This window comes from Hylobates moloch, unplaced genomic scaffold (genome assembly GCF_009828535.3).
Source record: "Hylobates moloch isolate HMO894 unplaced genomic scaffold, HMol_V3 SCAFFOLD_11, whole genome shotgun sequence".
In the NCBI taxonomy this organism is placed as follows: Eukaryota; Metazoa; Chordata; class Mammalia; order Primates; family Hylobatidae; genus Hylobates; species Hylobates moloch.
This window is the reverse complement of record NW_026652286.1, coordinates 43,388,523-43,459,520: the sequence shown is the minus strand read 5'-3', so window position 1 is coordinate 43,459,520 and position 70,998 is coordinate 43,388,523. Positions and strand designations below refer to the sequence as shown.

The window sequence follows — 70,998 nt, the reverse complement described above, 5'->3', positions numbered from 1 at the left end:
GGGTTCTGTTTCTTTCCTAATGTTCAGCTCCTGACAGTGTCCTCAGGCTTCTGGAGGAGGGAATGAGGGTGTAGGGGCATTCCTGCCTGTCTTCTGGGAAAGATGAAACAAATGGAGGCAGGCAGAGGGAAAGCTCTGCCAGCCCCAGGCTGCCATGGGGACAGAGGTCCTCCTGGGGCAAAAGGGCTTTCAGGGACCCCTTTGCTTCTCCCGTTGCTTTCTCTATTTTGTCCCCCTCCTTTTTCTTCTACCTTGCCTGCCTTTCTCTTTTTCCTCTTTCTCTTCCCTTTCCTTGTACAGCCTAAGTTGTGCTAGGAGGAGTGGGCCCCAGCCATAGAGGAAGGCCTTTCTCATTTCTTCCAATCTCGAATCCCTGCTCTTTTTGAGCTGGGGGCCTCATCTTTGCAGGCTGAGAAGATAAAAAAGAAGAGAAACACACTCTTTGGCACCTTCCACGTGGCCCACAGCTCTTCCCTGGATGATGTAGATCATAAAATTCTAACAGCTAAGTAAGTAACACCAGTTATCTACTCTGGCAATGTCCATATCATCCTCAGAATTTGAGGGCATACAGGGCCTCCAACACCAATTCCATTTCCTCATTGGTGGAGGGACAGCTCTGGTCTCCTGCCTCAGCCTTTATTTATCTCCCGCCTTGCTCTTAAGTTTATGAGTTTATTGTGTGTTTTATTCACACATATTCTCAAAACTTGTTCCTCTGAGAAGAGGCTTCATTCCTATTGGGGCTTACACCAAGTCCATGCCTGCAGTTCTCTTTCCTTTGTCTTCAGGCAAGCACTGAGCGAGGTGACAGCAGCATTGCGGGAGCGCCTGCACCGCTGGCAACAGATCGAGATCCTCTGTGGCTTCCAGATTGTCAATAACCCTGGCATCCACTCACTGGTGGCTGCCCTCAACATAGACCCCAGCTGGATGGGCAGTACACGCCCCAGCCCTGCCCACTTCATCATGACTGACGACGTGGATGACATGGATGAGGAGATTGTGTCTCCCTTGTCCATGCAGTGTAGGTGACCTCTTTGGGGGGATGAAGGAAGGAGCCTTTGATGCACAGGTTGAGAAGTCTGTGTCCTCTGTTGTGCTTAAACAGCAGATGGGGCAGATACCCAGGAAGATAGTTCAACTCATGACCTTGGTCAATAAAGCACAATTTGCTCAGGTTATTTCTTTATAATTGTCCTTTTGGTGTTCCTTCCTTGTTGTATGCTCTGTGTGCACCTTTGGGTCTATTGTGCTAAGTGTGTCTCCCTTCATTCTTTTTCACTTTATTGTCCCTAACTACCACTCTATCTACCTTTATAAAAAATATGTCCTTTAGTGAATTTCAACGTAAAAATGGCGTTTATTATGACTGTTTATTGAACTTATTTATTTTGATTTTTTCCTTATTCTTATTGCTAAAGTAGATGAATGGGATGGTGTTTCTCTTTGTCTTTTTGTGAGAGGCCCTATAAAGAAATAGTCCCTTAAAGTGATATAGTCCTAAATCCTCTAAGCTGGAAAGGCATTCTTGCCCAGGAGGGATCTCCTGCACAAGCATGTCTGGCTTTCCACCTGGACTCTTGGATCCCACCCCCTCTTCCTCTGTCCTGGGTCTTCCCTTTCCCTTTTCTCCCCTGCAAGTGATGAGAGTTGAGTAGAGCAGAGCCAAAAGGAACAACACTGGAATTCTTCAGTGAATGACGGGAGTTTTCCCTTACTGGCCCACAGTTGAATTTTTCTTTGGATCAGAAGCTATTTTAAGTAAGTAGAATAGCCCTTATGGTAAAGCTATTGTCCTAGGCCCATATTCTGCCAGTACAGGGGGAAGGCAGAAGGCCGGGGCTGGGTTAGGGGCTTACTTTCAGATTCTTTAATCAGGCTGGATTCCCACTCGAGACAGAATTTATTTGTAATTTTATCAATAATACCTTGCCCCTGGCCAAGCCTCTTTGTTCTTCTAATCTGATAACTCGTTAGGCCTTTAATCAAAGGCTTAACAAGGACAGGATCACTGACAGGCAGAGCTTGATCCTGACTTGTTGATCTGAAGGCTTCTGTGTTCTCCAGGCTGGGAGGGACCTTAATTAGCTCCGAGCTACCCAATCCCTGCCCCCAGCCCTTCCTTTATTACATTGATGGCAGGCCCAAGCCCTCCATAAATCAGATTCTCTTCTCCTTTTGGCCTGGCTGTTGACCCTAGATGCTGCCTGGCTGATGGGGCGTAGGTTCAGTGACCGCTCTCTCTGCTCTACATCCGCCGGCTCGGATGATCAGTCCCTCTGGAAATACCCCGGTTTGAGGAGCCCCTTTGGGGCATTTTGTTTTTCCGACTTTGGGGACTAAATCAACACTCCTACCCCATGGGTCCCTTCTCCTGCCTGCTTCACGCCCCTGCCTGCTCCCTCTATCCCCTCAGCACTGTCCCTACTAACTACAGGGAGGGGTTCGGGGGTGAGAAGAATCAGCTTGCTTGGCAAGAGCTGGATAGAGAACACCCATGGTAATGGAAGGCTTAGGCTTCTCCCTTTAGCCCAGCTATGCAGATAACCTGGTAGCCCTTCTTCCAGCTGGGCTGGGAGGAAAAGAGGGAAGGAAAAATCACCTCTTTCTTTTCTCTTTTTCTTGTTTCTCCCTTTTCTTCCCAGTTTCCCCCTTCTTTCTCCCCCTTCCCCTCCCTATTCCAGACTTCCTCATCCTCTTCAGCCTCTCTTTCATACCTTGAAAGCTACCAGCATAGAAGCCCTACCTCCTGAACTCTCCATCACTATGGAACTATGCTGTCTCCCTGGTGGCCCTTCCAAGGCTTCTCTCACCCTTGTAACCTGGCCCTTTCTCTCATCTTTAGGGAGAATGCAGGGAAGCTTATCTATCAGGGTAGAGGAGAAAGAATAAAGGTCTGCACTCTCTTTTAGTTGGGAGTGAGCCCAAGAGGGAATGCACTAGCATATTCCTAAGTTACTTGGTGCCCATGTATCCCTTCACTGGGCATAGTGGCCATTATCTCCAGGACCCCGATTTGCAGCCTGATCCAAGAGCTGGTTCTTTGTTGTTTATGTGCTTATTGGAAAGTGAAAAAGAGTGAACATTAGCATAAAAAGCATCCATAGTCCCACCATATTTGAGCACCTTCTCTATCACCCTTTTGTCTGTGAAATTTTTTATGTGGTTAAGATAATGATAGCCACTACCACTTATTGAGTGCCATGACCTGTTTCAGGTGCCTTAAAGACATTATTGTGAAGTCTCAGAAGAACCCTGCAGGATTTTAGAAATTAGGAATTAAAATGGGGAAGTCAGCTGCTCAAGGTCACAGCTAGCAGTTAAAGTCCTGGTTTCAAACTCTAGTGTTTGGTATTCCAAAGCTCAAGGCTAGTACATATAATTCTGTATCCTTTTTCCCCTCTGAACATTTTAATAAGCATTTTTCCATTTTCTTCAAGTCTTTTTATAAGCATCATTTTTAATAGCTCTATAGTCTCCCAGAAACTGGACATATTATCACTTTCCCATTGTTCATTCTTTATGTTTACTTTCATACAGCTATTAATAAAAAGTAAATGATTATGTTTACTTCTGATTCAATTATTAATAATGATGAACATGTTTATGTATAAGTCCTTGTCTATGCTGTGAATTATTTCCTGAGGTTGGCTTTCTGAAAAGGCTGGTTCTTAGCGCTCTCCCGGACCTTGTCCCAAGCCCCTATCCTACCCTTCCTTGCTTGTGTCTACCCACTAACTGCCTTGCCACTTCCCTTTATAGTGATATTTCCCATAGGCCTCCTTCTATTGGAATTGCCACTAAAACTGACCTGGGCACCTCATCTTCAATTTCCCATCCTTTTAGGACCCCTGGTGGGAGGTTTCTGGGAGGAGGTGCCCCATTCTCCAAATTGGCAATCGAGGCGCAGGGTGGTCTCCAGCAAGCATTTATTCATGGGCACCTCCTTACCTGCCAGCCCAAAGTGGGCTGGCCCCTCCTGACACTTTCTTTATTCTCCTTGCAGCCCCTAGCCTGCAGAGCAGTGTTCGGCAGCGCCTGACGGAGCCACAGCATGGCCTGGGATCTCAGAGGTTGGTAGAGGGCGAGGCTGGCCACTTCTTGACAAGCCGGGTATCTCTGCGGCGAATGCGCAGCCTTTCATCTGGACAGTCTTTCAGTTCTGAAGGCTACGGGACCAGCTCTCCATCTGCCTCTGCTGCTGCTTCTTGCTCCTCTTCCATCACCACCATCACAACTACCACCACCACCACCACCACCACCTTCACCACCGTCCATGTCCACCCTGTTTATTACCACCACAGCACTTCCTATTTCCTCCAGATGGAGCCCTACCCTGACACACCCCCTTCTGACAGCACCGCTGTGATGCCTGGGCATTCAGAGAGCTTGGGGTATCAGCTGTCTCTCTTTTCTTTCTTCCCTTCCGTCCCTTTCTGCTGCTTTTACCTTGGTTTCTGCCTGCCAGCTGCTGCTTGATCAACTCTGGGGGTGTGTGCAGTGGGGAATCTTCTTATCCTGTTTGTTCCCAGCTCTGGGATTCCTTTTTAAGGTCAGCCTACTTTCTCCCCTTCTGTGTTTGGGGTTTGCTGACTCTAAAAATGAGTAACGACTTTCTTCCCTCATGACCCTATAGCACTTTTGCCTAAACTATGCACTTTCACATTAATTATCTCACTTGGGCCCTCACTTCCTTTACTCCTTCAACAAACATTTACTAATGCCTACTCTGTGCCAGGCTCTGCTGGGCATAGGGGTTCACTGGTGATAAGACATAATCCCAGCCATCAAGAACTATAATCTTGTCTGAGAGAGATACATAAATAATTATGGAAAAATTTATTAAGTGCTATGGGGGTGTTGAGGAAGGAGTGACTAACAGTGTGTACCTGGGTGGAATGCTTCACCAAAGAGATGAATTTGTGCTAACATCCTGTGTGAAGGGAAAGAGAAAGAGTATTCTAGGCAGAGAAAACACTGTGTGCAGAGACGTGGAGATTCCAGAGAATACGATATATTTGTGGTTAGAACACTGGATATGTGTTGGTGGGAAGGAGAAACAGGTGAGGCTAGAATGATGAAGGCTCTGAAAGGGAAGGGTTTTGGCCTTTACCTGTCAGGAGATGGAGAACTACAAAAGAGTTTCTAAGAGAAAGTGAATCAGTCACATTTGCATTTTAGAAATAACATTTTAGAAATAACAGTGGCTGTGTGAAGGAAGGAAGCGGAATACTACAGGAATTTGGAAAACATTCCAGTAGACCACTAGGGGAGGTAATGAGGCCTTGGGATAAAAAGACATGACCGGGCGCGGTGGCTCACGCTTGTAATCCCAGCACTTTGGGAGGCCGAGGTGGGCGGATCACGAGGTCAGGAGATCGAGACCACGGTGAAACCCTGTCTCTACTAAAAATACAAAAAATTAGCCGGGCGTTGTGGCGGGCGCCTGTAGTCCCAGCTACTCGGAGAGGCTGAGGCAGGAGAGTGGCGTGAACCCGGGAGGCGGAGCTTGCAGTGAGCCGAGATTGCGCCACTGCACTCCAGCCTGGGCGACAGAAAAAAAAAAAAAAAAAAAAAAAGAACATGATAAATTTGGTAACTGGCTACAGTGGTGAAGGAAAGGGAGGATCTAGTATGACACTCAGGTTTATAGCTTGAGTGACTGAATGGACATAGCATCCTTCATGGAATTCGGGAACCAAGATAGGGGACATAGGTTTTGGGGTTTTGGACAAGAAGAGTTTATAGGTGGGGCAGGAATTAAAACACACATTTTAAGAATAGTAAGTTAAGGTTCTAAAAGGGTAAGTAATTCCCTCCAGGTCTCACAGCTAGTTGAGAGCAGAGCACAGATTAGAACTTGGCTTTCCATTCCAGAATACTCCGTTGGATATTTTTGTCTTTTCACAAGGTCTCAAAAAGCGTACTAGAAAAATAATTGGTGAAAGGTTTTTCTTCCACAGCTTTGTCTGACAGCTGCAGAGACTTTTCTTGCTAATACCCAAGATGGTAGCCTAGGATCAGAGGTAGTAGCCTTGACCTTGCCTGGAACAAGCTTAGGAGACCTTCAGAAAGTCCTTCCCCTCTGGGAGTACTTCTCATCTCTGAAATGGTGACCACAGCCCAGTCCTGGCCTCTGGGCTGCAGTCTGCTTACTCTGTTGCTTTTTTTTAGTTCTATCTCACTCTGGATACCCATTTATTCAGCTCTACCCCTTAAATCTCTGGATAGTTATGCTTGAGGGCTGTTCCTTTCTCTTGCACAAAGGGATTGCCCTTACTAGGATTATTACTCAGCAGAGCCACTCATATCCATTCTCATTCTCATTTTCATCCAAAAGCCTAGGAAGGGAGACTGCTCCTTCTAATACAGATGGAGAGGATCAAATTGGGTTGGGGACACTAGGGGATGCTGTGAATTCCATGCTCCAAGGTTTAAGCTGAGGGCAGTGGGGAGGAAGGGCGGAGAGGTACCTGTATCCACCTGGCCTGTTCACTACTTAATTTTCTTTTGCACCATGCACCAGAGGATCATCTCTAAAGGCAAGCAGGCTCTCTAGTAAGGTCAGTAGCTTGGGATGGGAGTCCGAGGCAGCCCAGCCTTTGGGGAGGGACCTCTGGCCTGATTGTTCTCAGTGATTCAGGGAGGGAAGGTGAGCCTGCCTCACTGGGCCTTTTCCCTCCTATATCTCCCTAGGCTTCCTCCAAGGTTCTTATCTTGCTTTGGCAGTCCCAACTTTTAGTTGATGAGGGAGGCATAGAAGGACAGGAATCAGGCTGGGTGCAGTGGCTCACACCTGTAATCCTAGCACTCTGGGAGGCCGAGAGGGGAGGACTGCTTAAGCCCAGGAGTTTGAGACCAGCCTGGGAAACAAAGTGAGACCCTGTCTCTACAAAAAAAATCCAAAAATTTAGTTGGGCATGGTGGCACATGCCTGTGGTCCCAGCTACATAGGAGGATCACTTGAGCCTGGGAGGTCAAGGCTGCAGTGAGCCGAGATCGCGCCATTGCACTCCAGCCTGGGCAACAGAGCGAGACCCTGTCAATAAATAAATAAATAAAAAGATGGATAGGAATCAAGATGAAATAGGGGTCTGGTCCAGGAGAAGTGAGGCTGGGAGGGCCCTAACCTCCTGATTTCTCCTCCTTGGTGTTAGAGAGGGTAGGATCCCAGAATCTTCACTTCCTCAGCTTAGAGGACCCTTTTTCTCAGCGTGATTGCTTCCCAGAACTTCATTGGCACCTTGCTCATTGGTTTATAATAGTGTTTGGAGAAGGCAAGATATGGAGAGGATCATCTGGGGCTTAGAGAAACAAGGACAAGTTCAGAAGCAAGGACAGTGTCAGATATATGAAACCAAATATGAGACTGAGTATTTGTAAATACTAGAATATGTGGCTAAAACCGTATTTGTAGAATGGAAGCTGAGTTGGAATTGTTCTCTGCTGCCTGCTGAGTCCAGGAAGGTACTGGCCCATGGGATGGCTACTTAGTTATTTGCTTCCTACTGAGAATTAAATCTACAATAGCTATGAGCCAACCTCCTGCTTTTGCCTGTTTCAGGGGCCTGGTACCCTTCCTAACTTCTGACCCTCAGCCTCTTTCTTTCTAGGTCCTATGGTGGTCTCCTTTTCCACTCATGACTCTTACCCTTTGGCTAGCAGATGTTTAAACATTTCCCTTAGCTCTCTCTTCTGCTTTTGCTGAGGTTCTCAGGCCTCTAGGAAGGCAGAAGGAGGATTCAGGATTGGCGGAGAGAGCACCTCCATATCTACCTTTTTGTCTGTAGAGCAGGAAGAGTGGCATCTGGAATTGATTCATGGTCTTAGCAACCACCAGCTCCTTAAAGGGTCTCAAGTTCCTAGACTAGCCTGTGTGTGTGCATGTCCAGTGTGTGGTGGCATGTCTCCATAACTCAGCCTTGCAAAGAAGCCTCTTGCGACCGGCCCTTACATAGGCCTTTCAGCTTGGCAGGCCTCATCATCTTCATTCCCACAATAATTTCTACATTTCCAAGTGCTTTGCCAGCATATTTGATCCTCCAAACAGTCTTGTAAGATAAATTGAATTGGTATTATCTTCATTGGGCCAAAGTTAAGGACTAGCAAGTTTAGATGACTTGTCTAAGATCACACAGGAGTCCAGACCTCTTCTGAACCATTGCTCTTTAAAGGCCAACATCCTGTCTTTCTATGCCTCCCTACATTCTCCGTCAGCAGAGTTCTGAAAGAGACCCCACCCTTCCTGCCGCACCACAGACTTTGGTTTGAACTCTGCAATACCTATCTATGACCTCCTTTGAATCCTGTGAGATGGTTAGAAGAGGCAGCATCCTGGCCTTTTGGGGTGGGTGAAGGATTGTTTGCAAGGCTGTTCTAACGTTCTCATCTCCAGCCTGGGTCAGGTCCACTGACTGCATGTGCCCTGTTCCTTGGGGCCTGACCCAGACTCGATAATATCCTAAGGTGTGACAGGAGAAAGTGGGGGAGGAAGGCATGGAAAATGGTGACTCGGAGCAGTCTGTAGGTTCTGTGTTAGCTTAAGATTGAGTCCCAGGAAATACAGCCAGCTATGAGAAGGCAGAGATTTTATTGAGGAGGATGCCTGTGGAATTTAAGGCTATGGTTGCACCAGTTCAGAGCCAGAGCATTCACCACTGGTGGGGCCCAGGTATTGGAAAACCATTTGCCAGACAGATGATGGTATGATGACATTTGTTTTTGTTTCTTGTCTGTTTCTTCCCTCCCTATCACTTTTCCCTTTCTTGTCTCTCTTGGCCCTTCTACCTGCTTATCCTTTTGCTTTTCTTCCTCTACAATTCTACTATCCTTTTCCTGTCTCTTTTCCAATCTATCCTCATTCCCTCCTCCTGCCTCCTCTCTTATCCTATACTTATGGCTGCTCAACTTCTGTCTATTCCTCTTTGCTCTCTCCGTCCCACCTTCCTATTCATCCTATTTCTCTCTCCTGCTGCTTTATCCCCATTTTCCTACCCTGTCCTTGTCTTCTCGTGTTGTCCCTCTCTCCTCTTCACCTTTCCCCCATCACCTCATCCAATATATGTCCCTTTCTTCCTCTCTGCCCCATGTCTTGCAGGGATTTGACCCATTCCGATTCGGAGTCCTCCCTCCACATGAGTGACCGCCAGCGTGTGGCCCCCAAACCTCCTCAGATGAGCCGTGCCGCAGACGAGGCTCTCAATGCCATGACTTCCAATGGCAGCCACCGGCTGATCGAGGGGGTCCACCCAGGGTCTCTGGTGGAGAAACTGCCTGACAGCCCTGCCCTGGCCAAGAAGGCATTACTGGCGCTGAACCATGGGCTGGACAAGGCCCACAGCCTGATGGAGCTGAGCCCCTCAGCCCCACCTGGTGGCTCTCCACATTTGGATTCTTCCCATTCTCACAGCCCCAGTTCCCCAGACCCAGACACGCCATCTCCAGTTGGGGACAGCCGAGCCCTGCAAGCCAGCCGAAACACACGCATTCCCCACCTGGCTGGCAAGAAGGCTGTGGCTGAGGAGGATAATGGCTCTATTGGCGAGGAGACAGACTCCAGCCCAGGCCGGAAGAAGTTTCCCCTAAAAATCTTTAAGAAGCCTCTTAAGAAGTAGGCAGGATGGGGGTGGCAGTAAAGGGACAGCTTGTCCTTCCCTGGGTCTTCTGCCTCTCCTTCCCTCCCTTCCTTCAAGATAACTGGCCCCAAGAGTGGGGCATGGGAAGGGCTGGTCCAGGGGTCTGGGCACTGTACATACCTGCCCCCTCATTCTTGGGTCCTTCATTATTATTTATTAACTGACCACCATGGCCTGCCCGCCCTGCCTCCCTCCCAACCATGGGCTGCTGCTGTCACTTCCTCTCCACTTCAGTGCATGTCTTAGTTGCTGTTCCCTCAGCTCCCAGCTCCACCTCTGGGGTTCAGCTTCTGTCTCTGCTGTCCCAGTTTTGAGGTTTGGTTTCTTGTTTCTGTCTCTTGCTTTCAGGCTCCTCCCTCCCACCACTCCCCAACTTCCCCTAGCAGTTGCAGGGAAGATAGGATGAGTAACTTCTGACATGTGTGCCTCAGATCCGTTCCACCCCACTCACAGTGGTTCTGTTTGCTCCAGACTGGGGCTAGGGCCTAATCTTTGGAGTTTGTTCTTTGGTATTGTTGTGGGTCAGAAGGAGCCTCATCCTAGATCTCTCAGGCCTCCAGGGGTCCATGGGGGAGTGAAACCAATTCTCAGAGAACAACCCACCAGAGACTTTTAAAGAGAGGCTAGGCTTGGGGATGGGTTGGAAGAGGCCTCTGTTCATTGGAGCAAGAGTGGATGCCAGAACTGTAGGTTATAAGGCAGTCACTTTTTCTCTCTTCTCCCACCCACACCTGCCTCCCTCTTACCCCTGCTCCCCCACACTGCAGGAGGGTTTGTCTCTAAGAGGTGCTGCCCCAAAGCTCCCCAAGCATCAATACTCCTGGGGCTCAGGACAAGTGGCTCCCCTGGCCAGGAGAGCCACAGCCATGATACAGGGCTCTTATGGAGCCCTGGAGTTGTTGGGCAAGGATGCTGTCATTTTTTGAACCAAAAGACAAACAGGTTAAAAGGAAGAAACGTAATCTGAATTTCCCAAGTGCCTATGCTGCATATTCCCCTTGTTAGATCCCATTTTCATGTTACTTTGTAGCCTTGGCCAGAGGCTCGAAAAGGACACAACCAGTTTGGGGAAGGCATGGCTAAGGAAGATGGTATAGGTGAAGGCGGCTGTGTGACCACTTCCCCCCACCCTTCCCACCCTCTAGACAACTCAATCCCTTACCTGTTTTTGCTATGGCTGTAAAGGTATTTTCCCTCTGCCCCACTCCCTGCCATGCCTTTATCCTGGGATCCTATTTTGGGCCTGGGGTGGGTGCACCTGGGGCTGGTCTTAGGAGGGTGCTAGGCTGCAGACTGCCTTGTACCCCCTGGACACCCTCAAATGGGGTTTTCTGTGTTATTTCATAAGACTCTTTGAAAGTCCAATAAAGCATGTAGAAGATTTTAACCCCTGCTGGCTTTGACTCTCATTGTGTTCTCTGTGCTGTGGCATGACGGGATGAACAGACAATCTTTCCTTTGCCCAGGGAAAATAAAACTTGAATGCACATACCCAGAAGCTCTGTGGGCAGGGTTACCAGATAAATGCAGGATGACCAGTTAAATTTGAATTTCAGATAAACAGTTTTTAAAGTATAATTTTCTCCCATGCAGTATCTGGGACACATTTCTATTTGCTAAATTGGGAAACCCTATGTCTGGGTAAACTTGACCCTATCTATCCTATAACTTCACTTACGACTTTTAAAAAACATATCTATTTAATTTTTCTTTCTTGTTTTTTTTGTTTTTTTGAGACGGCGTCTCGCTCTCTTGCCCAGGCTAGGGGTGCAATGGCGTGATCTTGGCTCACTGCAACCTCTGCCTCCCGGGTTCAAGCGATTCTCCTGCCTCAGCCTCCTGAGTAGCTGGGATTATAGGCGCGTGCCACCATGCCTGGCTACTTTTTGTAGTTTTAGCGGGGGGGGGGGGGGGTTTCACCACGTTGGTTAGGCTGGTCTCGAACTCCTGACCTCGTGATCTGCCCACCTTGGCCTCCCATAGTGCTGGGATTACAGGAGTGAGGCACCGCGCTGACCTAATTTTTCCATTTTTTGTAGAAATGGGGTCTCACTATGTTGCCCAGGCTTATCTCAACACCTGGCCTCACACGATGCTCCCGCCTTAGCCTCCCAAAATGCTGCGATTACAGGCTCACTTATGACTTTCCATGATTTTTGAAATTACTTCACAGGGAGCCTGGGCAGCTTCTGGAGGGCAGTGAGAAATCAACGAAAAGGCTTTAGGGAAAAGATGCCACAGATGAAATTTAATAAAGATCGCTTTGGGTAGCCCAAATCAGAAGCTTCTACACCAGCCTTACATATTAGGGTTCTCATCTATTCTTATTCTCCACTTTAAGTCACCAAGTCCATCCTACCTCCACAAGGCAAATACCCTGTCTCTGCCACCATCCACTGAAGAACCCTAAAAGCAAATGGGTACTGACCCTGCCCTGCTTAAAATTCTCTCAGGGCTCTGATTTGCGTCAGGATAAAAATCCAAACGCCATTGGCCTTGCGCGGTTTTCTTCCAGTTCCAGAGTGTCAGTCCTCTGGCCGATCTAAAAGCCCTGGGGCTCCAAACTGCCCACGGCTGTGGAGCCTTGGTTGGAGCCCACAGCGGACGGCAGTGTTAGGATTATTATAATAAATGTCAGAGCAAGAAAAACGTTCCGGCCGGTTAGGTTTTGTTATTTCAAAAATAACAAATTAACCGCCTTTCCTCCGGCGGAGACGCGCAGGCGAGAAGGGCGGTGCCTGACCCAGCGGGCTCTGGGGCTACGCCAGGGGCCCAAGGGTCCCGAACTCGGCTTGCCCACACAAAACATGGCGGCAGGAGAGCAGCATTTCCGCCGGACCTGTCCATATCCAATGGGGCCCATGGGAGAGGCGTAGTCTTCTGGGTCTTGCCCAGACTCAACATGGCGGCTACAAGGCGCCTGTCTTAGTCTGTGAAGCCTACCCTGGGCGTGGGCCGTAGCGTCGAGTAACGTCACTCGAACCCCGTCGCGCCCCTTTGTGCGTCACGGGTGGCGGGCGCGGGAAGGGGATTTGGATTGTTGCGCCTCTGCTCTGAAGAAAGTGCTGTCTGGCTCCAACTCCAGTTCTTGCCCCTGAGCAGCGCCTGGAACCTAGCCCTTCCCACTCTGTCACCTTCTCGATCCCGCCGGCGCTTTAGAGCCGCAGTCCAGTCTTGGATCCTTCAGAGCCTCAGCCACTAGCTGCGATGCATGTGATCAAGCGAGGTGAGGGGGCGACGAGGTGGGCGAGAAGGAAGGTGAGGGGATGCGGGCTGCCGCCGCCGGAGCTGATGGCCAGCCCGCCCGCCCGCCTTCGCTGCTTCCCGCCTTTCCCGCCTTTCCCGCCGCGGCCTTCCGCCCTGTAAGCCCGCTAGGCCTTCTGTCTTTCGTCAGCCTGCCCCGAACCTCCTTCGGGCCTTCAGGCTGCGCCCCCTCGGCTTTGTCATCCTGCCGCCTTTCAAAAGGATAACACTTACCCTGTATCGAGTAGTGACTGCGTACGCCGTGCACTTTCCAGGCACTATTTTATTCCTCTCTACAAGCCTCTGAGAGAGATCATTAGCTTATTACAGATGGGGAAACTGACGCTCAGAGCGAGGTTTCGGCGACTGACCCAAAGTCACCCATAGGTGACAACACAGTTTGATTTGAAAACCGTAGGGTTGGTGAGCCGTCTTAGGCACAGCGTCGGGGGGCAGCTAGGAAAGAAGGAGGGGGCCTCTTTACCTTACATAGGCACTTGTCAGTTTACTGATCTCTTTTGTGGGGTGAGGATAGGAGTGTGGGGTGGAAAAAACAGATCCCAGACAGACAGCACCCTCGAGTTCCTCTCCCTTCATGGGAAGAGATACTGAATCGGAGAAGAGTGGCTGAGACATCTTCTGACAAGATGGGGACTGGGAAGAGTCAGGAACTTGTATTCTTTCTCAACAGTTCTTTTTCATTAGACTTGCCGAGTCCCTGCTTTGTGCCCAGCCCTTTGCTTGGCTTTGTGAGATTGTAAGAGGAGACAGTCCCTGCCTTGGGAATAGGCTTAATCGGGTTGGAAAAACAAGAGCAACATACTTTTAATAACCACATGAGATATGTATGAACAAGTTTTGAGTTGAACCTACTCGCCTTTGTTAAAGCAATACAATTATTTCAAAATTGTAGGCACTTAGTAAATACTGGTTAATCGACTCGTTGTTTCTGTTTTGTCCTCTAGGCTGTGAACATTTCAAAGATGGAGACTTGTTTGAGACGGAGTCTTGCTCTGTCACCCAGGATGGAGTGCAGTGGTGTAATCATAGCTCACTGTAACCTTGAAGTCCTGGGCTCAAGCGATGCTCTTGCCTCAGCCTCTCAAGTAGCTAGGACTGTAGGCATGCACCACCATGGGTGGCTAATTTTTAAAAATTTCTGGTAGTAAAGGAGTCTTGCTGTGTTTCCCAGTCTGGCCTTGAACTCCTGGCCTCAAGCCATCCTCCCTTTCTTGGCTTCCCAAAGTGCTGGGAATACAAGCAAGATGGAGACTTTTCTGTTCACATTTAGCACAGGACCTGACATGAATAGATTCTTAAAGAATGAATGAAAATAGACCTGACATGAATAGATTCTTAAAGAATGAATGAAAATAATTGTTTCAAAATGTAGGACATGATGAATGCTGTGAATAAGCAGGTAGTTGATTTGGTTTAACTACAGCCAATGTCCAGATTGGTTTAACTACAGACAAGGGTTGGAAAGGTGGACAGTAGTGGCCCTTCTTGTTTTTGGTATCTTGAGAACATCATTCTGTGAATTTTCCTAGCTCACATTTTAGCTGACCAAAGAGCAAAATACATAGTGCACTTTTATTGATCCATTCATAAGAGTGAGAGGTCAGCATCTGTTTTTGTATTTTTATTTTTTTACATTATTATTTATTTGTATTTTTTTAGAGAAGGAGTCTCGCTTTGTTGCCCAGGCTGGTCTTGAACTCCTGGGCTCAAGCAATCCTCCCACTTCAGCCTCCCAAAGTGCTTGGATTACAGTGCCGGGAGCCACCGCACCTGGCTTGAGCATCTATTTTTTAATTCTTTAGATATGGGAGAGATGTTTAGGGTGGTCTATGATAAGTCAGTAACAAAGATGAATTGAAAATGTATGGACTTAGATGACCAGAATGGGTAAAATTCAACTCTGTGTTGAATTTTTAACCTTTTGAGTCTACTTCTAAATACTTCTGTTTAAAAAGTGCTACCTTGGCTGGGCGTGGCCGGGCATGGTGGCTCACGCCTGTAATCCCAGCACTTTGGGAGGCTGAGGCGGGTGGATCATTGGAGGTGTGGAGTTTGAGACCAGCCTGGCCAACATGGTGGAACCCTGTCACTACTAAAAACACAAAAGTTAGCCGGACGGTAGAGGTTTGTGCCTGTAATCCCAGCTACTCAGGAGGCTGAGGCAGGAGAATTGCTTGAGCCTGGGAGGCAGAGATTGCTGAAATCATGCCATTGCACTCCAGCCTAGGCGACAGAGTGACACTCTGTCTCAAAAAAAAAACAAAAACAAAAAACCACAAAGTGCTAGCTATAACTAGCTCTAAAAAGCAGAGCTTATTTTGTTTCTCATTCCTTCATAGAGCACAGTTTGATCCAGATGGTTCATGCTGTAGATTCTGCCATTGTAGCATTCAGCAAGACTTAATATACAACATGTACTTAGATTTGTTTCTTTCTTTATGTTTTTTTATATTTCTATGTTTCTATATTTTAATGTTTTTTAATATGCATAGGGTTTTTGGTTTTCTGGACTTTTTTTGTCCCCCCTTATTTTTGGCATGTCAGTGGAATAGCAGACTAACTCCTATAGTTTTTGTTAATTTTTTTTTTTTTGAGATGGGGTCTTGCTCTGTTGCCCAGGCTGGAGTGCAGTGGTGAGATGTCAGCTCACTGCAGTCTCTGCCTCCTGGGTTCAAGAGATTCTCCTGCCTTAGCCTCCTCAGTAGCTGGGACTACAGATGTGCGCCACCACGCCAGCTAGTTTTTGTTATTTTTAACAACAAGGGCAACTGGAAGTTGACTTTGAAGTACCTACTGAATGTGCTAATGTCTTGCTAAACACTGTGAGGGCAGTAATGGAGAAGGCAGCAGCTCTATCTTCAAAGAACTTAAAATTGTTAGGGATTTAGGAACAATCCATGTGAAAATTATTAGAAGAGAATAGTAGATGAGTTTTTTTCATCTGCTTTCTTGAGCTATTTTTCCTAATGGGAGAGTATTATTCCTCAAGGAGATTATGGGTAAAAAAATAAACATTGAGAACCATTGCAGTAAATGACAAAGTAGCTGACTGAGTTGTAAACTGTTTTGGAATTTAGTGTAGTATTTTCAAAACTTTGGATTGTAACTCACAGTAAAAAACAAAACATTTTACAGACATACGTGTATATATGTGGATACACATAAAATGATACAAAAGTTTATGAAATAATGTCTTTGAAAGCATCCATTTGCGCTCTAATCTTTCTTTTATTCCAGATTCTTTCCCTATCCCTCCCTGCCTCCCTTCCTTCCTCCCTTTCTCCCTCCCTCCCTTCCCTCCCTGCCTGCTTCCTTCCTTCTTTTCTCCCTCCCTTCCTTCCCTCCTCCCTCCTCTCCCCCTTCCCCCTCCCTCCCTTCCTCCCTCCCTCCCTCCCTCCTTTCTTTCTTCCTTCCTTCCTTCCTATTCCATTCACAGCCTGCTATATTATTTTACAACTCTGTGTGGATACCATGCTGTGCACTGGGATTGCAGTGATGAGTAGGCAGACATGGTTCCAGCTTCCAAAGATCCTACAATCAATTGAGAAAGATAGACAAATAAAGAAGTAATATGATAAAATATGATAAATACTCTGATAGGTAAAGTATAGGCAGTAGAGGCCATTCAGTTATTCATAAAGCATTTATTCAGCACCTCTTTGTGCTAGGAACTGTTGTAGGCATTAGAGATTCTGCAGTGAACAAAGCTAAATTACATTTCTCATTGAGTTGACATCTTGGTATGGGTGGGAGTGGTAAGTGTATATAAGAAATCAGAAGTAAACATAATAATCAGTTAATTTCAGATACTGATTAATGAGATGATAGTAAAACAGGATCATGTGATAAAGATGAATGAGAAAATAACCTTGGATTAGGTAGCCAGGAAAGGCTTCTCTGAGCAGCCAACATTTGAGCTGAACCCTAAATAGTATTAAGAGCTAGTAATGTGAGATCTGTGGCCTGAACATTCTCCGCAGAGGGAATTAGAAAGTTTGTATCTTGTGGAAAAGGCATGCATCCTTGGTCTTACAGGATTAGGGAAGTCTTCCTGAAGAGAGAAGAATGAAAGCCAGTTTATAGCCAAGAGGAAATCACCCTAGTATGCTAGAGGATTTTTTATTTTATTTTTTATTTTTTGAGACGGAGTCTCGCTCTGTCGCCCAGGCTGGAGTGCAGTGGTGTGATCTCGGCTTACTGCAACCTCTGCTTCCCGGGTTCGGGCAATTCTCCTGCCTCAGCCTTCCAAGTAGCTGGGATTACAGGCGCCTGCCAGCATACCCAGCTAATTTTTTTTATTTTTTATTTTTAGTAGAGATGGGGTTTCACCACGTTGGCTAGACTGGTCTCGAACTCCTGACCTCAGGTGATCCGCCTGCTTCGGCCTCCCAAAGTGCTAGGAATACAGGCATGAGCCACCATGCCCGGCTGGCTAGAGGATTTTGAAAGAGGAAGAGGTCAGTGTGAGTTAAAAGTGGTTGAGACAGGTTTTATGGAGGTGTGAGATTTGGAGGATGAGTAGGAGTTAGATGTATGGAAAGGTGGAAGGGGAACCTTTAGGCAGAGTAAGGTATAAGCAATGATGTGGATATGGGAATGGGAGACCCTCTTGGGACTTATATTTCACAGGGAACAGTTGAAGAGATCTGGGGCCAAACTAAGAAAGGCTTTGCTTGAGAGAAGAGGATAATGTAGGCAGTGAGAAACAGGGATTAGTGATGTGATAAAATCAACATCTGGCTTGAAAAACTAACCAAGTGGAATGACAGAATAGAGAACCGTGTGTCACTGGACCTTTAGATCTTTAGTCTGCCTCCTGTTCTCAAGTGTGAGTTAAGATTAGTTACCAATGCACTTTTTTTTTGTCAGTTTCCTGATTGACTTCAGAACTTTTGGCAGTTGTAGAATTTTCTTTTTGCTAAGTTGCTTTCCCCCCCACTGCATGTATAATTGCAGAACGCTAATGTTGCTTTGTGGTTACCTGCTTGCTTAGTTATCCAATTGCTAGAGCACTGAGGTTTCAGTCCCAGTGCCAGCCAGTTAATTTATTCCGTTCCAGAGTTAAATGCTGCAGATGTGAGCCTGATCAGAAAATTATCACAATGGTGATCAGAAAGAGAGGGGCTAACATATCAGTGTAGAAGAAAAAGCAACTTGTTCTAGTGATAATGGGTTAATAGTGATTGTCTTACTGTTCATTTATTCTTCATCAAATGTTTGAGAACTTGCCTTGTTCTAGGCACTAAATTTGAGAATACAGATGTGAATGAGAGGGCCAAATGTAAACATATTTAACATGTTTCTTATTGGTTACTTCAGGTTGAGTATCCCTTATCCAAAGTGCTTGGGCCCAGAAGTGTTTTTTAGTATTTGGATTTGTTTCAGATTTTGGAATATTCGCATTATACTTACTGGTTGGGCATCCCTAATCAGAAAATCCAAAATCTGAAATGGTCCAAGGAGCATTTTCTTTGAACATTGTGTTGGCATTGAAAAAGTTTTGGATTTTGGAGTGTTTTGGATTTTGGAATTTTGGATTAAGGATACTCAGCCTATAGTTACAATGGATTGTAGGTGCACAAAGGAGACAAAAACTAAATCAGTGTGAGACACTAACATTTATTGAGTGCCTATTGTGTATCACATACTGTGATTTTTTTTCCCCATAGAAGCAGCTTTATTTTATAATGAGGTATAGTTGTAACTATGCCAAAGTTGTTACAACAAAAGCACTTTTTACCTTATCTAGTTTTATTGTCACAGCAAACTGATGAGGCAAGTAAAATAGATATAATAATTAACCCCTTTCTACAAATGAAGATCTATGAAATGACTGATGGTGTTTTGTGGCTTGTCTAAGGTTAAGGCTGTTTGGTGGTTGGATATATTCACTCTTCCGGGTAAGAATAAATAAAGGTCGGATGAGCTACTATTTGAGGTTAAACTAAGAGTAGTAAGACTTTTTTGTCTAGAAGGACAAAGATAAATCTAAGTCCAAAATCATGAAAAATATTAGGTAAAATATATAGTATGTCAGATGGGGTAAGTGCTATGGAGAAAAAGCACAGAAGGGGAAGGGGGATAAGAAGAGCAAGGTTCCTATTTGGGCCATTGCAATTTAAAATGGAATCATCAGGGAAAGCCTCATTGAGAAGGTGATGACATTGAGCAAAAGACCTAAAGGAGATATATAGCAAGAAGGCCAGGTTGTCAAGGTAGAATAGGAAGGAAGGTGGGAGAGTTGGAGGTGAAATTGGGAAGTGGGTGCACAGGACAGGTTGTATAGGATTCTGTGGATTTTTTTTTTTTTTTTTTGAGATGGAGTTTCACTCTTGTTGTCCAGGCTGGAATGCAATGGCATGATCTCAGCTCACTGCAACCTCCGCCTCCTGGGTTCAAGCAATTCTCCTGCCTTAGCCTCCTGAATAGCTGGGATTATAGGCCCCCACCGCCACGCCCAGCTAATTTTTTGTATTTTTAGTAGAGACGGCATTTCACCATATTGGTCAGGCTGATCTCAAACTCCTGACCTCAGGTGATCCACCTCCCTTGGCCTCCCAAAGTGCTGGGATTACAGGCGTGAGCCACCAGGCCCGGCCTGTGGATTGTTTTAACGATTTTGACTTTCATTCTGGAGATCATAAGCCACTACTATTAGGAGTTTTGAAGGAGGTAATGATAAGATTCTGAGTTTAACTTTTAAAGGGTAATTTTGGCTGCCATGTGGGATAGGGGGAAAAATTTAAGAAGTTATCTGTAAATGTCTGTCTGTATAGAATTCATACTCTTTGAAGGTGACATCAGAGAAGACAATCTCTTCATGAATCTTTTGAGGGGGCCGGAATCTTTTCTGTGAAATAGCATTTCATGTTGGTCAATTTACATGTTAATTACATTTGATTCTTTGACACTGTAGTCTTAATAATTGCTAACATGAATTTAATAATTGCTAATGTGATTTGATTCTTTAGATGGCCGCCAAGAGCGAGTCATGTTTGACAAAATTACATCTCGAATCCAGAAGCTTTGTTATGGACTCAATATGGATTTTGTTGATCCTGTAAGTAAATATGGTTTTTATGTTGGGTTCCTTGTTTCATGTGTTTCTTTCCATTTGTCTCTTATCCCTGGACCTTCACTCACCTGATATACTTTGGTATTCTGGCTATGCCCTTCGATATAAAATTTGGATTCATTGCTTAAAACATTTTTTTTTTTTCCTTAATTTTGGTTCTGTCCTGTGAGTTCTCACTTTTCAGAGAACCATGAATGTGAGTAAAGAGGAAAATTTGATATTAACATTTAATATCAGATATTTCCTTGAGTAAATTGTTTTATTCATTAGTGGAAAAGCCTAGGCCAGGCACGGCGGCTCACGCCTGTAATCCCAGCACTTTGGGAGGCTGAGGTGGGCGGATCACCTGAGGTCAGGAGTTCAAGACCAGCCTGGCCAACATGGTGAAACCCCGTCTCTACTAAAAATGCAAAAATTAGCCGGGCCTGGTGGCGGGCGCCTGTAATCCCAGCTACTTGGGAGGCTGAGGCAGGAGAATCACTTGAACCTGGGAGGCAGAGGTTGCAGTGAGCTGAGATTGTGCCATCGCACTCCAGCCTGGGCGACAGAGCGAGACTCCCTCTCAAAAAAAAAAAAAAGGAAAGCCTAGAGTAAAGCTTGTTTTGGAATTGTTGTTATTTAGGTAGGGACTGGTTTAAAATTTGTTTTCTGTTGTTTATGTAAAAAGATTTAAGTAATATAAAGTAGATTTCATGGAAAACATTTAAGTCAAGAACAAACTGTTCGTAAACGAGTTGCTCTGCTTTTCTCCTTATCCTTTATAACTCCTATATTCTAGACTCTCATCATCAGTTATCTGGACTGTTTTCTGTGGTCTCTGCAGTGTCCTGGACTTCCTCTAATCTTACCCTCTTCAAACTCATCTTCCACCTGACTTCTAAAATGATCTTCCTTAAATGAGAATCTCTAAGAACTCTTTTTTTTCAAATCCACCCATATTTCCATCTCCTTATTTAGGTATCTTATCTGTACTGCTGTAAAACCTGTGCTCATCTCATAGCTTTAATCATATAGTATGGAAATTAATTATAGATCTTTCTCCTCCCCTAGAATTGAGGATGGGCTGTGTATCTTATTCTTGTGATATCCTCAGTGCTTGACATGTATCTAATTAGCCACTTGACCAAAGTAAATTTGGTCAAGAGAAAATGATTTTATGTATCTTGAAAATATGTTTATTGTAAATTCTCTTTTATATCGAGGACTTAGGCAATAATTAGAATAGTAGAATGTTAGAGTTGGAATGAACCTAAGAGTCCATCCCATTTCATCCTTGGTTTATAGATAAGAAAGTTCCAAAGAGAGAGAGGAGTGACTTAAGTTAGTGGGAGTGTAGGGAGAAGCACCTAGGTCTCTTGACTCCTATATGTTCTATTGCCTCATGCAGTAGTACATTTTAGAGCACAGGAGTGTTGCAGCATCCTCAAACTTCCTAGGGTAGATTCTGTTGAAAAACTGCTGGTGCACATCTGTAATACCAGCACTTAGGGAGACTGAGGTAGGCGGATTGCTTGGGCTCAGGAGTTTGAGACCAGCCTGGGCAACATGGTGAAACTGCCCAGGTGCAGTGGCGCAATCTTGGCCCACTGCAGCCTCCACCCCTGGGGTTCAAATGATTCTTGTGCCTCAGCTGGGATTACAGGCATGTGACACCACGCTATATATATATATATATTTTTTGTATTTTTAGTAGAGACAGGGTTTTGCCATGTTGGCCAGGCTGGTCTTGAACTCCTGACCTCAAGTAATCTGCCTGCCTTGGCCTCCCAAAGTGCTGGGATTACAGGTGTGAGCCACACTGTGCCTGCCCTCAACCCTGTTTCTACAAAAAAAAAAAAAAAAAAAAAAAAAATTAGTTGGGTGTGGTGGTGCATACCAGTAGTCCCAGCTACTTGGTAGTGGGAGGATCGCTTGAGCCCTGGAGGTTGAGGTTGCTGTGAGCTGAGATTGTGCCACTGTACTACTCCAGCACAGGCCACAGAATGAGACCCTGTCTCAAAAAGAAAAAAAGAAAAACTGTATGCTGTTAGATCTGGCACAGTTAGCACACAGATGGTATTTCATTCTGAGTTCTAATTGTTTGCCATATTGCTCTAGAAACTATTTAGAAGACTTCACTGCTCTTATACTGAACATACCTTATCTGCTGGATCTGGGAAGAAAGTGTTCAGGAGCAACTTGGGCTTAGCTATATTATAATTAGAATAGATTGCAGACTGTTAAAATAGTTACACACGTATGTGTCTTTTTTTGAGGGGGGTACGCATTGTTCAGCTGGGAAATACATTTATTTTCTGTTGGATTAAGCGGTTTCTTAAAGATTCAATAAACAGACCACTCACAACTTAGAATTTGTTTTTCTTAAAAATATATGCTAATACCTTGTGCATTACCTGTCTTAAAAACTGGAACTTATAATGTGGCCTTGAAAACAGTGAAATGCAGTGAGGTTTAATGGGATTGGGGCCAGAAGACTTGTATAATAATATAACCTTGGGCAAGTCCCAGTAACCTGAGCCTCAGGTTCTTCATGTAAAATAGGTATAGTAATAATCATCTCACAAAGTGATTGTGAAATGTCAGAGATTATCAAAGTTGATAATTACTTATCAACTTTGGTTGAGAATCATTTGAACCTCGGGGGTGGAGGTTGCACTTTGTAATTTGTGAAGTGCTAAAGAAATTTGTCATTAAATTATCATGACTCAGCCCGAAACCTGATTTATACTTTTGTCTCCTTTAATTGGCCTGATTAAAGTTTGATTCATTTGCTTTTCTGTACTTATCCTTATATGGAATTTGGGAAAAGTAAGTGTGGAGCTGGAGCCCTGATCACTTAGGGAGGATCTGAATGAAAAATGGGGAAACCCTCATATAGAATCAGTCCGTTGGGAGAATTTGAATGAAAAATAGGGAAATATAGAATCATTAGTATGTTTTCAGCTATTTCCCTGTGAGACTAATCGATTTAAAGGCTATACTTAGATTTTTTTTAATGACACCTTCATTTTATATGTAGTATACATTTTCTGATAGTTCTGCTGGGTTATGCATTCTCATTACTAAGTTTCCCACTGCCCACCATTCTGAAAGATAAATTTTCAGAGAAGTAAGTTGTCTTATTCTTTGTTTGAGACCGGGTCTCACTGTGTTGCCCAGGCTGGAATGCAGTGCCATGATCATAGGTAGCTCAGTGCAGTCTTGACTTCCTCAGCACAAGCAATCCTCCCACCTCAGCTTACCCTGTAGCTGCAACCACGGGCACTTACCACCATGACTGGCTAATTTTTTTATTTTTAGTAGGGATGGGGTCTCATTATATTGCTCGGGTTTGTCCCAAACTCCTGGGCTCAAGCGAGCCTCCTACCTTGGCCTCCCAAAGTGTTGGGATTACAGGTGTGAGCCACTGTGCCCAACCTGTCGTTTTTTTTGAGACGGAGTCTCGCTCTGTCGCCCAGGCTGGAGTGCAGTGGCACAATCTCGGCTCACTGCAAGCTCCGCCTCCCGGGTTCACACCATTCTCCTGCCTCAGCCTCTCTGAGTAGCTGGGGCTACAGACGCCCGCCACCGTGCCCGGCTAATTTTTTGTATTTTTAGTAGAGACGGGGTTTCACCGTGGTCTCGACCTCCTGACCTCGTGATCCGCCCGCCTCGGCCTCCCAAAGTGCCAACCTGTCGTTTTTATTGTGATGCTAATTTGATTGTTTTCTTTTTTCTTTCCTTTTTTTTTTTTTTGAGACAGGGTCTCACTCTGTCACCCAGGCTGGAGTGCAGTGGCATAATCACAGCTCATTGCAGCCTCAGCTTTCCGAGTAGCTGGGATCACAGGTGTGTACCACCACACCCAGCTAATTTTTTTATTATTTGTGGAGATGGGGGGTGGGGTGGTGGAGGGGGGGGTCTTCCTAGCTTGCCCAGGCTGGTCTCGAACTCCTGGACTCAAGCCATTCTCCCACATTGGCTTCCCAAAGTGCTGTGATTCTGGGTGTGAGCCACAATGTCTGGCTTTTTTTTTTTTTTTTTAATAGGGTCATGAACTGCTAAGCTTAAGTGATCCCCTCACCTCAGCCGCTGAGTAGCTGGGACTATAGGCATGTACTACCACACCTGGCCATGATGGTTTTCTTAATTACTCTTTTAAGGAAGCTATTGTTTCTTGGGAAAGCTCAAGTAATTCTTGGTTTTATTTTTGTAGGCTCAGATCACCATGAAAGTAATCCAAGGCTTGTACAGTGGGGTCACCACAGTGGAACTAGATACTTTGGCTGCTGAAACAGCTGCAACCTTGACTACTAAGCACCCTGACTATGCTATCCTGGCAGCCAGGATCGCTGTCTCTAACTTGCACAAAGAAACAAAGAAAGTGTTCAGTGGTAAGTCTGGGGTGAAAAGTAAAAATTTAGTACTCTCAGAAAAGTAATAAGGGTACTAGAAATAAATCTTGACTGTTTAAAGAAGCAAATATGGCTAGATGGGGTGGCTTACACCTCGAATCCCAGCAATTTGGGAGGCCAAGGCAGGCAAATCGCTTGAGTCCAGGAGTTTGAAACCAGCCTGGGCAATGTGGTGAAACCCCATCTCTACGTTTTAAGAAAAATCTAAAATTATAAAATAGACCGGGTGCAGTGGCTCACGCCTGTAATCCCAGTGCTTTGGGAGGCCGAGACAGGTGGATCGCTGAGGTCAGAAGTTTGAGACCAGCCTGGCCAACATGGTGAAACCCTGTCTCTACTAAAAATACAAAAAATTAGCTGGGCGTGGTGGTGGGGGCCTGTAATCCCAGCTAGTCGGGAGGCTGAGGCAAGAGAATTGCTTGAACCCGGGAGGCGGAGGTTGCAGTGAACTGAGACTGTGCCACTGCACTCCTGCCTGGGCAACAGAGTGAGACTCCGTCTCATAAGTAAATAAATAAATAGCAAATATGTAAATTAGTGGGAAAGAGCAGACTACAATTTCCTATTTCTCCATGCTGCCTATCTGCTGCATAAAAAGGTTGATGGATCTTTGTTTTTTAAGTTTTTTATTCTCTCTTTTTAAATTTTTTTTTTTTTTTTTTGAGATAAAGTTTTGCTCTTATCGCCTAGGCTGGAGTGCAATGGTGTGATTTGGGCTCACTGCAACCTCCGCCTCCCGGGTTCAAGTGATTCTCCTGCCTCAGCCTCCCAAGTAGTTGGGACTACAGGCGCCCATCACCACGCCCAGCTAATTTTTTGTATTTTTAGTAGAGACAGTTTCACTGTGTTAGCCAGGATGGTCTCAATCTCCTGACCTCGTGATCCACCCACCTCGGCCTCCCAAAGTGCTGGGATTACAGGTGTGAGCCACCGCGCCCGGCCCAGGAATCTATTTTAAACTACCAGAGCTTATAATCACTTTAACTCTAGAAGATTGTTTCCTTAAATGAGGCATTACATATTTCTTCAACATATATGTGTTTATTGAGCACTTTATATGCTAGGCATTGAGTTGGGTTGAGATAACAAAAAGGGTTGGGAACCACTGTTTTCAACTATTACCTAAAGATTGAATTAGCTGTTAAGTGGTCTTGATATCTTTTCATTTTTTGTTATATTTTTTAGATGTGATGGAAGACCTCTATAACTACATAAATCCGCATAATGGCAAACACTCTCCCATGGTGGCCAAGTCAACGTTGGATATTGTTCTGGCCAATAAAGATGTATGTATAACACTTTTCTGGTGGAAATTTTTTGAGAGTCTTTTTTAATAATGCACACATTTTAGAAAATTTAAACACTACAAAAGATACAGGTAAATACTAATTCTGTTTCCTGCCCTGATTCCTGATTTTCCTCTCTAGAAACAACTTTATCATTTTAAAATGTATTTTTCCAGAGCTATTTTGTATGTACATGTGTGTGCATACATGTGTATGTGTGTACCTACATATTTTTCTTTTAGGGGTACTGTACTGTGCATACTGTTTTCATTGATACTTTTTTCACTTGTAAGTATATCTTGTTTGTTTTATATCAGGCTTTATGAATTTATCCATTTTTTATAACAGTTGTATAATGTTCCATTTTGTAGATATATTGTCACTGTATGTATGTGTAAGAATTCCTTTAGTGATCATTATTTGTTTTTTGTCTTTTCACTGCAGTGAATATTCTTGTATGGTAGGTGTTTTGCTCATAGATGAATATATCTGTAAGATAAATCCCTTCAGTAGAATTACTGAGCCCATGTGTATGTGAATTCAAAATTTTCATAGGCATTGCCAAACTGACTGCCAAAAAGTTTGCTCAGGTAAAATTTTACAAGCTCATGCTCAGCAACTTAAAAATTATCCACTTGTGTTTGAACCTGTTTCTTAACTAGATGCCAGAGGACAGAAGGGAAAAGATGTAGCCTAGCCAGCCCTTTTACACACAGGATTTATTTACCATGTATATCTGGACAGATTAGAGACCAGTTTTAACTTTAGGTAATACAGTGATTAGGCCGGGCACGGTGGCTGACGCCTGTAATCCCAGCACTTTGGGAGGCCGAGGCGGGTGGATCACGAGGTCAGGAGATCCAGACCATCCTGGCTAACACGGTGAAACCCCGTCTCTACCAAAAATACAAAAAACTAGCTGGGCGTGGTGGCTGGCGCCTGTAGTCCCAGCTACTCGGGAGGCTGAGGCAAGAGAATGGCGTGAACCCAGGAGGCGGAGCTTGCAGTGAGCCGAGATTGGGCCACTGCACTCCAGCCTGGGCAACAGAGCAAGACTCAGTCTCAAAAAGAAAAAAAAAAAAAAAAAAAAAAAAGAATGATTAATTGACTGTCTCTCTAAACATGTATCTGATGTTAAAGAGACTAGGAGAAAACTGAGTTGTTTGTGTGTTGTTAATTTGTGTAATCTTGAAGACAAGTTGAAGACAAAAACACAGCAGCAGCAGCAGCAAAACCTGTGTCTAAAAATATACCTATTGATAGTCAAGTATTTCAGTTCTCTAATATTCATACTGGGTCCATACCTGCCCAGTATGAAGGCAACAAAGATGACCTTAAAATTTTAAAAGAAAAGGAAAGCAAGCTTTCGTATAGGTTTTTCTAGTCCTTAGATATGGATCATTATGTAGAAACACTGTTAGTATTTTGAAAACCTGGCTCCTTTTTTTTCTATCCAAAATTATTATTTGTACGTTATTGCTTTTATTTTCCTCTGAATGGCTTTGTAGCCTACAAAAACTCTGTAATAATGACCAGTTATGCTATAAAATCTTACTGTTACAATAGTTGTTTGTTGGAAACTTGTTAAAGGACCATAGATTTTGAAGAGCCTCAGAATTAACGTAAGCCTGCTTCCTGTCATTGTTTATTATATATCCTGGTTTTTTTTTTTTTTTTTTTTTTTGAGACGGAGTCTCGCTCTGTCGCCCAGGCTGGAGTGCAGTGGTGCAATCTTGGCTCACTGCAAGCTCCGCCTCCCGGGTTCACGCCATTCTCCTGCCTCAGCCTCTCTGTATAGCTGGGACTACAGGCGCCCGCCACCACGCCCGGCTAATTTTTTTTGTATTTTTTAGTAGAGATGGGGTTTCACCGTGGTCTCGATCTCCTGACCTCGTGATCTGCCTGCCTCGGCCTCCCAAAGTGCTGGGATTACAAGCGTGAGCCACCGCGCCCAGCCTTATATATACTGTTATATGCAGTTTGAGGTAGGCTAGCTTTTAAAATAAATATATATATATATTAGTAAATATGTGGTACCAATACTTTTGGATTAATAGCCAATCTAAAAACATGTTTAAGGATGATAATATAGTCCCAATTATGCTCATGTTTTTTTCCCCTTTCAAAACATACTATAAACATAATAGTAAAAGCTTGGAAAATCACATTTAATCTCACAACATATATTTATGTATTATCTTCTAGTGTTTTCATATACATGTTTTTAAACCTAATTAGGATACTTAATTTATATGTATTGTTTCTTTTTTTTAGAATGTTAGATGGACTTCTATTCTACCGTAATAATACTTAGTGTTATTTCATTGTATCCTGTGTTGATTTTAGTTCTGGAGTCAGGGCTGAGAGATAACAGATTTTGTGAAAATAAGTAATTATTTTAATTTAATTATGGGTTCTTTTTCACCCCTATCAGCGCCTGAATTCTGCTATTATCTATGACCGAGATTTCTCTTACAATTACTTTGGCTTTAAGGTAAATAATGGGTTTCAAGTATGTGGGGATTTGTACTTAAATCATGAAATACAGGATTTTGTTTATGTTTTAGTGACAGTTATCACGGCCATAAGTTGTTTGGAGTTGAGGTGGATGTGGGGAATTAGTGGGGTTAAGGTAACGGCAGTTTGAATTAAGGCAAAGGTAGCTTATCTATTTGCAATTTTTGAATTTTCCACATATTATTCTGGATGACCTGAGGAGTTATGCAGATAAATTACCATAAGTATTTCATAACATTCTAAGTATTTTTGCGTTGATAGGCAGTATAGTGTAGTGTAGTGACTGAGAACATGAATGTCAGTGTCCACCTGAATTCCAGTCTCTGCTCTATTTCTTATCAGCAAGTTATTTAATCTCTCTGTGCTTGTTTCCTCCTTTTTAGAATGGGGAGAATATAAAATTACAACAACAAATTTAATTAAAAAAAAATTTTTTTTTTGAGACTGTGTCTCACTGTGTCGACCGGGCTGGAGTACAGTGGCGCGATCTTGGCTCACTGCAACTTCCGTCTCCTGAGTATAAGCAGTTCTCCTGCCTCAGCCTCCTGAGTGACTGGGACTACAGGCATGCACCACCACGCCCAGCTAATGTTTGTATTTTTAGTAGAGACGGAGTTTCGCCATGTTGGCCAGTCTGGTCTTGAACTCCTGACCTCAGGTGATCCACCCACCTTGGCCTCCCAAAGTCCTGGGATTACAGGCATGAGCCACTGCGGCCAGTTTAGTTAAAATTTCAATTTAAAGTGCCTATAACAGGCTGGGTGTGGTGGCTTATGTCTGTAATCCTAGCACTTTAGGAGGCCGAGGTGGGCTGATCACCCGAGGTCAGGAGTTCGAGACCAGCCTGGGCCACGCGGCGAAATGCCTCTCTACTAAAAAATACAAAAATTAGCTGGGCATGGTGGTGCATGCCTGTAATTCCAGCTACTTGGGGGGCTGAGGCAGGAGAACTGCTTATACTCAGGAGACGGAGGTTGCAGTGAGCCAAGATTGTGGCACTGCACTCCAGCCTGGGTGACAGAGTGAGACTCTGTCTCAAAAAAAAAAAAAGGTGCCTATAACAGACTAGGCACTGCTCTAAACAACATATACACTCATTTAATCCCCTGAGGAATCCCTGATGTATATGTTGCTCATTTAATCCCCATGAGGAGTCTTCAGGGGATTAAATGAGTGTAATGAGTGTATATGTTGCTTAGATCAGTGCCTAGTCTGTTACAGGCACTTTTTAAGTGTTAGCTGTTGTGAAGTTGATGATGATGATGATGAATGCTACAACTTCTGCTGTTAATGTGTATAGAGCTGGCTTTTTCCAGACATTTTCATGCAGTCTCTGCCGAAACAAAAGTGCCAGTGAGGAGGCTGAAATGGGAGGATTCCTTGAGCTTAGGAGTTCGAGACCAGCCTGGGCAACACAGGGAGACCATGTCTCTACAAAACGTTTTCAAAAGTTTTTTTTTTTAAAAAGTGCCAATGATAATTCTGCCTAACATGGCGAAACCCCGTCTCTATTAAAAATAGAAAAAAAAAATTAGCTGGGCGTGGTGGCCGGCACCTGTAGTCCCAGCTACTCGGGAGCCTGAGGCAGGAGAATGGCGTGAACCCGGGAGGCAGAGTTTGCAGTGAGCCGAGATCGCGCCACTGCACTCCAGCCTGGGCGACAGAGTGAGACTTCGTCTCAAAAAAAAAAAAAAAAAAAGTGCCAATGATAATGTTCCAGATGAAGCTAGGAAGAGTAAATGTGCTATTCTTTTCATTTGAAATTTTATAGAAACAGCGAAGATTTAAAGAGATTGCCTTATTGTGGATGATATATCCACTGCGTCTTTAAAAACGGTGCTCTGAAAATTTTTTGTTGTTTCTCTCTTTCTAGACGCTAGAGCGGTCTTATTTGTTGAAGATCAATGGAAAAGGTGAGAAATGAACATGTTTGTGTGTTACATTTTCTACTCATTATATTGAATGTATAGCTTTGAGCTATAAGTCTTAATATTCCTACTTAGACTCTAGATAACATTTTGGACATTAGGTTTAGTTTGTGGATAATTGTCCTGTTTATTAGTATAAAGTTTTTCTAGTTTCCTTTTGGTATCCTTTTCTAAAATTCAAATACGTATCTCAACCTACTTTTTCTGACGTCTCATCGTGTGAAAACTCCTCTTTTGTCTATAGTGGCTGAAAGACCACAACATATGTTGATGAGAGTATCTGTTGGGATCCACAAAGAAGACATTGATGCAGCAATCGAAACATATAATCTTCTTTCTGAGAGGTGGTTTACTCATGCTTCGCCCACTCTCTTCAATGCTGGTACCAACCGCCCACAACTTTCTAGGTAGGTGTTTTGAGTACACCCACAACTTTCTAGGTGTGTGTTTTGAGTAGGGAAATAAACCTTGACCTGAAGAAACTGGGCAGTTCATCACATAAAAGATAATTTAATGAACTTTTAATAGCTGCCTGCTCTGATTAAATGAGATTTAGATTCTGGAAAGATCTCTGACTGTAATGTGGTAAATGAATTGGAGGAAAGGCAAATGCTTATAACAAAAATGTTCTAAAATTGATTGGATTGTGATGGTTACACAACTCTGTGAGTATATTAAAAGCCATTGAGTAGTACACTTTAAATGGGGAAGTGTATTATTTGTGAATTATATTTCTTTTTTTTTTTTTTTTTTTTTTTTTGAGACAAAGTCTCACTCTGTCACCCAGGCTGGAGTACAGTGTCGCGATCTCGGCTCACTGCAACCTGTGCCTCCTGGGTACAAGCAGTTCTCCTGCCTCAGCCTCCCGAGTAGCTGGGATTACAGGTGCCTGCCACCACACCCAGCTAATTTTTGTATTTTTAGTAGAGATGGGGTTTCACCATGTTGGTCAGGCTGGTCTTGAACTCCTGACCTCAGGTGATCCACCCGCCTTGGCCTCCCAAAGTGCTGGGATTATAGGCATGAGCCACCATGCCTGGTGTGAATTATATTTCAATAAGGTTGTTTTAAAAAGAAAGTAAGTGCCAAGAACTAGTTAGGGGACTCTTATAGCAGTTTATATAAGAAATTGTGGTAGTCTAGATTAGGGAGGTGAAAGTAGAAATTGACAGAAGCAGATAGATCAAAAGATATTTAGGGCCAGGCATGGTGGCTCACATCTGTAATTCCAACACTTTGGAAGGCTGAGGTGGGAAGATCACTTGAGGTCAGAAGTTCAAGGCTGCCGTGAGCCATGATTATGCCACTGCACTCTAGCCTGGGCAACAGAGTGATACCTTGATTAAGACAAAAGTATATATAAAAGATATTTAGGCGGTCAAATTGACAGAATATGGGTCAAGAATGGTTCTTGCATTTATGGATACAGTAAGTAACAGGATTAATGATGATGCCGTTTGTTGAGAAAAGGAACACTAACAGTCTGGTAATACATTAAAAAAAAAAATATGCCATTATCAAGTTGGTTTGTTTCAGGAATTCAAGAACATGGTAACATCAAAAAATACATTAATGTAATTCATTGCATTAACATTTTATGCAGTTTAATGCTCTTTTATAATAAACACTTTAGCAAAATTGATATAGAAAATAACTTCCTAATTTGGCAAAAGATATCCAATAAAAACCTAGATGTATCATCTCTTTTTTCAGCATGGTAGTGGAGGCCTGAGCCAGCATTGTAAAATAAGAAAAAGAAAAGATTGGAAATCAGGGAACAAAACTGTAATGATTTGAAGAAATGATTTTTACATAGGAAACTCAAGAGCATCTGCAGACACATTATTAGAAATAAAAGATTTCAGCAAAATATCTGGATATAAGTTCAGTATACATCAATCACTTACGTTTCTGTACTTTAGCTGTTAGAAAATTAAGTCTTAACCTACAGCCATGCATTACGTAACGATGGGGATATATTCTGAGAAATGTGTTGTAAGGTGATTTCCTTGTGCAAACATTATACAGTGTAATTATGTAAGCCTAGATGGTATAGCCTACTACACACATAGGATATATGGCATGGCCTGTTGCTGCTCATAGGCTACAAACCTGTGTAGCATGTTACTGTACTGAATACTGTAGGCCTTTGTATTACCATGGTAAGTATTTGTGTATCCAAACATATCACAGTAAAAGTACCCTATAAAAGATAAAAAATGGGCCAGGCGCGGTGGCTCACGCCTGTAATCCTAGCATGTTGAGAGGCTGAGGCGGGTGGATTGCCTGAGCTCAGGAGTTTGAAACCAGCCTGGGCAACATGGTGAAACCCTGTCTCTACTAAAAATATAGATATAAAAAAATTAGCCAGGCATAGCAGTGTGCACCTGTAGTCCCAGCGACTTAGGCTGAGGCAGGAGAATTGCTTGAACCCTGGAGGCAGAGGTTGCAGTGAGCCAAGATCACGCCACTGCACTCCAGCCTGGGCAACAGAGCGAGACTCCGTCTCCAAAAGAAAAGATAAAAAAAAAAAAAGATAAAAAATGATACATCTGTATAGGACAGTTATCATGAATAGAGCTTGTAGGACTGAAAATTGCTTTGGGTGAGTTAGTGAGTGAGTGGTGAATGAATGTGAAGGCCTGGCTGGGCGCAGTGGTCCACGCCTGTAATCTCAGCACTTTGGGAGGCCGAGGCAGGTGGATCACGAGGTCAGGAGTTCAAGACCAACAGGGCCACATGGTGAAACCCTGTCTCTACTAAAAATACAAAAATTAGCTGGGTATGGTGGCAGGCGCCTGTAATCCGCTACCTGGGAGGCTGAGGCAGGAGAATTGCTTGAACCTGGAAGGCGGAGGTTGCAGTGAGCCAACATCGCACCACTACACTCCAGCCTGGGCAACAGGAGCGAAACTCTATCTTAAAAAAAAAAAAAGGCTGCGTGCAGTGGCTCACGCCTGTAATCCCAGCACTTTGGGAGGCTGAGGTGGGTGGATCACAAGATCAGGAGATCGAGACCATCCTGGCTAACACGGTGAAACCCTGTCTCTACTAAAAATACAAAAAAAAAAAAAAAAAAAAAAAAAAAAAAAAATGAAGGCCTAGACTGTACAAACATTATGCACATTAATTTATTTTAAAAATATTTTCTTCAATAATAAATTAACGTTAGATTACTGGATGACCACTGTCGTATGTATAGTCCATCGTTGACTTTTTTGTTTGTTTTTAAGACAGAGTCTCACTCTGTTGCCCAGGCTGGAGTGCAGTGGCATGATCTTGGCTCACTGCAGCCTGCACCTCCCAGGTCTAAGTGATTCTCCTGCCTCAGCGTTACAAATAGTTGGGATTACAGGTGTGCGCCACCACACCCAGCTAATTTTTATATTTTTAATACAGGTGGGGTTTCACCATGTTGGCCAGGCAGATCTCAAACTCCTGACCTCGAGTGATCCGTCTTCCTTGGCCTCCCAAAGTGTTGGGATTATAGGCATGAGCTACCATGCCCAGTTTTTTAAGTTTTTTAGAAATTTCTCTAAAACATGATTAAAGGACATTAAATAATAAATAAATGGAATAGATTCAATTTTATAAAAATGTCAGTTTTTTCCAAGTTAAAGTATAGATTCAAAGTAATTCTAGTCAAAATCTCAACATACTGATTCTACAATTCATGTGAAAGAGCAAAAGACTGCCCAAAAATGTCAGGTCCAAATTCCTGGAACCTGTAAACGTTACCTGATAAGGAAAGTGGTCTTTGTAGGTATGATAAGGATTTTGACATGGAGAGATTATCTTGAATTATGTGAGTGGGCCCTTAATCCAATCAAAAGTATCCTTGTAAGAGAGAGGCTGAGGGAGATGATGACTCACAGAAGGGGAAAAAGTGATGTAAAGATGGAGGGAGAAATTGGAGTCACGTGGCCACAAAGGAGAGCAATTAGCCACTAAAAGCTGGACAAAGCAAGGAACAGATTCTCCCTCAAAACTTCTGGAGGGAGCACTCCAAAAAAAAAAAAAAAAGTGAGTTGCAGCCATTGTGACTCTTAATACCTCCACTTACCTTTTTTTTCTAAGATGGAGTTTCACTCTCGTCACCCAGGCTGGAGTGCAGTGGCACGATTTTGGCTTACTGCAACCTCTGCCTCCCGGGTTCAAGCAATTCACCTGCCTCAGCCTCCTGAGTAGCTTGGATTACAGCACGCGCCCCCACACCCAGCTAATTTTTGTATTTTTAGTAGAGATGGGGTTTCTCCATGTTGGCCAGGCTGGTCTCGAACTCCTGACCTCAGGTGATCCACACGCCTCAGCCTCCCAAAGTGCTGGGATTACAGGTGTGAGCCACTGCGCCTGGCCCTACTTCCACTTATATCTCGATAGGAGAATATATAATATGACCTCAGAGCAAAACACCATAGAGCAAAACATTGGAAAAATTGACTACATTACAATTAGAAACTTCTGTGAACCAAAAACAAGTCAAATAACAAGTTTCACACTTCGAGAGGCCAAGGCGGGTGGATTACCTGAGAGGTCAGGAGTTTGAGACCAGCCTGGCCAACATGGCGAAACTCTGTCTTTACTAAAAATACAACTATTAGCCAGGCATGATGGCATATGCCCATAATCCGAGCTACTCAGGAGGGAGACGGAGCTTGCAGTGAGCCAAGATCATGCCACTGTACTGCAGCCTGGGCAAAAGAGTGAGACTCCATCTCAAAAACAACAACAACAACAACAACCACCCAAAAAAACAAGTTTCAGACTGGGAGAAGATATTTGCAACATGTTAACTATTGAGAGATTATAAGAAAAACAAGGCCAGGTGCAGTGGCTCCTGCCTGTAATTCCAACACTCTGGAAGGCCAAAGCAAAGGCTGGCTTGAGGGCAGGAATTTGAAACCAGCCTGGGCAACATAGTGAGAGCCTGTCTCTACAAAAGTAGAAAATTAGCCAGGCGTGGTGGTGCACACCTGTAGTTCTAGCTACTTGAAAGGCTGAGGCGGGAGGATCGCTCGAGCCCAGGAGGTCAAAGCTTCTGTGAGCTATGATCATGCCACTGCACGCCTGCCTGGGTAACAGAGTTAGACCCTGTCTCAAAAAAAAAAAAAAAAAAGAAAAACAGAAAGCCAAATAGAAACATGGGCAAGGGCTATAAACAAATAATGCATGGAAGAAAAAACTTGATTGGCTAATAAACATCTGAGATGTTAAACTGTGCAATAGGAAAATTAAAATTTTATATATATATATATTTGATAAAAATGAAAAGGCTGACAATTCCAAGCATTGACAAGAATGTGGAGCACAAGGAAACCTCATACATTGCTAGAAATAGATTCGTCCATCCACTTTGGAGAATCTTTAGTTAAGTGAAACGTGTGTATATCTTTTGACCCAGCAGTTCCTCTCCTAGGTTCATATTGTACAGAAATGCTTAGAGATAAACACAAGGTGATGTGTTCAAGAATTTTTATAGCAGCATTGTTTGGAATTGCAAATGAATTGGAAATAATCCAGATGTTCATCAACAGGCACATGGGACAAATGTATTGATATATTTATACAATAGAATACCTTATAGCAATGAAAATAAAGTTTGTTTACATGTATCAAAAGGATTAATTCTGTAAAACAATATTGAATTAGAACAAGTTGCAGAATGATAAACAGATATGCAGCCAGAAAAATTCTAAGTGTATAACATGTAAAAATGTCATAATGGAAATGCTTGAAAATGTTAGAGGATTGCAATGAGGGTATATTTGTGGTGTCTCATTTTTTGAGGTAGGTGGCAAGACAGAGTATTTGTTACATCATTCTCTATATTTTTCTGAATGTCTGAATATTTATATAAACACCTAGTCAATAGATAGAATCCATTTGCATGATTGAATATTCAAGGCAGTGAAGAGATTATTGATAGAGTAAGGTTCCTGAGGTGGGGAGCAGGTTGAGATCCAAAGTGGAGGTAAAGGGGTTGTCTTTAAAAAGACTGTAAAGGAGCTATAATTTTGATAGACATATCAAAGAATTGGTTGACAATTGGATAGATTATTTTCATAAATGTTTGTTTTTCTTGCCTTACTAACAACCTGAAAAGGCGGTGATGTATGTTTATGAATATGCATGAGAAAATGTGAAAATGGCATGTTTGCAGTCTGGTGAAAATGTAAGCTAATATTTTAGACTTATTATAAGACTTCCTCCTAGGCTTATTTACTTACTATCTAGAGGAGGCAGCAAGATGATTTTAAAATAATATTTCGATATGTTTTATTGTGTCATGTACAGTAAAGTGGGTTTTCTTCTTTGAAAAACACTTAGGAACTTTCTAAACTTCAATTCTTCTTTTTTTTTTTTTTTTTTGCCTTAGTGTCTTCGTGTTGAGTAATCATTTTTATGACTCTTCTTCATTTCCTTGCTCTAAGTTGAGACATTTTTTTCCCCTGTAGCTGTTTTCTTCTGAGTATGAAAGATGACAGCATTGAAGGCATTTATGACACTCTAAAGCAATGTGCATTGATTTCTAAGTCTGCTGGAGGAATTGGTGTTGCCGTGAGTTGTATTCGGGCTACTGGCAGCTACATTGCTGGGGTAGGTTTCTTCCATTTGACTTTTAAAGGGGGATTCAAGTCTAAAAGCAACCAGATTTATGGTTGAGAGGGCATATGCTATTTTTTGGGAGTCCTGGGTCTCTGTTAAATTACTAAATGGCTATGTGACTTGGAGTGAGTCATTTTACTTCTGGCTTCATTTTCATCTATGTTATTAGACATTTAGATTTGACTAGATAATCTCTAGAATCCTTTTTAGCTCAGGTTTTAGAATTCTGGCTTATTTTAGCAGTAATAAGAGCAGTTATCATTTATTGATTGCTTACTGTATGTTAAGTTTGTTATAAATGTTTTACATGAAGTACTCATTTGACCCTTACTACAGCCCTATGAGGTAGCTATGATTATAGACTCATAATCATGAGTGGGAATTTTATTCCTTAAAATAACCTTGTGAATAAAGGTACCATTGTCTAATTTTACAAGTGAGGAAATGGAGACTTAGAAAGTTGTTACTTTCTGAGATCAATCACTTAATATGTGGTAGAGCCAGGATTCAAGATTTATGCATTGACACATTATGATGTAAACTTCAGCCCTTTGTTAGTTTACTATTCATTGGGAGTCAAGATAACAGTTTTGAGTTAGACCTGGATTTAAATCCTAGCTCCACTACTTAACTAGTAATGTGGCCTAGAGTTAGTTATTTTATGTCTGAGTTTGTTTCCTTTTCTGTAAGGTGAAGAAAATATCTAACCCTGTAGAATAAAGTTCCAGAAGGAAATTATTCCATTATGTTGTGTTTTGGAGGTGCTGTGATATATACAGCACTTGACACAGTGGTAGAGTGAGCTGTTGCTCACTTATCTTTCTAGACTGTTTAAAGGCTTGTGTTGGGATCAGAAGGGTTAAAGAATTTGATGAAGTTATCTTCTAGTCATAGGAGTCTCTATTTTCTTAACATCATTCTAGAGTCCACTTATTGCTGAGAATCTCCTTTTACCTTATGTATTGCCCTGATATAGCTATTGCATGTAATTCTTATTGTAAATTGCCTTGATTTCTTTTGGGAAAAAGGCATTGTAGTAGTGTTTATATTCTTTTTTACTCTACCCAAAGTGTATCTTTATATAATGACCTTTAGAAGATGTAGAGTTTAAACTTAGCTACCTTGATTTTGGATCCCTTTGGCTTGTAATTGTTACATCTCATTATAAATTAGAAATGCCATGAGGTAACTTAGTACATAATTGTAATTTATTCAACATTTTGTTGATTTTATTTGGGCATTTTTCCAAAGCAGAAGTAGAGATGGAGAGCAGGTAAAACTTCATAGGTTGCTACCTAGAAATTAGGCATCTTTTTTGATAAAAGAATGGGGCCATTTTGTTCTTTTCTTTGCTGAGTGCCCTCTGTCTTTTCTATCATGGTCTCTCTTTTAGACTAATGGCAATTCCAATGGCCTTGTACCGATGCTGAGAGTATATAACAACACAGCTCGATATGTGGATCAAGGTGGGAACAAGGTATGCTCCATGACTTGAAAGTACTGGAAATCAGAACTAAAGGTGATTTAGTCATATACACTTAAGATGGTTCATTTATGTGTAGTTTCTAATTACTTTTTTTTACTTGTAAAATCAATTTGAGGAGGTATAATTATTTTAATATGCATATACTTTAAATGTACAGTTTGATGGGTTTTGACAAATGTATACACTTGTGTAATCACCACATTGATAAAGAGGTAGAACATTTCCATTGCCCCAAAATCTTTTCTCCCTCATATACCTTTATATTCATTCAGTCACCCCTGTCACCCCTACCCACACATACTTTATCCCTGACTCTAGACAGCCACTGATCTATCTATTCAGCTTTCTTACATGATAGTTTGTTTGCAAAGAATTTCTCAAGTTGTAACTCATGTAAATTTGTTACTTGAAATGGGGTTGTAACATGTGCTCTAGGTTTTTGTTTCGTTTTTTTTTTTTTGTCTCTCTCTTATCACCCAGGCTGGAGTGCAGTGGTGCGACCTTGGCTCACTGTAGCCTTGACCTCCTGGACTTAAGCGATCCTTCTGCCTCAGCCCTCCCATGTAGCTCAGACTATAGGCCTGTGCCACCACACCCAGCTAATTTTTATATTTTTTGTAGAGACGGGGGGTCTCACTTTCTTGCCTGGGCTGATCTCAAACTCCTAGGCTCAAGCAATCTACCTGCCTTGGCCTCCCAAAGTGTTGGGATTACGGGTGTTAGCCACTGCACCTGGCCTAGGTTGTTCTTGAAACAAAAACAAAAACAAACTGGAATAACAAAACTCTCCCTAATTGGCTGGATGCAGTGGCTCCCGCCAGTAATCCCAGCACTTTGGGAGGATGAGGTGGGCTGATTGCGTAAGCTCACGAGTTCAAGACCACCCTGGGCAACATGACGCAACCCCATCTTCACAAAAAATACAAAAATTAACCGGATGTGGTGGCGAACGCCTGTAGTTTCAGCTTCTCTGGAGGCTGAGGAGGGAGGATGGCTTGAGCCCGGTAGGCAGGAGGTTGCAGTGAGCCGAGATTATACCACTGCACTCCAACCTGGGCAATAGAGCTAGACCTTGTCTCAAACAAAACAGAACAAACAAACAAAAACTCTCCCTAATTGATAGAAGAAACAGTAAAGTTGAGAGAACTGGGTTGTTTACCTTATTTTGTCAACAGGATGGTTTGCGACTAGAGTCTGCCTTTTGTGACTATAGGCACACTAATCGCTTGTTAGTCTATGAATTTCTCTCTGATGGACTTTGGGGACCTTGATAAGACAGATCAACTTTTTGACCTTCAATAAGAGCATGGCTTATACTGTCAAAGCAGCTTCCTTTGGGCTTTATGTACATGTCATGTGGTGTAAAGAGAGCTGGGCTGTTGCTGAAGAGGAGGCTCCATCTGTAGTTCATCATGTCACTTTAGAAAAGTTAATCTTGTTTCACATTTTGTTTATATTATTCGTTCATTTTTACTCATATAATTGTAAAATATTACTTTTACAATTATATATGGAAAACTTACACTTTTATAATACTTTTATTTATGTTATTTAATTCATCGTAGTGAAGATCAAAGGAGATACTATAAAAGTGCTTTGGGAGACATGATGTTTCTTTGTTTCATTTTTATTCTGAAGAGAATTATGATTTATTTACCACTAGCGTCCTGGGGCATTTGCTATTTACCTGGAGCCTTGGCATTTAGACATCTTTGAATTCCTTGATTTAAAGAAGAACACAGGAAAGGAAGAGCAGCGTGCCAGAGATCTTTTCTTTGCTCTTTGGATTCCAGATCTCTTCATGAAACGAGTGGAGACTAATCAGGTGAGAGATAGGTACTTGTTGGTAATAGCAACTTGATTCACGTGAGCTTTCTCTTTTTTGGTCATCTTAAGTCAGGCTTAGGAAGAGCCCATCTATGTGTGATGCCACAGAAGGCATTCTGAACAAGTTAAGAGATGCCGTGCTTGTCTTCTTATACTTCTATTCTCTAAAGTAGATGCTTTGTGACCTAAATGCTTAAAAGGTCATGTATAAACAGGCAGACCTAGATGTTTGGGCTTAAACCTGAAAATGATTATTTCTACAGCAAATTTCCAAGAGAGCTTGTAAAAGTCACCTTATGCTTGCAGTGTTTCTAATGGATTATGGTTGGCTATTTGAAGTTTCTTATGAGTGATTTTGTCCTTTCCTTTTTAGGACTGGTCTTTGATGTGTCCAAATGAGTGTCCTGGTCTGGATGAGGTTTGGGGAGAGGAATTTGAGAAACTATATGCAAGGTATGGGAAAAATATGAAAGAAAACAATAATGTTTTAACCATGGTTTCTCTTATTTCAGGGGTCCAAATATCAAAAGTACTTGTCAAGAATCTTTTGAAGCATCTAAGAGAAAAAGTGACTAATAATTTTGGTCAGATTTGCTTCCTAACTCTTCACCAAAATTGAGTTGTGTCTTCTTCTTTCTTAAAACTTTGGAATGTATAAATAGGTTCTTGGGATTTTTAATTGATCCTTATAAAAGTTAAGATAACTAGTAGGGTTATTATTTTGCTCTGTCATATAGTACTTTTGATAAGCTATGCTTTATATTGCATAAAGGAATCATGAGTGACTAGGACACATATGTCAATAGTTTATTAAAATTAAATAGGCCAGGTGCAGTAGCTTACATCTGTAATCTCAGCACTTTGGGAGGATGAGGCAGGTGGATCATTTGAGGTCAGGAGTTCAAGACCAGCCTGGCCAACATGGTGAAACCCCGTCTCTAGTAAAAATACAAAAATTAGCTGGGCGTGGTGGTGCACACCTGTAGTCCCAGCTACTTGGGAAGCTGAGGTAGGAGAATCGCTTGAACCTGGGAGGTGGAGGTTGCAGTGAGCTGAGATTGTGCCACTGCACTCCAGCCTGGGTGACAGAACGAAACTCCGTCTCAAAAAAAAAAAAAGGAAAAAAAATTTAGCACAATCTTAAGAGATTTGGCTTCCTTAGTTTTTACTCCTTTTTATTATGAAAGATATTATTGGTTTAGTGGGATTGGGATCATTTGAAGGAGCCTAAAACCGCCTCATTTTCCCCTATGACTTTAGCCAGAGTAAAATAAATACCATATTCCTTTTTTTCTTTAGCAAAACTTAGAAAAAATTTAAGAGTTTTCATAACTTTATATTTTAATGTCTTCAAGTTGTCTACAATAAAGTTTTTTTAGGGAATATATATTAAATAATATTATTTGTGCCTTTCAGTTATGAGAAACAAGGTCGTGTCCGCAAAGTTGTAAAAGCTCAGCAGCTTTGGTATGCCATCATTGAGTCTCAGACAGAAACAGGCACCCCGTATATGCTCTACAAAGATTCCTGTAATCGGAAGAGCAACCAGCAGAACCTGGGAACCATCAAATGCAGCAACCTGTGCACAGAAATAGTGGAGTACACCAGCAAAGATGAGGTAGGTAGAAAAAATTCTTCCTAGAGTACTAAGAAAAGAACCTTAGGCAGTTATTATTTGTGAATTCCTCACTTGATTTCACTTGAGATAAGTGAAGGGAGTTTGCATAGTTGTAAGCAGAAGAACACTGTTAAAGGCAGAGAGTAAAGGAAGGAAAGGGTATGATCTGTGCCTATAAATGTTTTTTAGTCTCAGCCGTGTGGGAAAGACACAGTTTTTTCTTAAACACACATCATTGTAATAACATTTACTCAAGAAAAATAGAAATATACAGTTATGTTGGTTTAGGACACACACAAAAATGTGTTAGGATGTACATTCAGTTTAAAGTATGTAAGCCTTGAGCCTGGAAAGTGGAGGCTGCAGTGGGCTGAGATTGTGCCATTGTACTCCATCCTGGGCGACAAAGTGAGACCCTGTCTCAAAACAAACAAAAAACCAAAAACAACAACAACAACAAAAGTATGGAAGCTTATAAAGAGAGTCCTTTCAGTGAATGGTGAGATGAAATTCTAATTTCAAGTCTGTAAAGAGACTTCACAGAAGAATCAAGGCTAGAAATGGGACATGGATTTGGTGTTTTAAAAAAGTTTTAGAGAGGAGCTTTCCATTTGGAAAGAGTGGTCTGTATGATACACCAGAGACAGGGCTGGGTTTTATGCAGTGTGGCAAGTAAATCTGTTTTGATGGTGCAAGTAGATTAATTATTGGAATATGGAGAGATGGCTATGGCCGGGGGAAGGGAGATAGAAGGTAGAAGCTGACATGTCACAGATAGGAAGCCCTTGTAGGTTTCTGACAGGAAAATAGCATCAAAATGTTAAGATGAAAAGGAAGGTTCTTGCTTCTGGTTACAGAGTGTCTTGCTGTGAGAAGGGATTAGAGGTTAGCCTAGGGAGCTTGTTGTAGGAGTTGGATGACAGGCTGCTTTGATCTTGGATGTAAACTATGGAAATGAGGAAGGAGTAGATCCTCAATTCTAGGACCTTAAAATAAAAGACAAATGAAAAGTCAGGAAGTAAATGGAAAGTGAGTTAAATATACTGCTAAGGTATAGTTTAATTCAACATTTATTGTGCACTAGCTATATGTAAAACACTGTGTTAAGTGCTCTGAGAATATAAATAAATATGCTGCCCTCTGGAAACTTCTAATTTAGTTGGAAGAAATCGACATATATTTAGGTAACTATTATGCCAGATAGATTATATTATAGAGGCTAGAGTGACATTTTTAAAATAAAAATCAGATAATGTCATTTGCACAAAACTACTCTTTGGCTTGCTAACCCATGCAGAATTCCTTTTTTTTGGGGCGAGTCAAGATTTCACTCTGTTGCCCAGGCTGGAGTGTGGCTCACTGCAACCTCAACAGAGTTCTTTCTTTTTGCAAATTGAGCTATAATTCACTCTTTTTAAAATGTACAATTCACTGTTTTTTTTTTTTTAATAGTATATCTGCAAGTCTGTGCAACCATTACCACCATCTAACTGTAGTATTTTTTATTTTTTATTTTTATTTATTTATTTATTTTTTGAGACAGAGTCTTGCTCCGTCACCAGGCTGGAGTGTAGTGGCTCGATCTCGGCTCACGCAACCTCCGCCTCCTGGATTCAAGCGATTCTCCTGCCTCAGCCTCCTGAGTAGCTGGGACTACAGGCGCGCGCCACCACACCCAGCTAATTTTTGTATTTTTAGTAGGGACGAGGTTTCACTATGTTGGCCAGGATGGTCTCAATCACCTCGTGATCCGCCTCCCTCAGCCTCCCAAAGTGTTGGGATTACAGGCGTGAGCCACCGTGACCGGCCTGTAGTACATTTTTATCACTCTAGATAATGAAACCCTTTACCCATTAGTCACTCCCTGTTCCCTTCTTCCCTCAGCCCTTGACAACCACTAATATATTTTCTGTCTCTAGATTTGTGGACATTCCATAGGAATGGAGTCATATAATATGCAGCCTTTTGTGTCAGGCTTCTTTCACTTAACATGTTCTTTTATTCATGTTGTAGCATGTACCAGTACTTCATTCCTTTCCATCCAGAGTTCTTACAATGCCCTACAAGGTCCTACACAACTGGATAACCCACCTCATCTGCGGTTACTTTCCCCTTTGTTCACTCTGCTCCAACCCTATTAATTTTCTTGCTTTTTCTCAAACATGTCAAACATGCTCCTACCTCAGGATTTTTGCTCTTTCTTCCCTCTTGAATGTTAAAATGCACCCCCTCTTCCCATAGCCACATGGTTTGCTTTCTAACCTGTTCAGTTCTTTGTTCATATGTAACATTTTCAATGAGGTCTTTCTTGACAACTCTGTTTAAAAATTATACCCCCTTCATCTTTATCCCCAGTACTCTCTGTCTTCTTTTCCTGCCTATTTTTCTCCCTGGCATTTATTAGACTTCTGTGATTCAAGCTATATTAAAAAAAATGGGTATTTGGCAACATGTGTAGAATGGAGTAGATGTGAAGGGCATCAAGAGTTCAGCTGGGAAACTTTCAGTAGTCCAGGTGAGAGAAGTTAAGACTTTGCCTTGGGATAGTCATAATCAAAATGGAAAAGAAAGTGTATTCATTCAACATTATCAAGACTTACTGTGTGCCAGATGTGTTGCTAGTGCTAAACATATAAATATAAATAAGATGATCCTCGTGTGAAGAAGCTCACTGCCTCGTGTAGTAGAGGAATCACTGGAAGAGCTTTTTCAGAAATCACAAATTGGGATCCATTGTTGCTAAGGGCTTGTCAGAATATCAGTGAAGGTGAGGTGGACATGTGTGTTTTGAAGAACTCTGCAGTGATGGAAATGTTCTGTATCTGATGGCTATTGAGCACTTGAAATATGACTAGTGCAACTGAGAAACTCAGATTTTATTTCATTTTAAATAGATATATGTAGCCAGTGGCTACCATATTGCAGGGCACTCATCTACTGAATAATGAGATAGGTACGTGTGAAAAGCTAATTATAACATAGTGTGATATATGTCTGGTAATAGAGCTGTGTACCGTGGAACATAGGGTTCTCTATCTTACCTATTTTGCTGATGCATGTTATAACTAACACATATGACTAGGTATTGAAGAAATAGAATCAGTGGGATTTAGGAATGGACTGATGAATGATGAAGAGGGAGAAGTCAAATATAAAAATTTAAAATTTTAATGGCTGAGAGTATTAGAGGCTCACATGGTGGTGTAATTGACACAGGAAGTAGAAATAAAAATTGTGTGATTCTTGACCTGTTTTTTGCATTCCAGGTTGCTGTTTGTAATTTGGCTTCCCTGGCCCTGAATATGTATGTCACATCAGAACACACATACGACTTTAAGAAGTTGGCTGAAGTCACTAAAGTTGTTGTCCGAAACTTGAATAAAATTATTGATATAAACTACTATCCTGTACCAGAGGTATGAATAGATTTCTCTGCTTATTGGTAATTATTGAAATCCAAATTGAAAGGAATCAGTCATGATCTTCGAGTCATCATTTAAATGGTTATCAATAAAATGGTTTGAGAAAAAGAGGTAGTCTGTCTCATTTGGTACAGAATGTTGCTTTTCCTGTTCAGTAATGTTTTCTCCTTTTCTTTAAAATCTGTTGACACAAAGGCATGCCTATCAAATAAACGCCATCGCCCCATTGGAATTGGGGTACAAGGTCTGGCAGATGCTTTTATCCTGATGAGATACCCTTTTGAGAGTGCAGAAGCCCAGTTACTGAATAAGCAGATCTTTGAAACTATTTATTATGGCGCTCTGGAAGCCAGCTGTGACCTTGCCAAGGAGCAGGGCCCATACGAAACCTATGAGGGCTCTCCAGTTAGCAAAGGAGTAAGTATATGGATGAAATTGTTTTTACCTGTGAGTACCTGTAGTGGGCTGAATGGTGACCCCGCAAAAGGATATGTCCACATCCTAATTCCTGGAACCTGTGAATTTCATTTTATTTGGTTCAAAAAAAGGGTTTTTGCAGATGTAATTAAGAACCTTGAGATAAGGAGATTTACCTGGATTATCCAGGTGAGCCCTAAATCTAATGACAGTTGTCCTGCAAGAGACACAGAAGGGGAAGCAACGTGACTATGGAGGCAGAAATTGGAGTGTTACAACCACAAGCCTTGGAATGCTGATAATCACTAGAAGTTATAAGAGGCAAGGAACAGAATCTCTTCTAGTGCCTCTGGAGGGAGTGTAGCCCTCCCAACATGTTGATTTTGGGCTTCTGGTCTTCAGAACTATGAGAGAATAAATTTTTGTTAAGTTACCAAGTTTTTAGTAATTTGTTGCACCAGCCATAGGAAACTTAAATACCTTTGTCCTCTGGAGTAAAAAGGATACTCTGTTTTAATCTCTTATTTAGAACTAGTCATTGCTAAAATAATGTAAGAGGGATGCTACCAGTGTTAGTTTTCTGTGGATTAAAACATGGATTCGTTATCTCACAGTTTCCACAGGTCAGGAGTCCAGACTTAGCTTAGCTGGGCCTTCTTTTCTGGGTCTGTGTTCAAGATGTTGGTAAGGGCTGTGATCTCGTCTGAGACACAGAGTTCTCTTCCAAGCTCACCTGGTTGTTGGCAGAATATATTTCAAGGACTCATGGCATCTTGCTTCTTTAAGGCCAGTGGGAGAGACCATCTCTCGTTTTAAAAGGGGCACAGTCTAGTCTCTTTTGAGGATTTTCACCTGATAAGTCAGGTCCACATAGGATAATATCCTTAACACCCCTCCACCACCCCCGCCCCGCTTTTTTTTTTCTTTTTTTTTTTTGAGACAGAGTCTCTCTTTGTTACCCAGGCTGGAGTGTGTGGTGTGATCTCAGATCACTGCAACCTCTGCTTCCCAGGTTGAAGCAATTCTGCTGCCTCAAGTCTCCCAAGTAGCTGGGAATACAGGTGTATGGTACCACGCCTGGCTAATTTTTATATTTTTAGTAGAGAAGGGGTTTTGCCATGTTGGCCAGGCTGGTCTTGAACTTGTGACCTCAAGTGATCCGCCTGCTTGGCCTCCCAAAGTGCTGGGATTACAGGCATGAATCACTGCCCCTGGCGTAATCTTCCTTTTATTTAACTCAGAATCAGCTGATTTGCAACCTTAGTTACATCTGCAGAACACACCCTTCACCTTTGCCATAATCACTGGAGTGACATCCATCCTATTCTCAAGTCATGTCCATACTCGAGATTATAAATAGCCTGTGCACCAAGGTGTGGGAATCTGGGGAGCTGTCTTAGAATTCTGCCTTTCCCACTGCCTTTATTATCAGTACTATGATTCTTTTCTATATAAAATGTTAATTTCATTTCTGACATTCCTGCTGGTATTAGAAAATCTAATGTGTGGTTATTAGAAAATAGGTGTTTTTAGCGAAGTAAACAGATCAAGGGACAGATGAAGGCACTGAAGAAAGTAACATTTTTACTGTTAAAAAAAGAGAATGTATCAGCCACATGCTTTTATGAATGTTAGAGTTTTCTGATTTGTAGATATGATATGGAATAATCAGTTTTCTTAGCCTGCTTCTGATCAGTATGACTACATGGAATTTTGTCCGGGAAAATCTCTGGAGCTTGTATTCCTCATAGAGGTCAATTAGAAGACAGCATTTGTTGGGGTGTGGGGACATGGCAGCTAGTCATTTGTGGGGGTTTTTTTTTTGTTATAGTTTTAACTTGCTGTAGAATAAATTTGAGTTGTGTATTCCTTAGATTCTTCAGTATGATATGTGGAATGTTACTCCTACAGACCTATGGGACTGGAAGCTTCTCAAAGAGAAGATTGCAAAGTAAGTGAAAAGATGTAGCTTTGAAGGCAGAAGGGTTTAGGTTCACCTTCTGGATCTTCAGAAGTTAGATATGTCATTTTAACTTCTTAAACTCATTTATTACAAATGGGGCTAAAATGGCCTATCTCACAAAACTATTTTGGGAAAAAACTTCGTAAGATAATATATATAGGCTTTTCAGTCGGGCGCTGAGTGGTTTTTCGGAACATGTCTGGTGGGTCCGCGGATTATAACAGAGAACATGGCGGCCCAGAGGGAATGGACCCCGATGGTGTCATCGAGAGCAACTGGAATGAGATTGTTGATAACTGATGATATGAATTTAAAGGAGTCTCTTCGTGGCATCTATGCTTACGGTTTTGAGAAGCCTTCCGCTATTCAGCAGAGAGCTATTATTCCCTGTATTAAAGGGTATGATGTGATTGCTCAAGCTCAGTCAGGTACTGGCAAGACAGCCACATTTGCTATTTCCATCCTGCAACAGTTGGAGATTGAGTTCAAGGAGACAGACCCAAGCACTAGTATTGGCCCCCACCAGAGAACTGGCTCAACAGACCCAAAAGGTAATTCTGGCACTTGGAGACTATATGGGAGCCACTTGTCATGCCTGCATTGGTGGAACAAATGTTCGAAATGAAATGCAAAAACTGCAGGCTGAAGCACCACATATTGTTGTTGGTACACCTGGGAGAGTGTTTGATATGTTAAACAGAAGATATCTTTCTCCAAAATGGATCAAAATGTTTGTTTTGGATGAAGCAGATGAAATGTTGAGCCGTGGTTTTAAGGATCAAATCTATGAGATTTTCCAAAAACTAAACACAAGTATTCAGGTTGTGTTGCTTTCTGCCACAATGCCAACTGATGTGTTGGAAGTGACCAAAAAATTCATGAGAGATCCAATTCGAATTCTGGTGAAAAAGGAAGAATTGACCCTTGAAGGAATCAAACAGTTTTATATTAATGTTGAGAGAGAGGAATGGAAGTTGGATACGCTTTGTGACTTGTACGAGACACTGACCATTACCCAGGCTGTTATTTTTCTCAATACAAGGCGCAAGGTGGACTGGCTGACTGAGAAAATGCATGCCAGAGACTTCACAGTTTCTGCTCTGCATGGTGACATGGACCAGAAGGAGAGAGATGTTATCATGAGGGAATTCCGGTCAGGGTCAAGTCGTGTTCTGATCACTACTGACTTGTTGGCTCGTGGAATTGATGTGCAACAAGTGTCTTTGGTTATAAATTATGATCTACCTACCAATCGTGAAAACTATATTCACAGAATTGGCAGAGGGGGTCGATTTGGGAGGAAAGGTGTGGCTATAAACTTTGTTACTGAAGAAGACAAGAGGATTCTTCGTGACATTGAGACTTTCTACAATACTACAGTGGAGGAGATGCCCATGAATGTGGCTGACCTTATTTAATTCCTGGGATAAGAGTTGTGGATGCAGTGCTCGCTGTTGCTGAATAGGCGATCACAACGTGCATTGTGCTTCTTTCTTTGGGAATATTTGAATCTTGTCTCAATGCTCATAACGGATCAGAAATACAGATTTTGATAGCAAAGCGACATTAGTCGTGAGCTCTTGTGAGGAAAGTCATTGGCTTTATCCTCTTTAGAGTTAGACTGTTGGGGTGGGTATAAAAGATGGGGTCTGTAAAATCTTTCTTTCTTAGAAATTTATTTCCTAGTTCTGTAGAAATGGTTGTATTAGATGTTCTTTATCATTTAATAATATACTTGTGGACTAAAAGATATAAGTGCTGTATAAAATCAGCCAATTATGTTAAACTAGCATATCTGCCTTTATTGTGTTTGTCATTAGCCTGAGTAGAAAGGCCTTTAAAATTTTTTTAGAAAGCATTTGAATGCATTTTGTTTGGTATTGTATTTATTCAATAAAGTATTTAATTAGTGCTAAGTGTGAACTGGACCCTGTTGCTAAGCCCCAGCAAGCAATCATCCTAGGTAGGGTTTAATCTCCAGTAAAATTGCCATATTGCACATGTCTTAATGAAGTTTGAATGTTAAATAAATTGTATATTCACTTTAAAAAAAAAAAAGATAATATATATAGTAACCTGGAAGTTGCTTGGCACAATGAAAGCATTTCAGTACCTGGTAGGAATTACTATTATTAGTGGATCTTATTTTAGGGACTTAAGACACCTAGATTAGGTAATTTTCTTTCCCATTAAGGCTTTTTTTCAACTGTGCTTTTTTAAAAAAAAAAAAAAGTTTTTCATTCTTATTTATTTCCCAATTTAGTTACATTGGGCATATAAATGGCTTTTGTTTGAATTGATTGTCATAGGAATAAGAGATTTTGGAAGATTTTTTGGAGGGTAATGTGTTTTAACTATATGAAAGAAAAACTTTAAAATTGAGTTTTTGTAGGCCTTTCAAACTAAAAGCATAAGGGATTCGAAGGCAGACAGAATGTTTTGCAGAGTGAATAACAAAGCAAATTGTTTTTGTTTTCTATCGTGATGACTTTGTCATTTATGGGTTAATGCATATGCAAAGTGATTAATATTTGGAGAATGAAGCAGTAGCTTTAAAATGCTCTTTTAAAAAAATAACTGTTTGCCTTAAAATTGTTAAATTAAAATTGTTTTCCTACTCAAATAATACATGTTAGAAAATTTAGGAAAACATAGATTTGGAAAGAGAAAATGAAAATTATACTAATACTGCCTCCCCCAGAAAACCTGTGTGCATCTTAGTGTCTGTCATCCTTTAGGTTTTCTTCCAAGAGTACACACACATGTGTATTTACATGGAAATTCAACTTGTAAGAATATGGACCTGTACTGTATTTATATATATATATATATATATATATATTTTTTTTTTTTTTTTCCCCTCAAAATACTATGGCTTAGTTTTTTATATACATGACTTTTCTAATTTCAAAATTAGTATATGAACACAAATTTATTATTAATAAAGCTCAAATACAGAAATAAAATAGAAAGTAAAAGCCCTTCTTCATACTTCTGCCAACCATTTGTTTCAGAAAACAAACCAAAAAAGTAACTTACTCTTTTTCCCAGAGATAAGACTTGTTAATGGTGTGTATTTTTCTAGATCTTTTTCAGTACATTGGCAGATAGGTACACATACACGGTTTCGTCATATAAATGTGATCAAACTTGATGTATTCTGGGCTGGATACCATGGCTCACGTCTGTAATCCCAGCACTTTGAGAGGCTGAGGTGGGCGGATCACTTGAGGTCAGGAGTTCAAGACCAGCTTGGGCAACATGTCGAAACTTAGTCTCTACTAAAAATACAAAAATTAGCTGGGCGTGGTGGCGCATGCCTGTAATCCCAGCTACTTGGGAGGCTAAGACATGAGAATCACTTGAACCTAGGAGGTGGAGATTACAGGGAGCCGAGATCACGCCACTGTACTCCAGCCTAGGTGACTGAGACTCTGTCTCAAAAAAAAGACTTGATGTATTCTGAGACTCGTTATTTAGTGATTTATTTTGGAGCTCTTTCTCTTTTAGTACATGTAGGTCTACCTAATGTTTTTAATTATTACAGACAATTCCATAGTTTGAATATATCGTATATGTATGACTTTTCATAACATTTACCTGTCTGTAGACAGATGATGTTGCTATTTTACAGATGAGGAAGTAAAGACATGAAGATAGTTGGTAGTTTGCTTGATACCTCACTACAAAGTGACAGAGTACGGTGGAGAACCACCCCCCAAAAAAAGTAAATAAAAAAATAATAATAACTAAAAAGTAGAGAACCCAGTTGTATTAGTCAGTTCTCACACAGTTATAAAGAACTGCCTGAGACTGGGTAATTTATAAAGGAAAGAGGTTTAATTGACTCACAGTTCCGCAGGGTTGGGGAGGCCTCAGGAAACTTACAATCATAGCAGAAGGGGAGGCAAACAGGTCCTTCTTTAATATGGCGGCAAGCAAAGTGCTGAGTAAAGGGAGAAAAGCCCTTTATAAAACCAGATCTTGTGAGAACTCACTATCTCATGAGAACAGCATGAGGGTAACCTCTGTGATTAAATTACCTCCTGCCAGGTCCTTCCTGTAACACGTGGGGATTATGGGAACTACAATTCAAGATGAGATTTGGGTGGGGACACAGCCAAACTATATCCAGTTGTACAGACTCCATCAGGATATGAGGCTGTATGCTAAGCACTGTACGAATCCATAGGTATAGAATGTAGGAAAGACAGGCTCTTTGTGTTTTAAAAACTTGCGACTAAGAAAACAAGTAGTTAAGGTATATGGAAAGGTACAGGTCAGAGAAAATGTTTCCAGAGCAGATATTTGTATTTGACATTTGTATTTGTGCCTGCCTGATGAGGAAAGAGGTTTTAAAATTGGTATCAATTAGGCTGAGCTTTGAAGGTGAGGCAGGGGCAGTTGGGAGATTTCTCAGTGTGTCAGATAGTATATTTTCTCTTAAGTACTCTTTTGGGCATTGATTAGTCAAAAGATGTTAACCTTCTTCCAGGAACTTATAATTGAAGAATATACTTTGAGCATAATTTCTTCCTGTTTACAGGATAATGGAGAAGTATGGTGATATTTGTCTGATTCTGACAACTTTATTTTTCCAGAAGGGGTCTAGCACAGTGATTTTATAGGCACTTAGAAAAGAATGAGGGTTGGATGAGCGTAACCTAATACAGGTGGGGAGCGCTTCAACAGCGATTTGAATATTTCCCTATGCAAGACAGTGTATCAAGTGTTATCCTGAGTGCCACAGTCCAAGTGGCATAAATCATGGCATGATAAGGATAGCCAACAATAAAAATTGTACTAATTCAGTTTAGGAGTCAGGCATTTAAGAGGAGAGTGGGCTATAATAGCACCCATACTGTGGAATTGCCTCCCTGTAGGAGTTTAATTTAAAAGTCAACATGTGAGTTCAGTGCATGTATGATGTTACATTTACATTTACTACATTTATCTACATTTACTACAGTGACTTAAAGTAGCTGCTTTCTTGGCAGATTGTAGCTTTGGGACTAATACCTGATAATCTCCTTTTCTTTAGGTATGGTATAAGAAACAGTTTACTTATTGCCCCAATGCCTACAGCTTCCACTGCTCAGATCCTGGGGAATAATGAGTCCATTGAACCTTACACCAGCAACATCTATACTCGCAGAGTCTTGTCAGGAGAATTTCAGGTGAGCAGTTCACAACCAGCCCTACAGGGAGATCTTTCAAAAGCCTGATGTTGGGAGTAAATGCTCACTCATGTTTAATTTGCCCATTTTCTTAGTTTGGGTGCAAACTTTGATAAAGAGAGTCATCTTCATCTGTAATATTATTATTTATTATTAATATTTCAGCACAATAGGCATTTAATAAATAATCTGTTGAAAGAATGAATGATTGAGGGTTGAGTATGAAAGTAAGTTGTTGATAGTAGAGTTAACATGATGTTTAACCATTATGTAATCATAGTGATCTATTCTATAACTTCCCCCAGATGCTTAAGTTAGGATACTCAAAATGTATAAAGAAGTATCATTTAAGGCAGTGGTTCTCAGACTTGGTTACCAATTAGAACTTATGGTGGGTGAGATCAGTGGTTTTTTGTTTGTTTGTTTGTTTGTTTTTAAGGTTCCCAGGTGATTCTTATGTGTAGCTAGGGTTGAGAACTTCAATTTAAAAGACTATTTGTGAATTTCCAGATATCTTGAAATAAAGTTCTGTAAAGTTCGAGAAGGATACGTTTCTAATTTTTTTAACTTAAGTATTTATAGATTTACCCATCTTAGGCGCTATTCTTTTCACTTTTGCAAATGCCATATGTTTCTTTTTTAATGAAAATATTTTTTCAGCTTTATTAAGGTGTAATTGACAATAAAAATTGTGTATAAATCCAAGGTATACGGTGTAATGATTTGATATGTGTATATATTATATAATGATTACCACACCACAATGTTTTTGTTGTTGTTGATGTTGTTTTTGAGAAAGTGTCTCACTTTGTCACCCAGGCTAGAGTGCAGTGGCGTGATCTTGGCTCACTGCAACCTCTGCCTCCTGGGTTCAAGCAATTCTCATGCCTCAGCCTCCCGAGTAGCTGGGATTACAGGCATGCTGTGCCACCATGCCTGGCTAATTATATTGTTTCTTGAATAACAGATGTCAAGATCTTAAAGGAATATAGCTTTTGTGTGGTGGCATTGATGTCTCATCTTTATAAAAGATAGAATTTACCAAGCAATCTAGCATTAAATAATTCTTAAGTGATTTTAGTTTAAGCTTCAAAGCTGTAGTCTTTTCTAAGCAGTCACTGTTATTTATTTCTTCATATATTTTCTGCTTTTCCATTCAGATTGTAAATCCTCACTTATTGAAAGATCTTACTGAGCGGGGCCTATGGCATGAAGAGATGAAAAACCAGATTATTGCATGCAATGGCTCTATCCAGGTATAGAATGAAAATGAAGTGTGCTCTGCAGGGGCTGAGTTGGACATTGTGGTACTTCCTCACTCATGCTAGACAATGGAGAGAATGACTTCATTGTGTTCATCTAGGCTTTGCTTATGTAGCTCTGTTCACCTCTGCATTGTTGTGCTAGGATTGTACACATCTTTACATAACCCTTACCATCTTGTTTTTATGCAATAATATAAAAAAGTAGTTTTCAATTTTTCTGCCTCTTAGAATCAATTGGGGAGCTTTTAAAATCCTGAAGCTTAGGTTGCATTCCTTACCAATTAAATGTCTAGGAACAGGAACCAGACATCAATTTTTTTTTTTTTTTGAGACGAAGTCTCTGTCGCCCAGGCTGGAGTGCAGTGGTGGAATCATGGCTCACTGCAATCTCTGCCTCCTGAGTTCAAGCGATTCTCCTGCTTCAGCCTCCCAAGTAGCTGGGAGTACAGGTGCCCGCCACCACGCCCGGCTGTTTTTTATATTTTTAGTAGAGGCAGGGTTTCACCATATTGGCCAGGCTCCTGACCTCAGGTGATCCGCCTGCCTTGGCCTCCCAGGGTGCTAGGATTACATGCATGAGCCACCGTGCCTGGCCTCAGACATCAATACTTTTTTAAAGATTCTTCGGTGATTCCAAAGTATATCAAAATTTGGGGGATCATAGATAGAAAGACTGAAATTAAGAGAGTCAAGCTTCATTAAAAATCATGGCTGAGGACTGATAGTCCAAAAGACAGAGTCACAAATCCTGTAAATATTTGCAACTAAGAGTCAAGACGCATTTATTTGCAGATAGAGGCGTCTGGCTAAATGTTGGTCTGCTTAGCAACACAGATGAAGAGTCCTATAACAGTTCCATATTTGATGACAGAAACTGTAGCATTAGCCAGTCTGTGTGTTTTAATGAAAGTTAACCCTAGACCTAAGAAAACCTGATTTTGGATTCCAAAGGGAGTTTGGAATCCTAGCTTATTTAAAGGGTTTTATCTAATTGCTTCCCTTGATCCCTGTGAATTACAGCCCTTATTTTTTGTGTTTTCTGCAAAACTCAAGGGTCATTTATTGCTGCTTAGCTCTGACTTTTCCTTTCTTTAAGTGCCTCTAGAAGAATGAATGTTTGGGTCATAAACCAACAAAAAAGGGATGCTGAAATTACTATCACCAGATTGATATTTGGTTGGTTAGATGGGGTTTTGTTCAACTTTCTAAATAGTCTTGGTAAACTTGATAAGGATCATATCATATGATACTGAATGGTAAGGTCAGATCTGGCAGAAAGTAAAATGAAGGTCAAAGCTTGTGTCACTATTCTATTAATCATACACTGCTTTCTTTAACTGGAGTAAAGTAAACATTGGGTTTTCCTTCTTTAGAGCATACCAGAAATTCCTGATGACCTGAAGCAACTTTATAAAACTGTGTGGGAAATCTCTCAGAAAACTGTTCTCAGGATGGCAGCTGAGAGAGGTGCTTTCATTGATCAAAGCCAATCTTTGAACATCCACATTGCTGAGCCTAACTATGGCAAACTCACTAGTATGCACTTCTATGGCTGGAAGCAGGTTGGTAGAGAATATCAAGGAGTACTTAATTGCCAGCTTGAGATATTTTAGCATTGGAATGATTTTATGTTCTAGCCACCTATTAAATATTATCACCTAGAAGTTCTTTAAGTTCAAATCCAGAATGTTAAAACCAAACCCATGGTTTTTGTACCAGAACAAGGTCTTGCCTTGGATTTTCTTGTTTCTGTTAGGTTTATTTCCTTCTTAGGTTTGAAAACTTGTAGTTACCTGTGATCCTTTCCTTCCTTTAGTCTCCGTACAATTACCAAGTTGTGTTGATTGTTCCTTTGTATTATTTCTTAAATATCTTCCTTCCTTTTCTGCTGCAGTTATTCTAAACTGACCTTATTGCTTCTAGTATCTCTGCTCCCAGCCATTTTGTGTGCCTTACCACCATTCCTCAGATAAAACTTTGCACACGTCAACCCACTATTCAAAAACATCCATTGTTTTCTCACTTTATAAAGTGAAAGCCAGCTTACTTAGCTAGTCATTGCTAGCTGTAAAGTCTGGTGATTTTGGATTATGTTCTTATTCCCTGATAATGTATTGGGTATTTAAGTAGAATTATAAATTTGTTTTTTAATTTAACATTTATTGAACATCTAGTATGTGCCAGGACTGAGGATACTGAATAGAAGATGATGATCTTTATCTTTGAAGTCTTATAGTCTGTTGTTACACAGAGACACAGTCTAGCTCACTAAATAGTTATAACCTAAGGCAGACATATTGTCTTGGGCAAACCTGGAAGTCATATACATAAAAACAAAGACAAAAGAATAAAAATGTTTGACCTTTCCAAAGAGATAAGCCTGTTTTAGGAGTGAAAAGAACAGGATATTTCTGTCTGACTCACAAAGCATTTTTGAGAGTACTCCTAGAGGAGATAGAATTCCAAGTTTAAAAAAAGTTTGATCTGGTTCATGGGAATGTATTTTGTTTTATGTATGTATGTATGTATGTATGTATGTATGTATGTGTGTATGTATGTATTTTGAGACAGAGACTCACTCTGTTGCCCCGGCTGGAGTACAGCGGCGTGATCTTGGCTCACTGCAACCTCTGTCCTGGGTTCAGGTGATTCTTGTGTCTTAGCCTCCTGAGTAGCTAGGATCACAGGTGTGTGCCAACACACCCGGCTAATTTTTGTATTTTTAATAGAGATGGGGTTTTGCCATGTTGGCCAGGCTGGTCTCAAACTCCTGGCCTCAAGCAATTCACCTACCTCGGCCTCCCAAAGTGCTTAGATTACAGGTGTGAGCCACTGCGCCTGGCCAGAAATGTATTTCATTTTATTTTAATATTATTATTTTATTTTATTTTATATATTTTTAGACGGAGTCTTGCTCTGTTGCCCAGGCTGGAGTGCAATGATACAATCTTGGCTCACTGCAACCTCAGCCTCCTGAGTAGCTGAAATTACAGGCATGCATTACCCCTCTTGGGGGATGACAGGCGTGAGCCACAGCGCCTAGCCAGGAATGTATTTTAAATATTGGTGTGCAATGTCTAGTATTCTCGCAGAGTTTCTCCTAATAATTGTCTTTACTTTCCTTGTAGGGTTTGAAGACTGGGATGTATTATTTAAGGACAAGACCAGCGGCTAATCCAATCCAGTTCACTCTAAATAAGGAGAAGCTAAAAGATAAGGAAAAGGTATCAAAAGAGGAAGAAGAGAAGGAGAGGAACACAGCAGCCATGGTGTGCTCTTTGGAGAATAGAGATGAATGTCTGATGTGTGGATCTTGAGGAAAGACTTGGAAGAGACCAGCATGTCTTCAGTAGCCAAACTACTTCTTGAGCATAGATAGGTATAGTGGGTTTGCTTGAGGTGGTAAGGCTTTGCTGGACCCTGTTGCAGGCAAAAAGGAATAATTGGTTTAAAGTACTGTTACGATGATAATGATTTTTTTTTAAAATCATATATTGGGATTTTCACCAAAATAATGCTTTTGAAAAAAAGAAAAAAAAACGGATATATTGAGAATCAAAATAGAAGTTTTAGGAATGCAAAATAAGTCATCTTGCATACAGGGAGTGATTAAGTAAGGTTTCATCAGCCCTTTAGCACTGCTTTTCTGAAGACTTCAGTTTTGTTAAGGAGATTTAGTTTTACTGCTTTGACTGATGGGTCTCTAGAAGCAAAACTGAGTGATAACTCATGAGAAGTACTGATAGGACCTTTATCTGGATATGGTCCTATAGGTTATTCTGAAATAAAGATAAACATTTCTAAGTGATTGTATGAGATTAATTTTGTCATTTACTTTCATGTAAAAGTCAAATTTAAAAAAAATTTTCTATTCTTTGAGAATTCAGGGAGGAAATTATATGCCTTTTTCTTTTTTTTTCCTTTCTGTAGTAAAATATACCTCACATACAGTTTACCATTTTACCCATGTTTAAACATAAAATTCAGTGGCTTAAGCACATTCACAGTGTTATACTACCATCACCACTATTTGTTTCCAGAACTTCATCATCCCAAACAGAAACTCTGTATCAATAAGAACATTAACTCCCCCTTTCCCTCCGCTAAGTCCCTGGTAACCTCTATTCTACTTTCTGTCTCTATGAATATGCCTATTCTAGGTACCTCGTATAAACGGAATACATGTCTGGCTTATTTCATTTAGCATAATGTTTTCACAGTTTATCCACGTTATAGCATGTATCCAAATTTCATTCTTTATGTATACCACACTTTTTTTTTTTTTTTTTTTGAGACAGAGTCTTGCTCTGTCACCCAGGCTGTACGATCTTAGCTTGGCTCACCACAACGTCTACCTCCTGGGTTCAAGTGATAAGTGATTCTTGTGTCTCAGCTTTGCAAGTAGCTGGGACTATAGGTGCCCGCCACCATGCCTGGCTAATTTTTGTATTTTTGGTAGAGACGGGGGTTTCACCATGTTGGCCAGGCTGGTCTCAAACTCCTGGCCTCAAGGGATCTACTTGCCTCGGCCTCCTAAAGTACTGGAGCCTCCACACCTGGAATACCACACTTTGTTAATCCACTTATCTTTTGATGGACATTTGAGTTCTTTCATCCTTTTAAGGAATTTTGACTAATGCTCTTGTGAACATTGGCTTAAAAGTATCTATTGAGTTCTGCCTTCAATTCGTTTGGGTATGTATACAGGGATGAAGTTGCTGGAAATTATGTTAATTCTATCTTTAACTTTTTGAGGAACTACCAAACTTTTCCACAGCAGCTACATTATTTTACATTTCCACCAGCAATACAGTAGGGTACCATTTTCTCCACATCTTCACCAACAATTATTTTTCGTATTTTTGTTTTTGTTTTGTTTTGTTTTGTTTTTTGAGAGAAGGTCTTGCTCTGTTGCCCAGGCTGGAGTGCAGTGGTACCATCATAGCTCACTGCAGCCTTGATCTCCTGGGCTCAAATGATCCTCCCATCTCAGCCTCTCAAAGTCTTGGGGTTACAGGTGTGAGACACCACACCCAGCTCATATTTTTTATAATAGTCATCTTAATGACTTGACAATTTCATTATAATGTGTCTTGGTGTGGGTCTCTGAGTTTATCCTACTTGGGACTTACTGGGCTTATTGGATTTGTAGATTCAGGTCTTTTGTTAAATTTGGGTTGTTTTTGGCCATTATTTAGATAGTTTTTCTTCCCCTTTCTCTCTCCTTATAGGGACTTCCATAGTGCATCTATTGGTCGACTTGATGGTGTTCCATAGGTCTGTTAGGGGTTGTTTACTTTTCTTTATTTTTTCTTTCTATTCCCAGACTTGATAATTTCAGTGTCCTATCTTCCAGTTTTCTGATTATCTCTTCTTCCTGCTCAAATCTGTTGTTGTGCTCCTCTAGTGATCAGTTATTCTTTTCAACTCCAGAATTTTTATTCTTCTTTGTAATTTTTGTCTCTGTTGATATTCTGATTTTGTTAATAATTGTTTTTCCGATTTCCTTTACTTATTTGTTCATCTTTTCCTTTAGCTCTTTGAGTATATTTAATACAGTTGTTTTAATGTCTTTGTTGAGTAAATCCAATGTCTTGGCTTTCTCAGGGATGGTGTCTATCATTTTTTCTTGTTACTTTGAATGGGCCATGTTTTCTTTCTTTCTTTTTTTTTTGTATGCCTTGTGATTTTTGTTGTTGAAAAATGGGCATTTGACTGTTATAATGAGGTAACTCCAGTAATCAGATTCTCCTACTCCAGAGCTTACTGTTTTTTGTTTCATTGCTATGTTGAAGACTGTAGTATTCCATTTGAGACATTTCCAAACTTTTTTTTTTCTTTTCTTTTTTTAAGACAGTGTCTTGCTGTGTCACCCAGGCCAGAATGCAGTGGTGTGATCTCGACTTACCGCATGCTCTGCCTCTGGATTCAGGCAATTCTCATGCCTTAGTGCCCTGAGTAGCTGAGATTACAGGTGTGTGCCACCATGCCTGGCTATATTTTGTGTTTTTAGTAGAAATGTGGTTTCACCATGTTGGCCAGGCTGGTGTCGAACTCCTGGCCTCAACCGATCCACCCACCTCACCCCCGCAAAGTGCTGGCATTACAAGTGTGAACCACCGTGCCCAGCCCAAACTAATTTTGCAGACTATTCTTTGTCACGTATGATTGCCAAAGTCTTTGTTCCTTTAGTGCATGTTCAGTTAATGTTTTGACAGAGATATATGATACCTTCAAACTTTTTATCAAACTAAAAAGATTGGCTGGTTGCTTTTAATTGCACTGGACAAATTGGAGAAAGAAAAGGATGACTAGTGATTTGAATTCTCAACTTAAGTACTAGACCTGAACATTTCTGTTTCTGCCTTGAAAGAAACTTTATGTTCTGTAGCTGCAGAGTTGAGATTTCTGAAACCAAACCCAGAATCTCATTTTGCAAGTGCCTGAGTTACAATACAAATTGAATTCTGAGCCTTGCAGGGTGCCTTTGCTATTAAAGTGAGAATATTGACTAGGAATGAATGGGATCCTGAAAATTGGAATGGTGACATATGGGAAGATCCTGATGAAGCTGGTAATATTGAATCTCTAAATTCTGATGAGTCTTCATTGCCAGTAGAAGCAGAGATAACTGATTTACCCAAACTGATTATACCTAATTGACATTAACTGCTTTCCCTGAGGAAACTGATGTCTTCCTCTGAGATAATTGCCTTGCAGGACACTGCTGATTGTCCTCAGGACCCGCCCTGACCACCCCTCTTTGCTTCTAAACCTATAACTAGATTCACATCCCAGCAGGCCCCAAAGGTGAGGTACAAAGTGAGATCTATGAGGAGGTGTGCTACACTCAAAAAGAACTACATGATTCTTCCCATTTGAGAATGTGTGTGGAAATGGATATTAAGGATATGTGATAATGATGGAAGCAACATAAAGTTGGATCAGGCTCAATTTATTGATAGGGGCCCACAAAGCAGAGATTTTGGATTTAATATTGCAGCATGGGGGATCAAAAAGTGCCTGCTCTAGCTGGTTGGTTGGTTGGTTGAAACATGGACCAAAATTTGCCCTAAGTGAAGTTGAAATGCCAGTCCTGCCTTGGTATACTATAGAGGAAGTAGTTCAAAGGCTTAGGGAGATCGAAATGTTAGAGTGGATTTATCATTTAAAAGACCAGCTCTCCCACCCTGAGGGAAGTCTGGAGGACACTTCACCATGACTGTGAGAAGTAAATTTGTGAGGGAAGCCTCAGCATCCTTAAAGACCTCTGTGATTGCTCTTTTCTGTAGGTCTGAAATTACAGTGGGAATTGCTGCCACTGAATTGGGAAACCTAAATTCAGTGGGAGTAATTGGATCCCATGGTGCCAGGTAGAGACACTTAATTGCCAAAGGCAGGGTGGGAATGGTTACTATAATGGACAGCAGAGTTAAAGCAGCAATCAGAATCGTCTGACTTGGCCAGATGCAGTGGCTCACACCTGTAATCCCAGCACTTTGGGAGGCCGAGGCAGGCAGATCACTTGAGGCCAGGAGTTTGAAATCAGCCTGGCCAACATGGTGAAAGCCTGTCTCTACCAAAAACACAAAAATTAACCTGGTGTGGTGGCACGCATCTGTAGTCCCAGCTACTTGGGAGGCTGAGGCAGGAGAATTGCTTGAACCCAGGAGGCAGAGGCTGCAGTGAGCTGATATTGTGCCACTGCACTCTAGCCTAGGTGACAGAGTGAGACTCTGTCTCAAAAAAAAAAAAGTCTGACTCACAGAGATATGGTTTGGCTAGATGATCATGGAGTTCCTCGAGGTGAAAAACATGGGGAATCTATTAAATTCTAACTTGATCTATATAAGCAGAAGAGTTTTAGGTTAAGTGAACAAGTCTAATTTGAATAATAAAACCGGAATTATGGCCCCTCAATCAATTCCCAGATTTGAACTGGTTTACAGACCCAGAACCCCTCGAATGAAAGGGAGACCAAGTCCCCTTGAGGAAGGATCCCACTGCACTATCAAAGATATATACTGTTAAATCTTTCTCCCAGCCTTTTCCAGAAGGATCTATGGCCTTTTACTAGTAACTACATTGGGAAAAAGAGATAATCAAACCTTTTGAGGATTACTGGACACAGACTCTAAACTGACACTAGTTCCAGGAAACTAAAATGTCACTGTGATCTTCCAATTGGAGTAGGAGCTTATGGAGGTCAGGTAATCAATGGAGTTTTACCTCCAGTCTGTCTCACAGTGGCTCCAGGGATCCCTGAAACCATCCTGTGGTTATTTCACTATGCAGTTCGGGAATGCGTAATTGGAATAGATACACTCAGCAACTGACACAGAGAACCCACCATATTGGTTCTCTGACTTGAGTGAGGGCTATTATAGTGGGAAAGTTCAAGTGGAAGCCACTAGAACTGCCTCTGCCTAGGAAAATGGTAAACCAAAATCAATATTGCATTCCTGGAAGGATGCCAGAAATTAGTGCCACCATCAAGGTCTTAAAGTATGCAGAAATAATTTCCACCCCATCCCCATTCAACTCACCAGTTTGGCCTTTGCAGAAAATACAAATTTTGGAGAAAGACAATGGATTATCATAAGCTTAACTGGGTGATGACTCCAACCAGAGGCAGTTCTACTGCTTGAGCAAGTTAACACATATCCTCATACCTAGTATGCAGCTGTTTATCTGGCAGATGCTTTTTTCTCCATACCCCTTAGTAAAGACCACCAGAAACAAGTTTGTTTTCAGCTGGCAAGGCCAGCAATACACCTTCACTGTCCTGCCTCATGGGTATATAAACTCTCCAACCCTATATCATAGTTTAGTTTACAGGATTTTGATCAGCTTTCTGTTCCACAAGATACCACTCTGGTCCAATACGTTGGTGACATTATATCGATTGGACCTGTGAGCAAGAAATAGTGACTTCTCTAGACTCATTGGTAGAATACTTGCATGTTAGAAGGTGGGAAATCTCACTAAAATTCAGGGCCACCTTCTACACGGGGCAATTTCTAGGCATCTAGTGTGAGGCATGTCGAGATACACTTTCTAAGGTGAAGGATAAATTGTTGCATCTGTCCCCTCCTACAAGCAAGAAAGAGGCATGATAGTGTACCTCTTTGAGTCTTGGAGGTAAAAAATCATGGTAACCATTTCCAGCTTGGTTATGGCAATTGAGTGCCTCCACATGCCACTCTGAAATTTAATTACTCCCACTGAATTTAGGTTTCATTTGGAGCAGCACACTGGGGCATGCTACTCCATCCTGTTTACCAAAAGCTGCTAGTTCTGGGGCCCAGAACTAGAGAAGGCACTGCCACAGGTCCAGGCTGCCAGGGAAATTTCTCTGCTACTTGGGCCATCTGATCCATCAGATCCAGTGGTGCTTGAAGTGGCAGTGGCAGATAGAGATGCTCATTGGAGGCTTTGGCAGACCCCTGTAAGTGAATCACAGGACAGGCCCTTAGGATTTTGGACCAAAGCCCTGCCATCATCCCCTGTGGATAACTACTCTCCTTTTGAGAAACAGCTTTTGGGTTGCCTTAGTAGAGACTGAACAGTTAACCATGGGCCACCAAATTACCATGTGATTTGAGTTGGCTGTTATCTGACTCAACTTGCCATAAAATTGAGCATGCACAGCAGCAGTCCATCATCGAATGGAAGTGATATATACAAAATCAGGCTCAAGCAAACCCTGAAGGCACAAATGACCATGAAGAAGTGACCCAAAAGCCCGAGGTCTCCAGTTCTGCTACATTGCCTTTTCTTCCCCAGCCTGCACCTATGGCCTCATGGGGAGTTCCCTATGATCAACTGACAGAGGAAGAGAAAACTCAGGCTTGTTTAGTAGATGGTTCTGTGCAGTGTGCAGGCACCGCACCCCCTTTCTGGGACATTACCTGAACACTCTTCCCTTCTGTAGATGATAAGGAGCTGTGGAAGGTTTTTTTTTGTTTTGTTTTTGTTTTTGTTTTAATTTTGAGACAGAGTTTCGCTCTGTTGCCCAGGCTGGAGTGCAGTGGCTCGATCTTGGCTCACTGCAGCCTCTGCCTCCTGGGTTCAAGCGATTCTCCTGCCTCAGCCTTCCGAGTAGCTGGGACTACAGGCGCACGCCACCACACCGGGTTAATTTTTGTAATTTTGGTAGAGACGGGCTTTCGCCTTGTTGGCCAGGCTGGTCTCAAACTCCTGGCCTCAAGTGATCTGCCTGCCTCGGCCTCCCAAAGTGCTGGGATTATAGGTGTGAGCCGCTGTGCCCAGCCAGAGCTGTAGAAGTCTTTTAAGCAGGGGTTAGCTTTTAGGTAGATCACATTGGCTGTCATGGGAAGAATGGCCTGACTATGGGTTTGGTTCCAACTTTGATCTGGATCCCAGATCAGGGCTTAGTCTGGTCTTTGGGTCAGACTTGGGCTCCAGTGCAGGACCCTGTCTGTGTGCCTGAGGTCAGCATGGAGGCCTCAAAATGTGACCTGTGTTTGGCTGAGTTTGGGTTTCCCAGGGTAGGGTCTACTCTGGTCTTTGGGTCAGACTGGGACCCTGAAGAAGACCTGGTCTGGGTGTGTGTCAGACTGGGGACCCTTGGGCAGGACCTGACCTGTTTGTGTGGGCTAGACTGGACATCGCAGGATAAACCTGACCTGTGTGCCTGTACAGCTTGGGGATCTCAGGAAAGGACCTCACTTGTGTTTGGTACTGACTGGACTCTAGAACCCAGCCTGCTACCTGGATTAGACTGGAAGCCTCAAGGATGACATGTGTATTAGGTCAGAATAAACTTCATGTCAAGCTTAGGCTATGTTTGGGAGAGACTGGGCTCCAGGGAAGTGCCCGCCTGTTTATTTGTTTCAGACTGGGTGTTGTTCAGACAGGGCAGGTTGTGGTCTGTATGACTTGCTCTATAAGACTCTGTTAGTGAAGCCCCATACATCGAGATGTTAGTTGGGACTTCCTCAGGAGTTGGGAGGAGGACAGAGAAAATAAACCAAGAAGGATAAATAGGTAAATGCAATTTTATTACTGGGGGTGAAAACAAAGAGCATTCTAAAAATTTAACAAGCAACAGTTGACCAACAGGGAACCTGCCGTTGAGCCCATAATCTGCTGAGGAAATTCGAGCCTGTCCCTGAGTACTGCCTGCTTATCTATTCTCAGAGATCATAGCCCCAAATTCCCAAGTTAGTAAAGTCCCTCACCCTGGCAGTTTCCAGTCTCATGTTCTACAGCCTCTTTGGCTTCTCCCCAGCCTTCTGGGCTGTTTTCTTTCCACAGAGCATCTTTTCTACATGTTGCTGGATCTCCCTAGTCCTCACCCCATAAATGACAGGATTCAAGGCTCCTGGAAGCAGCAAGTATATGGCACTGAGTAGATTCTGGACATCCTGGGATACAGTCTTGGCTACTCAGAAGGTGATGGAAGTGGAAAGACCAGAGAGGTAGATGGAGAGGATTACCAGTAAGTGGGAGCCACATGTGTGTAAGGCCTTGGCTTGGGCTCCCCAAGAAGAGATCCGGAAGGCAGCATAGATGGTGTGGGTGTAGAAGGCCCCCAGCAGGGCTAGATCAGAGGTTACAGTGACCAACCACATAGCCAGCCCCAGCCAGTTGTTGAAGGTCAGATCTCCACAAGCTACGCTCAGCAGTGCAGTGTACTCACAGGTGAAGTGTCGAATCACTGCTGTCCGGCAGAATCGGGCTTTTGCAGTTAGTACCACCAAGGGCACTGCCACTCCCAGGCTCTGTGTCAAGGCAAGAATGGCCAGCAGTCCCAGCAGCTGGGAGGTCATCAGGTCAGAATAGCAGAGTGGGTGGCAGATGGCCACGTAGCAGTCCAGGGCCATGGCCAGAGGAGGTTGTAGTCCAGGAGGAAGGTGAAGTAGATAAAGAACACCTAGGCCAGGCGGCCATGCAGCGATATGGGGTTAGCATAATATGCAAAGCCCTCCAGCTTTTAGACATCACGGCTGTGGCAGCACGAATGTTGACAGCCAGGAGCACAGAGATGAGCATATGCGTAGGCTGATGCAGATTTTGCCGGGCAACCACCGTGTGGATGACCAGGGCATTGGCAGAGATGATGGTCACATAGAGGAAGACGAGGCAGGACTAGGAGGGGCCACCACTCTCGAAGTCCAGGGAAACCCACCAGGAAGAAGTTGGTGCAGGAGATGTTGAAGGTGCTTGTATTTCCATCCTCACCCATTAGCTTTGGCCCTGGGCCGGCACCAAGAGTGGGGATCAGAGACTGTTAGAACAAAATGGCCAATTTTAAAAAGCCTATTCCTGTTGGAGACACTGAGGAATTTGTGATGAAAGCCCACTTCTTCATGTATGTATTCCTTTGGGGCACAGATAAGTACTAAGCCAGGTGTTGTGGGAACTACACAGTTGAACAAGACAATCTTTGTCCTCAGGGAGCTCTTGGCCTTATGTGTGTGAAATGTAAACTTACAAGATACTTGTTTACTTGTGATGTTCCTTGCTCAGTAAAAGATTAGGAGGAGAAGTAGGTGTAGTATACACAGGGGAAAAAGAGTGACAGCCAGAGACAAAACAAGAAAGGTTAAAAGAAGACTCTTGATTTAGAGGAAGAGAAAGTATTTAAAGAATCTTTGATCCAAGGAGCCTGGGAAAGCCCAAGTGGGGCTTAACAGGGAGAGAAGAACCAGCCGGGAATGATGGCATCACTTGTGTGCTTGGGACACACTGTGGCAAGGAGAGATGGAAGTTGCTGAGGAAGAATTCTGGTCTTCCTGGATCACAAGAAACAGGCTGCAGAGACTGCTTCCTTCCTAAGTCCTTGTAGATTGGCTGTGGTGCCTCCTGCCTGGCCTTGTCCTCAGTGTCATGGATGATGAGTTTGCTTTCTTTTCAGAATGTAAGTTCCAGGAGGGCAGGGATAATAGCATGCTTCTGGTGGGCTCACTGGAGCTCCAAGCACAGAGCCACCATAGAGGCGCAGGACAGGCTTGAGAATTGCTTGTTGAGTAGGTGTGTGAGGAACAGGAGGAAGACAGTAGGAGGCTGAATATTTAATTGGGATCTTACAGCAGTTGTTTCAAAGCTTTGGCCAGGGGTCAGGACTCTTCTTCTACATACCTGATACTCCACAAACAAGGCAGCATTCAAGAAGCTTTTTTTTTTTTTTTTTTTTTAAAGAGATAGGGTCTCGCTATTTTGCCCAGGCTGTTTTTGAACTCCTGGGCTCAAGCAACCCTCTTGCCTCAGCCTCCCAGGCATGAGCCACTGTGCCTTGGTCACTTCAAGCATCTTAATCTCAGCAGCAATATGAAGAGTTAGCGTTTATTCAGTACTTGCTACATGCCAGACATGGTTCCAAGTGTTTTCCATGTGATATCTCTTTAATACTTGCAGAAACCCTAAGAGACAACTTTAGTTGTCCCTTTGTATCTGCGGGAGATTAGTTCCAGGACCTGCTGTGGATACCAAAATCTGAAGATGCTCAAGTCCCTTGTATAAAATGGTGCTGGGAAAACTGGATATCCATATACAGAAGAACGAAACTAGATGCCCTACCTCTCATCCTATACGAAAATCAAGTCAAGACCTAAATGTAGGACCCAAAACTATAAAACTACTAGAAAAAATATAGATCAGGGAAATGATTTAGACCTTGGTCTGGGAAAAGACTATGAATAACCTCAAAAGCACAGGCAACAAAAGAAAAATAAGCAAATGGGATTATATCAAAAAGCTTCTGTACAGCAAAGGAAATAAATAATCAACAGAGTGAAAAGACAACCTACAGAATGGGAGAAAATATTTGCTAGCTATTTATCTGACAGAGGATTAATATCCAGAATATATAAGGAACTCAAATATTTCAATAGCAAACCCCCACAAAGCAATTGATTAAAAATGAGCAAATGATCTCAACAGAAATTTCTCAAAAGAGGAGATAAAAGGGCAATAAGTATATGAAAAAATGCTCAACATCCCTAATCATTAGGGAAATACAAATCAAAACCACAATGAGGTAGGCTTTCACCCCAGTTAGGATGGCTGTTATCAGAAAGACAAAAAAAAAAAAAAATGCTGCAGAGGATGCAAAGAAAAGGGAACTCATATACACTGTTGTTGGGACTGTAAACTATTAATAATACAATGAATTGTTAATAAGCCACTATGGAGAACAGTATGGAAGTTCCTCAAAAAACTGCAAATATAGCTAGGTGCAGTGACTTATGCCTGCAATCCCAGGCACTTTGGGAGGCTGAGGTGGGAGGATCACTTGAATCCAGGAGTTTGAGACCAGCCTGGGCAACATAGCAAGACCCCATCTCTACAAAACGTAAAAAAATTATCTGGACCTGGTGGTGTGCACCTGTCATCCTGACTACTCAGGAGGCTGAGGCGGGAAGATTGCTTGAGCCCAGGAGGTCGAGGCTACAGTGAGCTATGATCATGCCACTGCTCTCCAGCTTGGGTGACAGAGTGAGATCCTATCTCTAAAAACAAGCAAAAAACAAACCCGAAAACTACAACTAGAGCTACTATGTGATCCAGTAATCCACTACTGAGTGTTTATCTAAAGGAAAGGAAATCAATATATTGAAGAGACATGTATTTTACCATGTTTATTGCAGCACTATTCACAATAGCCAAAATACGGAATCAACCTAGGTGTCTAACAACAGATGAATGGCACATATACACAATGGAATATTATTCAGCCATAAAAAGGAATGCAGTCTTGTCATTCACAGCAATATGAGTGGAAGTGGAGGACATTATGTTAAGTGAAATAAGCCAAGAACAGAAAGTTAAATACTGCATGTTCTCACTCCTATGCACAAGCTAAAAAACAGTTGGTCTTGGTCTTGTAAAAGTAGCACAGAGGACTTGAGGCTGGGGAAGGTAGGGGGAAAGGAAGGATAGGGAGGGATTTGTTAAAGATACAACATGACAGCAAGATAGTAGGAATAAGTTCTAGTGTTCTATACACTGTAGGATGACTACAGTTAACAATATATAGTTTCAAATAGCTAGGATAGTAAATGTTCTCAGGACAAAGAAATAATGTATTTGAGATGATGGATATTCTAATTACTCTGATCTAATCACTATACATTGTATGTATCAGAACATCACCATATACCCCATAAATATGTACAATTATCTGTGTCACTAAAAAAGTTTAAAAATTACATAGAGTTTACATATAATCTATACATATCCTCCCATATACTTTAAATTGTTTCCAGATTACTTGTAACACCTAGTACAATGTAAATGCTATGTAAATAGTTGTTATACCATATTTTTTTTTTTTTTTTTTGAGATGGAGTCTCACTCTGTTGCCCAGGCTGGAGTGCAGTGGCGTGATCTCGGCTCACTGCAAGCTCTGCCTCCTGGGTTCACGCCATTCTCCTGCCTCAGCCTTCCGAGTAACTGGGACTACAGGCGCCCACCACCACGCCTGGCTAATTTTTTGTATTTTTAGTAGAGATGGGGTTTCACCGTGTTAGCCAGGATGGTCTCAATCTCCTGACCTCATGATCTGCCCGCCCTTGGCCTTCTGAAGTGCCATCATTTCTTTAAATGAGTTTTCTGCCTCCTTTTCTATCTCTTTTCCTTCTTGAATGGCCATAATGTGTATGTTGGTTCATTTAATGTGTCTCACAATTCCCTTAGGTTTTTTTTCACTCTTTAATTCTTTTTTTCTTTTTAATTCTCTGACTGGATAATTTGAAATGACTTATCTTTGCTGATTTTTTCTTCTGCTTGATCAAATCTGCTGTAGAATCCCTCTAGTCCATTTTTTTTTTAGTTCACTTATTGTATTTATCAGCTCTAGAATTTCTGTTTGGTTCTTTATTCTAATTTTGTTCATGTATCATTTTCCTAATTTAGATTAGTTGTCTGTGTTCTTTATTTTGAATTATTTATCAGGAAATGAATAGATCTCCTTTCCTTTAGGGTTGATTACTGTAGATTAGTTTTGTTCTGCTGATTGTGTCATGTTTTCCTGATTCTTCATGTTCCTTGTAGCTTTCACTGTTATCTGAGTATTTGAGAAACTGCCTCTCTCCCAGTCTTTACAGACTGGCTTTTATTGGGAAAGACCATCACCAGTCAGCCCAGCTAGAGATTCTAGAATTTTATTCTTGGCTGTCCCAGGCATTTGGTCCTTTTTTTTTTTCTTTCAGGTGTTTATAATCTCTTGCTCTTTCTGGTGTTTAACTATGTTGGTTCTGTCAGCACTCTGTGTGAGGTGAGATAGAAATGGGCCCCTTGGGCTGTGTACTGTAAGACTGGGGATGTTGGAACCATGTCGCACTCCTCCCACCCTCCTGAAGAGCAGCCTCAATTCTATGCCTTCTCCTAACCTGACAGAGACATTGGCCACAGCTGCCCCAGGCATCCAGACCATGCCAGTTTCTTCAGTGCTCTGTGTGAGGCAGGACACAAACTAGACCCTTGAGGAGTAAACCGAAAGGGCACAAATGTTGGAGCTGCTCTCCACTACTCTCTTCCTCCCTCCTGGAGTAGAGGCCTTGGTTTTGTGCCTTCTGTAAGCCTTTCAGAGCCTTGCTGGCTCCCAGAAGGTGCCTATCTTCATATCTAACCTAGGTGTCTGAGCTATGCCAGTTCTTTCAGTGCTCTGTGTGGGGCAAGACAGATGCTGGCTCCTTGGAGAGTAACTGAAAGGCCAGGGATGTTGGAGTTTACCCCACGTCTAACTCCACCCCCACCCTCCCTCTGGGGAAGAGTAGTGGTCTTTCTTGGTGCTGAGTTGTGCTGGCTTGGGGAAGGGGCTGATGCAGGTAAAATGAAATCACTCTTCTTACCTATTTCTGTGTGACTGATCTCAGTTTCATGCTCTTCTTTGTGTAGTTTTATACTACAGCTTCTTAACTGGATCCTGGACTTCTCGTTAAGGGTATTTTGTTACTATACCATTGTTAAATCTGTGTTTCTGTAGGGCAAGGAGGGATTGGACTTCTTATTCAACCATGTTACTCTGCTACATTTAAAATACAATTTCTACTCTTGTAGAATTCACAGTTAAGCATTAAAAAGACATTTATTTAATGTGTATTAATACAATATGATAAGGGAAGAAGACTAACATTTACCATAGAC

At 41.8% G+C, this 70,998-nt stretch overlaps 3 protein-coding genes and 1 pseudogene across 11 annotated transcripts in view; 3 read left to right on the top strand and 1 right to left on the bottom strand.

Moving 5' to 3' along the window:
* Positions 1–11,025, top strand: part of STIM1 (stromal interaction molecule 1) — a 230,750-nt gene extending 219,725 nt beyond the window's left edge. For 2 of the 8 annotated variants that reach the window (XM_058446939.1, XM_032166813.2), the window contains 5 exons: positions 409–509; positions 792–1,027; positions 2,204–2,296; positions 4,010–4,076; positions 9,101–11,025. In XM_058446939.1, the coding sequence (XP_058302922.1) occupies positions 409–509; positions 792–1,027; positions 2,204–2,296; positions 4,010–4,076; positions 9,101–9,617 (1,014 nt within the window). In that variant the 3' untranslated portion in view covers positions 9,618–11,025. Of the gene's footprint in view, positions 1–408; positions 510–791; positions 1,028–2,203; positions 2,297–4,009; positions 4,077–6,529; positions 6,567–8,223; positions 8,351–9,100 lie in introns of all 8 variants that reach the window. The other 6 variants (XM_058446940.1, XM_032166814.2, XR_009215732.1 and 3 more) reach the window with 5 other exon arrangements.
* A 1,595-nt stretch (positions 11,026–12,620) lies between these two features.
* On the top strand, positions 12,621–57,691 carry RRM1 (ribonucleotide reductase catalytic subunit M1). Of its 2 annotated transcripts, XM_032166812.2 has the most exons (19): positions 12,621–12,864; positions 19,874–19,962; positions 24,173–24,350; positions 25,557–25,657; positions 28,092–28,151; positions 30,048–30,087; positions 30,347–30,509; positions 36,558–36,699; positions 38,102–38,185; positions 39,858–40,019; positions 40,395–40,474; positions 41,438–41,639; positions 44,906–45,055; positions 45,257–45,478; positions 47,353–47,429; positions 52,483–52,618; positions 53,779–53,874; positions 55,257–55,445; positions 57,012–57,691. In XM_032166812.2, the coding sequence occupies exons 1-19, from the start codon at positions 12,846–12,848 to the stop codon at positions 57,198–57,200; spliced, it is 2,379 nt and encodes a 792-aa protein (XP_032022703.1). In that variant the 5' UTR covers positions 12,621–12,845; the 3' UTR covers positions 57,201–57,691. The 2 variants fall into 2 exon arrangements, with proteins under 2 accessions (XP_032022703.1, XP_058302921.1); XM_058446938.1 differs by lacking the exons at positions 12,621–12,864; positions 19,874–19,962; positions 24,173–24,350; ... (2 more) ...; positions 30,048–30,087; positions 30,347–30,509 and adding an exon at positions 30,534–30,542.
* LOC116476616 (eukaryotic initiation factor 4A-II-like) lies at positions 47,607–49,352 on the top strand. Its single transcript, XM_032761516.2, is given in 3 exon segments — positions 47,607–47,737; positions 47,739–47,934; positions 47,936–49,352. Coding segments are annotated over 3 exon segments (1,221 nt in total). The 5' UTR covers positions 47,607–47,636; the 3' UTR covers positions 48,860–49,352.
* A 7,420-nt stretch (positions 57,692–65,111) lies between the features above and the next one.
* Positions 65,112–66,094, bottom strand: LOC116476156 (olfactory receptor 52B2-like; annotated as a pseudogene).
* Positions 66,095–70,998: the final 4,904 nt, after the last annotated feature.

Bases quoted from the DNA above. Each gene is read 5' to 3' on its own strand.
- RRM1 (XM_032166812.2), top strand. The intron at 30,088-30,346 runs GTGAGAAATGAA...TTTTGTCTATAG, and splicing joins GTTGAAGATCAATGGAAAAG to TGGCTGAAAGACCACAACAT. The intron at 53,875-55,256 runs GTATAGAATGAA...TTCCTTCTTTAG, and splicing joins CATGCAATGGCTCTATCCAG to AGCATACCAGAAATTCCTGA.